At 36.7% G+C, this 72,089-nt stretch overlaps 3 protein-coding genes and 1 pseudogene across 3 annotated transcripts; 3 read left to right on the plus strand and 1 right to left on the minus strand.

The window, feature by feature from the left end:
* Nucleotides 1-15,037: 15,037 nt before the first annotated feature.
* LOC133291461 (uncharacterized) lies at nucleotides 15,038-16,936 on the minus strand. The gene is made up of 3 exons (XM_061489719.1): nucleotides 16,700-16,936; nucleotides 16,314-16,633; nucleotides 15,038-16,235 (listed from the first exon to the last, which is right to left on the minus strand). Exons 1-3 carry the CDS (start codon nucleotides 16,934-16,936, stop codon nucleotides 15,038-15,040), a joined length of 1,755 nt encoding a protein of 584 aa, XP_061345703.1.
* A 2,715-nt stretch (nucleotides 16,937-19,651) lies between these two features.
* On the plus strand, nucleotides 19,652-21,883 carry LOC133291463 (protein NRT1/ PTR FAMILY 2.13-like; annotated as a pseudogene).
* Nucleotides 21,884-37,963: 16,080 nt separating this feature from the next.
* LOC133291464 (protein NRT1/ PTR FAMILY 2.13-like) lies at nucleotides 37,964-53,410 on the plus strand. The gene is made up of 7 exons (XM_061489720.1): nucleotides 37,964-38,146; nucleotides 40,963-41,043; nucleotides 41,230-41,402; nucleotides 50,893-50,996; nucleotides 51,093-51,310; nucleotides 51,916-52,472; nucleotides 52,564-53,410. Exons 1-7 carry the CDS (start codon nucleotides 37,964-37,966, stop codon nucleotides 53,408-53,410), a joined length of 2,163 nt encoding a protein of 720 aa, XP_061345704.1.
* Nucleotides 53,411-57,949: 4,539 nt separating this feature from the next.
* On the plus strand, nucleotides 57,950-58,783 carry LOC133291465 (uncharacterized). The gene has a single exon (XM_061489721.1). It carries the CDS (start codon nucleotides 57,950-57,952, stop codon nucleotides 58,781-58,783), a length of 834 nt encoding a protein of 277 aa, XP_061345705.1.
* Nucleotides 58,784-72,089: the final 13,306 nt, after the last annotated feature.

Raw genomic sequence — 72,089 nt, forward strand, 5'->3', positions numbered from 1 at the left:
ATCACCAAGGGATTGGGGTTTCTGATTAATGTTTCTATCAGGGTAGTAAGGGATTACATCTTGATGATAAGTAAAAGGTTGATTAACATCACATGGAAAGGAATTCATCATATGATCAATTTTTATATGGGTTATCATGGAGGAAAGTTGTTTTCTGACTACTTGTTGTTTTTATTAATTCCTAATCCATATTTACTTTGTGTCAATTTACTCAAAATCAATTTTCTGGTGACAAATTATTCATGATTTTTACAAACTCTTATTTGATTCAAATTAGTTTTCTATGGTATATTGGTGTTTGAACACAATTCCTCGTGGGAGCTGACACTGAGAGTATTGCTACATCAAAGCCACAACATGATCTGACTATCAACAAGGCAACAAGGCCACCACCACCCTTTCCTCAAAGATTGCATAAGAAAACTGATGACAAGCAGTACAAGAAATTGCTTGACGTCCTCAAACAGTTGCACATTAATGTACCCTTGGTTGAAGCTCTTGAGCAAATGCCAAGTTATGCAAAATTCATGAAGGACATCTTGGAAAAGAAGAGGAAGCTGGAGGAATATGAGACAGTAGCTCTCACCCAAGAAAGTAGTCAATACTACCTCAACAAATTACCACCAAAGCTAAAAGATCCAGGAAGTTTTACTATTCCTTGTACTATTGGTAACCAATACGTAGGCAATGCATTACTAGATCTAGGTTCCAGTATTAACCTTATGCCTAAGAGTATTTTCAGGAAACTTGGAATAGGAGAAGCATGTCCAACTACTGTCACGTTGTTGATGGCTGATAGATCAATAACTCATCCAGAAGGAAAAATTGAAGATGTATTGGTAAGAGTGGATAAGTTCATTTTTCCCCCTGACTTTATTGTTCTTGACTTTGAAGCAGATAGGGAAGTGCCCATCATTTTGGGAAGAGCATTCTTAGCCACTGGACGAGCATTAATTGATGTTGAAAAGGGAGACTTGACCATGCGAGTAAATGATGAGCAAGTCACGTTCAACGTACTCAAAGCCATAAAGTATCCTGAACAAGTGGAAGAATGTGCTAGCATAGACACCCTTGACGCAGTTCTGCTACAACAACTTAAGCAGCAAACAGAAGCAGACCCATTGAATGTTGCTATAGCAGATGAATGTGCAGAAGATGAAGAGGAAATACAAGAGTGCCTTGCATGGATGAATTCCCAACCAGTAAGGCCTTACAAAGAGAAACACTTTGAATCTCTTGGAGAAAGAGCGATAAAGACGCTCAAACCATCCATCGAAGAATCTCTGATCTTTGAGCTCAAACCACTACCCCAGCATCTGAAATATGCGTTCCTAGGAGATGAAAATACTTTACTTGTTATTATCTCATCTTTTCTCTCTGATGCAGAAGCTGAGCAGTTACTACTAATTCTAAAGGAGCACAAAAGAGCACTCAGATGGAGCATTGCAGACATAAAGGGAATCAGCCCTACATTCTGCACACACAAAATATTGCTGTAGGAAGGCTACAGCAGTACTTCCAGCCTCAAAGAAGGCTGAATCCTATGATGAAAGAAGTTGTCAAGAAAGAAGTGATTAAATGGCTTGATGCAGGGATAATATATCCCATCTCAGATAGCCAATGGATAAGTCCTGTGCAATGTGTACCAAAGAAAGGAGGGATCACGGTTGTGAAGAATGAGAAAAATGAGCTTATACCAACAAGAACCGTGACCGGATGGAGAATATGCCAGGACTATAGGAAGCTTAATGATGCCACAAGAAAAGACCACTTCCCCCTGCCATTCATTGACCAAATGTTGGACAGGCTAGCAGGGAAGGAGTTCTATTGCTTCCTAGATGGATATTCGGGCTACAACCAGATTGCTGTAGCACCAGAAGATCAAGACAAGACCACATTTACTTGCCCATATGGAACATTTGCCTTTAGAAGGATGCCATTTGGATTATGCAATGCTCCAGCAACCTTCCAAAGGTGTATGATGGCAATATTCACAGATATGGTGGAGAATTTTGTGGAAATATTCATGGATGATTTCTCAGTCTTTGGAGAATCATTTAAATCTTGTCTTGAGAATTTATCAAAGGTACTCAAGAGATGTGAAGAGACTAACCTAGTGTTGAATTGGGAGAAATGCCATTTCATGGTCAAAGAAGGTATAGTCTTGGGTCACAAAGTATCAAAAGAAGGATTAGAAGTGGATAGAGCAAAGATATCCACGATTGAAAAGCTGCCCATACCCATTAATGTCAAGGGAATCAGAAGCTTTTTGGGACATGCTGGATTCTATAGGAGGTTCATCAAGGACTTCTCAAAAATTTCCAGACCGCTATGCAGATTGCTAGAACAGGACACCCCATTCATAGTTGATGATCAATGCAAGGCAGCATTTGAAGAATTGAAGCAGAAGCTTGTTACAGCACCCATAATTGTTGCACCCGATTGGACTGCACCATTTGAAATCATGTGTGATGCTAGCGAATGTGCCATTGGTGCAGTGCTAGGTCAAAGAAAAAATAGGATGTTCCATCCTATCTATTATGCTAGCAAAACACTTACAGGGGCACAATTTAATTATACAGTCACTGAAAAAGAACTTTTATCTGTTGTTTTTGCATTTGAAAAGTTCAGATCTTATTTATTTGGTGCTAAAGTGACTGTTTTTACTGACCATGCAGCCATTAAATACTTGGTGGACAAAAAGGATTCCAAACCAAGATTGATACGGTGGATTCTTTTACTTCAAGAGTTTGACTTGGAGATTAAAGATAAAAAAGGCACAGAGAACCAAGTTACAGACCACCTATCCAGGCTGGATGATGGAAGGTCAGAAGTAGATGAAGAACCAGTGAAGGATGAATTCCCAGATGAACAGCTATTTGCTATCGACTATGCTATAGCACCATGGTAAGCTGATATAGCAAACTTTCTGGCGAGTGGAATAATCCCAAATCATAAGAACTCACAGCAAAGAAAAAGGTTCATCCATGATTGTAAGTACTATCTTTGGGATGAACCATACTTATTTAAGAGAGGCCCTGATCAAATCTTGAGAAGATGTGTACCGGAAGAGGAGATGCAATCTATACTTGAACATTGTCACTCATCTCCCTATGGTGGCCACTATGCTGGAGTCAGAACAGCAGCAAAGGTGCTGCAATCAGGTTTTTACTGGCCTTCTTTATTTAAAGACTCACATACTTTTGTTTCAAGTTGTGATAGGTGCCAAAGAACTGGAAATGTATCAAGGAGACATGAAATGCCTCTCAACCCTATCTTGGAAGTTGAACTATTTGACGTTTGGGGGCTAGATTTCATGGGACCATTCCCACCTTCATTTGGAAATCAATACATTTTGGTGGCAGTGGACTACGTCTCTAAATGGGTAGAAGCAGCAGCATTACCCACCAACGACTCCAAAGTGGTTTGGAAGTTTCTTAAAAAGAATATCTTCACAAGGTTTGGCACACCAAGAGCAATCATAAGTGATGAAGGAAGCCATTTCTGCAGCAAGCAATTTGAACACCTTCTGACCAAATATGGAGTAAAGCACAAGATTACTACAACATACCACCCCCAGACCAGTGGGCAAGTTGAAGTGTCCAATAGAGAAATCAAAAGGATCTTGGAGAAGGTGGTAAATCCTTCGAGGAAGAACTGGTCATTCAGATTGGATGACTCATTATGGGCATATAGGACTGCCTATAAAACAGCATTACGTGCATCCCCATACAGAATTGTCTATGGCAAGGCATGCCACCTACCTGTTGAGTTAGAACATAAGGCATACTGGGCTATATCAAAGCTGAATTTGGATGAACAAGCAGCTGGACAGAAAAGAATGCTACAGCTAAATGAACTGGAAGAATTCAGAATGAATGCATATGAAAATGCCAAACTTTACAAGGAAAATATGAAGAAATGGCATGATGACAAGATCCTTCCAAGGGTATTTGAGCAAGGTCAGCAAGTCCTTCTATTTAACTCGAGGCTCAAGCTCTTTCCAGGCAAGCATAAATCAAGGTGGACAGGACCTTTTAAGGTTGCACATGTGTATCCCCATGGAGCTATTGAAATTACAAATGAAAAAAATGGGAGCACGTTTAAGGTTAATGGACAAAGGCTGAAGCACTATTGGGGAGATCAAAATGTCAAGGAGACAACTATTATCTCCTTGACAAAGCCGAGTTGAGTCCAAAGAGAAGAAGTCAGGCTGAAGACTATAACACAAGCGCTCTTGGGAGGCAGCCCAAAATTTAATTAGGAAGTTTTTTTAATTTAAACAAATTTGAATTTCAGTATTTTAAATTATTGTAATTTCATATTTTTAATTATTAGAATTAGGATAAATTAGCTTCATGTTCTTTTAATTTTTAATTTTATTTTTAAGATGTTTTGCAGGGAGAAAAATGGTGTTGATGCCCATTAAAAATAAAAATCAGGAACCATGCTACAGCACAAGGTTGTGCAAAATCAGGCAAACCCATATCAATTGGGTTAGAATAAAAGAATCGGGTCAAGCAAACATTGGGCTCAATTCAGACGCAGCAATTAAAGTCAAGGAGATGTACAGCAAGCCCAACGATAATTTAATCAGAAGCTGCCACATCATCTCTGACGCTGTAACAAGCAACGGTTAAAATTCAAGGAAGGGATGAAACGACACAACTGTCAGATCCTGATACAACACCGTCCAAATTCATCCATCCATCAACAATGAACCGTTGCGACCCATCGTGCCTTTTTCTACCCAATATAAAATCCAGGTTCCATATTTTCTACCTCCATTATCGTGTGTTCAATTTTTTTTGAGTAAAAAATTCTTTTCTCTCTTCCAACTTCATCTCCAAGAACAGTCTTGCAAGAAATCAAGCCACAACAAAGGCTTGAGTTTGGAGTCCCCCAACCTCTTTTCTTTCTTTCACCCGAGGCAACCAAACTGAGTTTGGAGTAGAGCAATGGAGACCCCAAGCACCCGAAGTGGATAAATTAGGGCAAGACCCAGTGGCAGCAGCTCTCAATCACAACCGGTCGCCTCTTTCTCCACCGAGCGAGCAATGCAAAGGCATGAGATCATGCTCAAGCGGACACCATCACCAAACAAGGGCTTTGTCAAGGAATCTCTTGACTCTAATTCATACCCTTCCTATATTTCGGTCATCATCGAGGCTCACCAGTGGAAGACTTTTTGTCTACATGAGCAAGATGGTGTACTCCACATCGTCCTAGAGTTCTATGCCAACATGCCCCAAGGAAGACCTTTGAAGGTGGAAGTGAGAGGGAGGGCTGTACCATTCAGTGCTGCAGCTATCAGAAAGATTTACGATCTACCCAAGGTTGTAGACGAGTTTTATGACTGGAAGAACACATCCGAACAAGAAAAGTTACAAGAAGTGCTGGAAGAATGCTGTAGGACAGGGACCGAGTGGACCGTGACACCCCAACAGTATATGTCTTTTTCAAGAACCACACTCAAGCCCGAAGCTAGAGTGTGGTATCATTTTCTGAAAAATAGACTGATGCCGACGTCTCACACTGAGACGGTATCTAAGGATAGAGCAGTCCTGCTCTGTTGTCTGTTGGATGGAAGGCCTGTTGACGTAGGTCGAATTATTCATTCTGGAATCTTGGCTTGTGCCAAGGCTGACAGTGGTTATTTGTGGTTTCCAGGTTTGATAACTCGTTTATGCAGGGAAGCCAAAGTGCCAATTGGAGAGGAAGAGGAGAAAATCAAAATGAATGGAGAAATCTCTCCTGCTGCAAAGAGAATATCAAAGAAGGCTGAAGAGTTAGCACAAGGCAGTGCTACTGCAACTCCTCAGAAAATTGATGACATAGCACCACCTGCTGAAGGTGCTGAATCAATGGAGAGGATTGATAAGAGGCTGGATAAAATAGAGAAAGACCAACTGGAGACAAGGAAACTTGTGATGAACAAGTTGAAAGAAATGGACAAATTCATTTTACGCCAGTTGGGGTTCCTCAACTATGCACCTCTAGCCTCAGATGCAGCAAAGCCATATCAAGTGCCATTTTCATTTTACGTCTTTTAAACATCATTTTGCCTAATATTTCGCTCTAGGTCCAATGAACCACTCAACATACAACCCATTCAAATACCATTTAACACCACAACACATCAATTACATAATTTTACAACATCACACCCTATATGCTCTCTCTAGGACAAATTCAACATGCTCACAAACCAAAGGGTATCCCATCCAATTTAATACTTCCACACACCTTGCAATCCTATATTTAACTCATACAAACACTTCACAACTTAATTACACAATCATCCCAGATAGTCATTTCATAAAGTGTTGAGTCATCCATTCCAGAATTTGACTAAGTTACCAATAAATTCATCAATAATTTGTATGACATCAATCACTCTAAAACAACATTCTAAGCCACATTTGTCTAATACACAATTTCAATTTGAGCTCTCTAACTACATCAATTCATACAACCCACTCCATGTCACAAATTCAATCCAAATCAAAACCCAATGAAAATTGGAGAAACTCACCACAAAACAACTCTTAGGGTCCAAGGGAATGATCTCCAAGCAACCAAGGAACCAAAGTGAGCTCCCAATCCACCAAAATCCCCAAAAAAACTTCAATATTTCGCAACTGAAAATGGGCAGTATCTCCCTCTACACTGCACCAAACTCGAAAATAGGGACAAAAATGGATTCCTTGCGAAATTCTAAGTGAGTTAGGCTTTGGAACCACTCAATTTGGTGGCCTAGAACTCAAGTTACAATTGTTTGAAGTTTTAAAAACCCTAACCATGGTGACCCATGAATTTGCAGCTGAAAAAGGAAGGGGATGAGTTTCAAATTCTGATTTCCACATGTGCTTAAATGGTCATTTAAGTGGAGGTGGGTCCCACAAGTGCCACCTCACTCAAAACTCACTTAAATTCATTTAATCTCACCGAAAGTCTTCGATTATTTCACAACCTATTTATAAAATTTAAAATTAAACATTCACCAAAGTTCTTTAGTTATACTTGATCAGATGAATTCGGAGTTTTCCGGTCATTCAGAGAAATCACAGTTTTAAGCTGTTATGCGCGCCGTGGGCACGCTTCCCCAAACTCACTAATTTCCATCAATTTTTATCGGAAATCATATTCCCTAGTTCTATAAACCATTAATAACTTGTATTTAAAACCTAAAGCTCATGTTATCAAAAAAAAAAAAACCTAAAGCTCAAGACTCAATCGACACGCTTTACGGTGCAACTATACTGCAGTATTTTTACCCGGTAAAACACTATTCACTGAATTTTCTGAAACTTGCCTATCCACTCAATTTTTCGTTCTAAATCCATTTCCAGGGTTCTTTTTATCATCTGAGATCTTCTACTCATTTTTTATCTTCCTAGGGTTGCGTGTTTGCTAATTACCGTTTTGCCTTTTCTTTGTATTTTGGCCTAATTTGCAGGATTTTCACTAATCCTTCCCTTTACTCCTCATTTAATATTTTAATATTTAATTTAGAATTGCGAGATGTTATAATCACCCCACCTTTTAGAATTTTGTCAGCAAAATTATCATCGTACCGGTCCACTGACTCGGGATATAGCCAGGGAATCTCGTCCTTCCACTCTCAACTAGACTCCTTAGGTGTGCATCTTTACCATTTTACTTTCGTCACAGGCATAACCTCATTTTTATGGTATCCGTCGTTACCCAATCATTCACAAAACTTGACAATTTCGGGGATCTGGCCTCTTAATTCACTATATTTTCACTGTTTCCATACACTACGGTTGCAATTTTGTTAATTCGTAGATCATAATATACCCATATTACAAACTTGTCTGTCTAATTTCACCTCATTTTCGTCTTTATCTATCTTTCTGACCTAAGATCTTGTACAACAATATCACCACGATCCCCAAGTATATTTATCTGTCATTCCCTGAACATTTTAACTCACACTTTCTTTAGTATTCCATTCCTTTCACTGCCACTACTGTTTCAACCATACTCCAACATACCAGTCTTTTCCATTAATGTTACTAATCTTACCATTGCGTTGCTTCCTTAGCTTTCACACAAGCACATACTTTCTAGTTTCAATGGCACTTTGACGTATACTATCATTCCGACTCACATTAAATTTCATAATTGCATACTTTACTTTGTCACTTGTCTCCACATCTCTTAGATAATCACAACTACATTTTTCTCTTTGGGAGACGAAGCTAACAATCCTCACAACAACTCATACTCCCTGTCAGTCATTTCAAGGTCTTCACCCAAATTCCATTCATGAATTTTTCCATCTACAACATCATATTTATAATTTACACTCCCTGTTATTCTATCTGTCACTTAACCACCTAAACTCTATCAATTTAGCCGTCTCAGAGACTAAACACAACATCTATCAATGGCTTCCGCATTAAAGGCCTCATTCTTAATACTTTCACTAACTAACCATTTTTATCTTTTCATTCGATGTCAATGTTGTAATTCAAACATATGTTCCCTTTATCTGTACCTCAATTTGTAATCATCAACATTTAATCATGGATGTCCAACTCAAAGCACTATATCACAATCCTCCTTTAAAAGTCTCATCACATTGGCAATTTCCAAACATATTCGTTCTATCACCTGGAACTACTTTCATTCTTAACAATTTTCAAAATTTTATCAATAATTTGTATCTCAAAGGACCTATCTCTCACACTTAGCATGTATCACTACCGTACTCCAAAGCACTCCATCGAGTTATCAACCTTTCTTTAATCACCACAATTTAAGTTACCGATCCTTATTAGACATTTCCATTTAATTCATCACAACTAACTTCTTATGAAAGGCCACCAGGCCACCATCTTAACTGCATGTTTTTTCCTCACTAGTCCTCCTAGCAAAACATTTACTCAATTATCAGTATTAACAAATTGCTATCCTTTCTCATAGAGTACGGACCCCTCGATCACTTCACAATTTCCGTGAAATTCAAAATCCATATCACCACACTTGGTACACACATATACAGATCCCCTAGTGCTCAGAATCATACCTCAAAATACCTTCTCTTGACGCCTCACATATTATATCCTATTTGACATATTACTGTTCACTTAAATTTACCTGATATCATATCTTGCGTTCTTTACACGACATAATCCTCCCAATACAGTGGGTAAAAACATCCCCAGGTTAAACCCCTCGAGCTCTTGCTGTCCTAAGGGCCCCAGATGTAAATGACCCACCGATCAGAGAACCCTTATGATTCACGCAGTAATAGGTAACCTACCACCTGCTTTCCCTCTGCTAGGAGCATCCCCAAATGTTTCTTATTTGTGCATTTATATAAAACACCTCAACTATACTAGCAGTCCCATCAATGCGGGATACTTCCTCGTCTCATATTACTCATATAAAATAATAATCGTCTCCGGGAACATAATCCGCACAGAGATAGCTATACACTCCGGGCACATAGGCCACACAGAGATATCCATACTATCAAGTCGTACAACATGCACCCAGTGTACAGAGGAATTTATATTTATATCATATCTGTATCTAACAGCCAACGTGTACCCAGTACACACCAGATCACACATGGACCTAGTCCATTTGGTGTCTGTATCATACCTGTATATAACGGCAAAAGTGCTTTGTATATCCACATGGGGTTGTCCCCCATAATCATAGTAGTAGTAGTATTATACTCATATCACTTATACGTATAGTCCCTTAATTCTTCCTTAATCATTCTTTTCACAGACCATTTACTCTTTTATTTTGACTAGTCACCTGATATGGTTCATATCATAATCTCTATTCCATGAATTCAAATTTTTTATCAAGGTTCTGTACACCTCTCACATCTCTTAGTATTATGTATCATATTTCCACATATAATTCTCATCACACAGGGGTTTTCTAAACCCAACTGTCCTTGTACTAATAATTGTTCATCGGCCCTTACACTGATAATTATACATCAATTCTTGCACTGAATTTACACGTCAGTCCTTGCCCTGACAATTACCTCAGCTCATTAGCTAATCTTATCATTTTCATTTTTACATATTAGTTCTTTCGCTAACTACATAATTCCACACTCTATGCACCTTAGTTCATACACTAATCATACCATCTCACCTTGTTGTTGTACAACAATAACTCACAAAATCCTATCACCATTCTAATCCATTGTCTGCTACGGCTCACATAAACCTATACTCAATATTGTAGAGCAACCCATTAATTTTCCTGCTCACTTCCACCCTTGGTGGTTGTAGAATATTCATTACATTTAAAATACCTCTACTCCGTCTATCAATCCACATCAAATACTAAATGATTTCACAAGCACACTACTATTAGTAGTATATATATATACAGATCACTATATAATGACCCTAATTTTGTGATCTTAAATTTGAGGGTAATGATGAGGACCTTATGGTCATAAATAGAATGAAAATGAAATTCTTAGAATTTTGATACCCATATTGAGGGTATTATGCACAGATGAATTTTCATCTGTTAATTTTGACTGCTGACCTAATAACAGTCAGTAGAATAGCTCCAAATTAGCAAATTATACTTAGAGAGCTAATCTAATGATATAAACATCATGAATGAGGTTAGGATATAATTTGATGAAGATTGATACCCATATTGGGGTATTTTTCAAAAGTCACTTTTGCCGGATATTTTGTACTGCTGTAGAAGCAGCCGGTAGAATCCCGGAACGGGAAAAAGATGAAAAAATGGAAATAAAGACTAATATATGTCTAACAAGTCATAATTAGATAAAAAAAAATGTTAAAGTTAGAGTCTTGGGTGTTTCAGGGTAGAAATTTGATAACCGTTCAGAGAAAAATTACACTGGGTGTCATTAAATGACAGAAAGTCACTTAATGACATGGCGAAAACCCTAAAAATATAAGAAGACTCTTCCCCTTCCTTTCCCATCAGCAGCTCACTTCACTCTCTCTACCTTGGAGGTTTTCAAATTTTCTCCACCTTCTCTCTAAGATCCCACCACCTAAACTTCATTAAAATCCAAAACACTCTTCACCAAAGTTGTTCCCCTTATCATCCTCTTCAATAATATCCTATGTTTATTTTGAAAAGCCAAATTTTCATGGTTGAAACCTTCCCATACAGCAGCGATTTTGGAGCTTCTTCATGCCATGGAGATGTTACTTTGAGTTCTCTTGGAAGAACACTCCTTGGTGCTTGTGTTCTTGAGTCTAGTGTAAGTTTCTTACATTCTCTTCTTGAAAAACCCTATCTTTTTTCTTTTAAATTCATGTTCTTGGTTCTAAATCCTTGAATATTTCATGAAGGTGGGTTCTTGGTAAAAAATAAGCATTCTTGGTAAGTAAAGGTTGGATCTGGATCTAAAGGAGCCATCTTGGAGAGGTAAGGCTTGAATCCATGGAAAAGATGAATCCAAACCCATCTTCCTCCCACTTTCCATTTCGTCCATAATAATTATATGTTGATAATGATGTTGTAAATTATTAAAAATGGGGTCTTGATGGTTAAATGTGTGGTAGAGGTTTAAAACTCAAGAAAGATGAAGACTTGTAAGAAAAAGTGTCACATTTGGCTTGTGTGTGAGTTGTTTTTGATGTGGATGAACTAAGAACCCTAAAAACTCCATGCTTCGATTCTGCCCTCTTCATTAACATTAGGGTTTAGGGTTAAAATTAATAAAGGTGACACCTTTGGGGACTAAAGACATAAAGGACTTAATTAAACCATGAAAGTGTGTTAAAAAGACAAGTAAAAACCTTAATCTTATGACTATGCAATTCAGCCATATGGATACATATTAGGGTTTTATGTCTTAAAATGGTTCTAAGACTTAATTAGGACACTATTGGAGGGACCAAGTGAGGTGGATTAAGCATAATTGATTAATTAAATCTTAAACACATTTAAGGCTAAGTAACCAGTTTTTAGGAAAAATTGAGGAGAGCATATCTCCTTCCACAGAGGTCATATAGGCATGTGCCATATATCAAATTGAATCTTGATATGTTAGCTATGTGGTGTCAAAATTTGGTATCAATTGAAGATGTATTCCATTCTGTATGTTTGTTTGAGTGAGGAATGCACAGGGAGGCCATGTGCAGGGGCACTGTACATGGCTGCAACATCCACGAATTTTTTCTCCCTCTGTACTTACTCAAATTAGGCTAATAATATGTCGAATCAAAGATAAAGGTGTCTAGTTGTCTACATAAATATTTTAGAGCAATTGGTTTAGGATATTTTCCAGAATCACAAAAATGGTAAATGATGTTTAGGGCTCTGTTCGGAGTTGGCAAACAGCTTTGCTTGTCCAACTTCAAATGGTGATAACCAGAGCTAGGAAACTCCAAATGAGGCATGTGATACCTTGTTGGAAAGGTAATTGAGTCTATATTAACATAATAAAAGATGAGAATTTTATAACAAGTGAGTTACGCTCAGTGACTAGAAAACAGAAGCATGACAGTTATGGGAAAACCATAAAAGTGATATTTAAGCTAAGTGGGCTTAGGGGAACCCTTAGTAACTTATAATAATCATAAATATAGCTTGGATGAGATGAAAATAATATAAGTTACCTAAGTGAGCCTTGCATGTGATTCTAAGTTATGTAATTAATTGAAGATTTAGGTAGCTTGTAATAATGCACTAAAATACGTAATTATGTAATAATTGGTCTAGACTTGTAATGGGAATATTATTGGCATATGAGTATGAAAAGTGAAATCATTAAATGATTAAGTCGTGGATATGACTTGATTAATTAATATGTAATTAATGATGTGAAAGGTTCCTACTCTATGTGTGCCTAGAGAACCATACACTTGAGGATTTTGTTGGAGCATACATATACTATTGGAGTGTGGGCTTGTGCTAAGCTCCCTGAGGTAAGCTCCTAGTTCTAGTTGACTCTTCTCTCTTGTGGCCCCACCATGATGGTGGGCATGATGGTTATATTGTATGAAAGTATATGGTATGATTTAATGTGCATTCATTCACATTCATATAGTTGTTATATAATCTTGATGTTATGATGATGCACTGATGATATATGTTATGAGGATCCTGGCCAATGATCATGGTATGTAGGCTGCCTATGACTTGACTCTGGGAGCTATTTCATACTGAGGTTGTGTTGACTATCTATGGCTTGACCCTGGAAGTCACACATGTGTAACCGTCTATGGCTTTGATCCTGGGGTTACACAAGCATGATATGATGATGTTATGTTTTTGCTGTATGTTTGTATTATATGCTTTATATCTGACTTGTCATGCATGAAGTGGGCTTAGGGGATTAGAGGATCCTCTATGAACCTTGAGCTTACTGAGATGTTGTTATCTCACCCCGTTTGGGGACATCATTTCAGTTACACAGAGTAGTGGTGATGCTTCTAGAGGCAAGGCCCCCGCATTGGAGTAGATGATGATGCAGTTGATGATTTTATATTATGTTTAGATTTGATGTTAGCATGTAGACTTGTTAACATGCTAAATTATTTTATGGAGATTATTGTATGTGTTTATTTAGGCTCATGATTGTATCCTTAGAGCTATGGATTAATTACTGATGTTTTTATAATTTGAATTAATATAGACTTGATGTATGCATTCAGTTAATTTGGGCATGGAGCCTTCTTGTTTGTATTGACCCATTGAAGGGATTGCAGTCCGTGTGGGACTTGCAAGCTGTCTGTTTAAATTATTATATTTATCAGGTTAACTGTATGTGTGGGACCTGGTTCCCAATTATCCAAAATACAGTTGTTATGCTGTCCGTGAGACTCCGTTGGGAATGACACTTGATGTCATATCTTGATGGTCAATGGCCACTAATACTGGCTCATGGGATTAATTACTAGATGTATGTTTAGATTTACGCTTTCGCAGTATCTAACGTGAACGTTTTTAGAAATATTTTTATAAAATGTTTTGGAAAAAGTTTACTCGTATTTTTATAAGATGTTTTATTCCTTTTCAAATAAAGTCCTGAACATGATTCATCATATCGAATGATTTTACAATCATATCTTCAATGTATACTTCTACATTTTTGCCCAACTGATCTTCAAAGACCTTATTCATCATCCTCTGATAGGTTGCCCCTGAGTTTTTGAGTCCAAATGACATCACATTGTAGCAATAGTTGGCCTTTTCGGCAATAAAGGCCATTTTTTCTTGATCCGCCGGGTACATTGGGTTCTGGTTGTATTCCGAATAGGCATCCATAAAGGACAACAGACAAAATCCAGACGAGTTATCTACCAGCTGGTCTATGTTAGGCATAAGATAAGGATCCTTTGGGCAAACCTTGTTTAAGTCTGTGTAATCAGTACAGATTCTCCATTTCCCATTTGATTTTTTCACCATCACCACATTGGCAAGCCATGTCGTGTACTGTATCTCCTGAATAAACCCGGCATCCAAAAGTTCTTTGACGTGTTCTTGTAGAACTTGCTTTCTTTCCGGTCCCAGCTTTCTTTTCTTCTGGAAAATTGGTGTGGACCCCGGATAAGCTGCCAGCTTGTGACAGCAAAAGGCGGGGTCGATGCCTGGGATCTCTGACGACTTCCATGCAAAGACATCAGTGTTGCTTTTAAGAAAGTCGGCCAATACTTGCTTAATTTGAAGGTCTATGGTCTTACCAATCCGGGTAAATTGGCCGGGATCTTTCCTGAGTGCCAGGTTTTCTAGCTCTCCGTCAGGTTCTGGCCTCGGTACTGCTTCTTCTCTCATGTCGAGTTCAACCACGTTGACGGGTTTGCTGGAGTGGTGCTGGATTATGTTCTTTCTTTGCTTGTCCCCTGCATGAATTCGGGGTGGACCTGTATGCCCATCCTCATTATCTTTGACGGTGTCGAAATAACATCCTCTAGACTCTTTTTGATCTCCACAAATAGTGATTATTTCACCTTTATTGCTTAGCATCTTTATCTTTTGGTGCTTCGTGGAAACCAGCATGTCCCACTGGTGTATAGTTGGCCTTCCGAGAATTATATTATATTTTGAACGCGTCTTTGGTTCCCAGGGTCAACCTGAGATCTACATAGCCTTTAGGAGGTGTATGCTCTCCATTAAAGGCTATCAAAGTAGTTTTGCAAGGTTTGAGACCCTCCTCATCAAGGTTCATTTTTTTGAAGGCGTCCCACAATATGATGTCAGCACTACTCCCTGCAACAACAAAAATCTTTTTAACTCGGCAGTTTACCAGGGTACCAGCCATGACAAGCCTGTCAACATGCCCGGGCAACACGCCATGTATGTCCTCCTTTGTTAAATACAACAGAGGGGGATCTGGCTTGCTTGAATCCTCCTTGAATCTAGGACGGTCCCGAATTGACAGGACCTTCTTCAAGTACTTCCTTCTTGCACTTATAGTGTCTCCACCTCCTCCAAGGGCTCCATTGATTACATTGCAGTCAAATTTTGCTTCTGGGAACTCGTCAAAATTGGGATCATCTTTGCGATCTCGGTCATCTTTTTTCTTCTTTTCAGGAACCGGGCTTTTACTTCTCTTTCTATTTCCCGACTTCCTTTTGTTGCTTTTGGACCCTTGGGTTTTGATCACGTGTTGACGCAATCGTCCATCTCTTACAAACTTCTCCACAGCATCTCGGAGATCCCAGCATTGATCAATCGTATGTCCTGGCCCATCATGAAAGGCATAATATTTGGACTTATCTAAGCCTCCTCTGTCAAAAACAGGTCGGGGTCTGTCCACCTTCTTCATCTTCGTCAGCGCCACTTCCCTCCAGATTTGCGAACACGCCGCATTCAAAGGTGTGTATTTGTCATACCTTCCAACCCGATCCCTCATGTCCGGGATTCGTGGGCGTTGATCTTTCTTCTTATTGTCAATTTGTTCTTTTCCCTTTGGGGCTGGGCTTCTCCTTCTCGGGCTTACCCTTTTGCCCTTATCAGACTGCGCATTTGCAATCTCCATTTGCTCTAGTTCGAGATATTTCTTCGAACGAGTTCTGAATTCCTCCAATGTCCTCACTGGGTCCTTATAGACCGACTTGGCTAGCCTGGATGCACCATCCAATCCTACCACTATGAGGTGTACATGGACATTCTCTTGCAACCCTGGGACCTGCAATGCAGCGTCCTTGAACCGGTTAAGGTATTTCTGGAGGGTTTCTCCGGGTTGCTGTCGTATCTTTTCGAGAGCGAACTCGGACTTGGGATGCTTTTTGCTAGTTGCAAAATTCAAGAGGAACTTCTATCCGAATTCCTCAAAGGATCCGATGGAATTAGCAGCAAGGGTTGAAAACCATTCCTGCGCTGTCCCAGTTAGGGTTATGGCAAATATCTGGGATATGAGATGTTCATCAATTTCTCGGATATACATATCTGCGTCGAAAGCATCTATATGCACATGTGGATCATGGCTCCCATCGTACTTTGGCAGACGTGCTGAGTCAAAATCCTTCGGGAAGACAACGTTTAGTATTTCACCAGTAAAGGGGCTGTTGTTGTACTGCCCCCTGCTGTACCTCCTTCTATACCCGTCGGGTTCTACCCGCCTTCGGATATTTTGAGCATCATGTCCAGGATGAATTCTAACCCGATCTTGCTGACCGTCAGCTTGCGCCTGATGGTTTTGAGCATTTTGGTCATTAGCAGCCTAGTTTCCCTAGTTCTGGTTCACAACATTCACGGGGTTGGGTCTTTCGTGATTTTCTGCATGAGGAACACGGTTTGGCTGAATCAAGTTCCGAGCTCCTTCTCGGCCATTGGCAGCTTGGCCTTCCACATCGATTGCTCCTGGTCCATTCAGCTGCGTTAAACGATGTTCCAGATCTCGCATCCCCCTATTATTTTCCTCCCGTATATCCCTGAAATCATGCTGCTGTTGCAAGTTATTACGGGTCTCCAGTTCTGCAATTCGTTCCATGATTGCAGCGAATGCATTATTGGCCAACCGAGTATCCGGATCAGCCGATTGGGCAATACGCGCAGCAAGATCTCCTGGATGCTGGGCAGGGTTGTTTCTTATCGGAGCCACGTTCGCCTCCACCCCCTATCTCGACGCGCTGGAGTGGATGCGGTGTCTGAGATGTCGTCCTCGACCTTCCGATCTGGTTCTGAGACTAGTTTACCTCCTCCAGGACTAGATCCAACGGTTGATTCTGGTTTGGGGGTGGCTGCTGACTACTGCTCCTCGTCTGGATTGCCTGCTCCTCGTCTGGATTGCCATCCCTTATCAGATTGGTGGGAACTTCAAATTCAGATATGAACTTCCCCGCAGACGGCGCCAATGTTCTGTCCTTGAGACAGAGATGTCTAGCCCAATAGGCTAGTATGTCGATATTGGATCTAGTGCCCTCTTCAAGGTATCTATGAATGAGATATCCTTGAGTCAAGCAGATCACTGTGCACAGAATACTATAACGGCGTTAGCCAATGGGGTGTGTGTGTGTGCACAGTTACAGCATAACAGTAAGAGAGAGAGCGTACCTACTTTTAGGGTTTACCTTTGTATTTATAGAGGTTACCTGTGGTAGTGTGGATGAGCCTTTGGTTCCTCTGATGAGGGTCCTTATAGCTATGCTGTCGCATTAGGATTAGTATCCTTATTGAATATCTATCATTTATTAGTATCAATCCATATCTTGAATTGTCCCTTGTTGGGCTTACTACTTAATGGGCCCATTATACGGGTCCATAACAATCCCAATAATTTTTCTTCAAGTGTGAAACTCAACATTGATATACTCCTCCTCAATCGAGTATCCCAACTCAAAATATTTAATCCACCTCTTAACCAAATATTTGGTTAGCCCGAGCCCAACTCGGCTCCAATATCATTGTCAAGTGGGCTCCTCCTAGACCCGTCTCACAAGAGTATCTAACTTTGGCTCGGGATATTACGCCTAGGTACCTGGTAATAATTTCATCTGTATCAAGGGATAATAATTAGTAAGAATCATCGGGTACTTTTTTTTTTTTTTTCTTTTTTTATCCATGGCATGAATTTTTCTTATCTTTGGCACTCTTAATCTGAATTTACAATGATCATAAAAAAATAAAAAAAGTATTAGATATTTTTCCATATTTAAAAGATTAGTTGGCCCAAATTATACTATTTTTAGACTATTAAATATATTAATATAAAATTATTAAAGTAAACATTTAATTGCATTATATGATGTGAGAACTTGTGATCATTGAATTCGAATATTACGGTCCCCTTTTTTATATTAAAATTTTAAAAAAAAGTTAACATTTAAACGAGCAAAAAAAAGAACATATGTATTATCTACTCTTCAAACTCAAATAATATTATAAAAATATATTAATATACAATCATTACCGTGGTTAATGGTTATCAGTTTGGTTGAATTGATTGTTTGATCTTATCACTTTGGGGATGCATGTTACATACAAGCACATATTAAGCATTAAAAGAAATTTCATTTTATATAAATGTACTTAGATATTTTTCCTTTAAGAATCATATTATGAAAGTCAAAGGTAATTACATTTTGTGTAGGATTGGTGGACCAGTGAGTGGAAAATTTATGTGTTATCTTCGATAATTTATTATTGAAAAAAATGTTTGTAATTTTAAATGACAGAAAGTTATGTCATTTTAAGAGAGATACAGACAGAGAAAATTTGAATTTTAAATTAAAAAAAAACCTCCACTTTCTTTCTCTCATGATTTTCATTTTTTATGTATCTATCTCTCTCTTAACATGATATAACTTATGTCATTTAAAATGACAAACACTAAACCCTTTATTATAATGTCAAAAGAAGATATCCAAATTCATTATACAATGCACCCATTTAAAGCAACGTCATTAGAAAATGTAGCGAATCAATAAAGCTTTCTAAATTAGCTTCCAAGGAAGAAAGAAAAGTACAATGCACCCTTGACCATCATCTTTCGTATGTGTACACTGAACCATTTAGATTTTTTTTTTTTTTTGGTAGTATATTCCTTCGTGAAGAACTATATAAAATCGGAAATCATTTTCTGCATATGCTGCAGAAAGCTTTCTGGAGTTATTTTTACATCGATTTTCGTGCCATTTTTTTTTCTTTGAAAAAAAAAACAGTTTTACGAGTCCCATTTTTTTAGCTTATTTTCTGCCGAAGTAATGCCCAAAATGCGGAAATCATTGTCAGCAAATGCGGCAGAAAGCCTTCCTCAAATACTCTCATATAAAATCGGTAAGTCACGTAAGAAAGATTGGGAGAGTGACCGTTTTGACACACCTTACAAAAGAATTTATCAGACTGCCACGTCAAAAGAATTATGCTTGAATCTTGACACGTGTCATTTTTGCTGACTGTGCAGCCTGACATGGCATATTTCGCTACACTGTGTAGCGAATTATATGCAAACATATTTCGCTACACAGTATAGCGAAATATGACGCGTATCATTTTGACAAAATTTACGGTTGACGTGGGAGTCCAGTAAATTTATTTGCCAGGCGTGTGGCGAAATGGTCATTGTTTTCAGCTTCTCACCTATGCCAAAATAAAACACAGAATATTGTTAACCGGAAAGAAAAAGAAAAAGAAAATGGGGAAGAGAGATGACTATGAAAGGATGTGCTCACTGATGAGTTCATTTTGGAGCACAAAACGCAGTTCAATGTCATCACTTCAAAAGAAACTGTTAGATGAAGAAAGCCTAGTTCAGTTAGAACCAGAGACACGCCCAAAGAAGCCAGGATGGAAGGCAGTGCCGTACCTTTTAGGTTCTGTCTCTGAATATTGTTCAATTGTTTTATTTTAATTTTTGAAGTTGACATTTGGCTGATCTATAAAGTTTGGGTTTGATTATCTTAACTGTGCAGGAAATGACACAGTTGAGAGGTTGGCAAAATTTGGAATACAAACAAATTTCATGGTGTACTTGATGAGAGAGTACAACATGGATCAGGTGCTTGCTGCAAACATTTTGAACACTTGGTCTGGTATCTCCAATGTTTTGCCAGTCATCGGTGCTTTTGTTGCGGATGCCTATTTGGGAAAATTTTTAACAATTGCCATAGCATCTTTTGCTAATCTTACGGTGCGTTTTTATTTCATTTAGGGGCACTATTTTTATTTTTTTAATAACTTGAGTAAACTGTTAATTATTATTGCTACTGTAATAATAACTTGGTTTATACACGAGTTCGTTTCTTACATTGATGGGATCAAAGTCTTGCTGAAGAGAATCATGAGGAATATATAATAACAAAGTTTTTTTTTTTCCTCTCTGTTCTTTTTTTATGGTTGAATTTCGTTCAGACTTGGAGAACCACTGCTAAACATTTACTCGTTAGGATTATAACTTTTACTCATGAAACTGATTAGGGTATGTTGATAGTAACGCTAACATCCTGGGTGCCACAATTTCATCCTTCGCCATGCTCACTTCAGCAGCAGCAGATTGGTGTGTGTAAGGGCCGCACTGATTTCCAACTTGGTGTCTTGCTTCTGGGTTTTTTCTGGTTAGCCCTAGGCACTGGTGGAATCAGTCCATGCAGCATTCCTTTCGCCATTGACCAATTTGATTTGACCACAGTTGAAGGAAGGCAAGGAAGCAGAAGCTTCTACAATCTGTACTACGTTATACAGATTCTGCTCATGTTGATCAACGTGACTGTGGTGGTTAAAATCCAGGACTCTTATAGTTGGACTCTTGGTTTTGGTTTGCCCACTATGTTTATGTTCATTGCAATTATCCTTTTCTTTGCTGGCACTAAAATTTATGCTTATGTTAAGCCTGAGGGAAGCATATTTTCAAGGATAGCTCAAGTGCTAGTTGCAGCTAAACACAAGCGTCACCTTCATCTTCCTGCTGCAGAGGACACAGGAGGAGCTTTCTATGACCCCCCACTTGAGAAAGGTGCAGAATCAAAGCTGCCTCTTACAAAGGAGTTTAGGTGAGTAATATCTCTTTTGTGAAAAAAGAAGAAGGAAAAAGAAAATATATTGTTAACCTACATGCACTTAGTCATGTTTTATGCTTGATTTTTGGTTCCATAGGTTCTTAAATAAAGCGGCTCTTATTATGGAGAACGAATTGAATGATGATGGGTTAAACAGTGATCCTTGGAGACTTTGTAGCATCCAACAAGTTGAAGAGTTCAAATGCTTGCTCAAAATTATGCCAATATGGGTAACAGGTATAATAGTGTACATTCCCATAGGACAATTCTCAATATTTCCAATATCACAAGCCTTGAAAATGGATAGGCACCTGGGACACAACTTTGAGATACCTGCTGGCTCGATCATTATAGTAACAATGCTGACCCTGGTTCTAGTCATCTCATTCTATGATCGAGTCCTTTCTCCTGCACTAGCGAAAATCACCAAGCAAGAAGGAGGGCTCACAACCCTTCAAAGGATTGGACTTGGACATGCTTTTGGAATTCTAACAACGGTGGTTGCAGGGTTGGTGGAGCATAAAAGAAGGGCTTCGGCCATTTCGCTAGAAGGGTTAGATGGGGTTGCACCCATGTCCGTAATGTGGCTAGTTCCTCAATTCATAATTTTAGCCTTTACTGAGGCGTTCTCCATTGTTGGACATACAGAGTTTTTCAACAGGGAGTCCCCTGATAACATGAGAAGTATATGCAATTCTTTGCTGTCCCTTCAAACTGCAGCTGCTAGTTACCTAAGCAACTTTATAGTAAACATCATCCACAGCTTTAGTGGAAAGCAAGGCCAACCTGACTGGCTAGATAGTGATATCAATAAGGGAAGATTGGAGTACTTCTATTACATCATAGCAGGATTGGGAGTGCTAAATTTTAGCTGTTTCATATTCTGTGCTCGTCGCTATAGTTACAAGAGCATTGCGAAAGCAGAGCACATAAGCATGCATTAATGTGTCAACAAAAGTATTTACTTTTCGTAAGCAACCAGGTTATAAATAAAGATGAAAATAAAAAGAATTACAGATATTAGATACAATGTGACAATTATGTTTCTGGATTTTGAGTGGACTTCTTTTTCTACCAAAGATAGTAGTAATATGCATAACAATTTTTTATTTTTTTGGAAAGCATATGCATAACAAATTTTTAATCTTAGCATATAATTATCGGGTCATGCGTTCAACCAGTAATTCACTGGTTGAACCAATGACCCAGTACTTCGATCAAGTCAACGATCGTGCTAATTTTAATAACATTGCTTTTAATATACTCGTTTACTACGCCCTTATGATTAAATTGCATGTTTATTTATTTTATTTTATTTTGAAAGTATAGGGTCAAGAATTTACAAGCACACTAGTCAGCATAGAATTTGTACTATTACAGTTTCATAAAAACCAATATCATATGTGGTATCATGAACAAACAACACAACTTCCAGTCTTAAACAAACAAGAAGGATCACGACTTTGGTCTGTTTGGAAAGAAATAAATCTCAAATATAAGATGGACATTCTTTCTTATATATCTGGATGTTTCCTAATATACCAGTAGAATCCGGATCTCTATCACAAGGCTACATTATACAAAGATCATGAAATCATGAAGCCTCAGCTATTATACATTTATCCAGGCACTGTCTCATAACTTACCCAGTAAATGATGTAATTTATTCGGGTAAATCCATTTACTAGGTAAATAGTTTACTTTATCGGTGCAAATTCCATTTACTTATCTAAAGGCAGAGAGCCTTACGCCAGTAAATGTCGAAATACAACAAAACTGAATATTCTGCTACCCGTCCCCTTAACATACATACTTCCATATAGTAATGCGGCTCAGCCACCCAATCAGTACAATTAAATTCCTCATACAATATACCATGTTCAAAAGTACAATCACCCATATAACCAATTCACAACTCCACTTACGACTTCATGATACAAGAAATTCAATATCACACTTAGAAATTCATAATTCGGCCATATCACTCCACGAAATAATACAAACCAGAACCATAACTCGAAATTCTGATTTTTCATGCCATTCGTAGGAATGTTAACAATACACTCATAATTTGAGTTTGCGTGGACTTCACTAATTTTATTCAACTCTATGTTTTTAACTTTAAATTTCCACATTATGAAAAGTGGTGTTATGAAAATGCTTAATTTGTGACGGTTCAAGTTTGTAAAATTGTAACCATCAGTGGCTGCATCAGGATTACATTTACAAGCACCTATCATTCACAATTTTATTCTACAAAAACCCAAGCATTTTACAATACTTTGATGGACAAAAAAGTCATTTTAACTCTTTTTATCTGTTTTATTTTGTTTTGTTTAACAAACACCCCAGCATTTTATAATAGGAAAAATTTTAATTTCACCCATCGTGATTTTATAATTTATCACTTGAGCTCTTGTGGTTATAAATATGTCATTTCGATCCATTGTGCTTAAATAATTTATCATATATTTAACTTCACGTGGTTTTAAATTTTCACTTACACTCAATGTGATTACAATATCACTCAGACCTCTTGTGTCTTATAAATATAAAAATATTCACTTTCTCTAAATTCTATTTTATATAATTGTGATATTATTAAATAAAATTAATAATTAAATATTAAATTAAAAATATTTCAAGTTATTTATTTTGAAATTAATTTATAATTTTTTTAAAAATAAATTTATAAATTAAAAAAATATTATTTAAGATAAATTAAATATGTATTATCAAAAAAGATGTTTACTTTCTTTAGATAAGTTTATAACTATATTGAGTAAAAAATAGATAGAATAAAATAATATTTTATTTTAATTTATTTTCATAATAAAAATAAGTGAACTTTTTTTAAAAAAAAATTATTTATTTTCTTTAAATGCATGAGGATATAAAATAAAAAGTGGGAAAATAAAAAAATTTATATGTATAAAATTATACGGATATAATTGATATTATTATTAATTAAAAATAATTTAAATTTAAATAAATAATTTATATTTTCCTGTACATAATTTTAATTTATAATATGATAATTATATAATTTAAAAATTTAGGGAAAAATAATAAAAATGTATACATAAGATCATGGGGGGTCTAAATAATATATTTGTATAACCACATGTCCATAATAAGTGTAAGTGAAATTTAAATTCACATTAGGTTAAATGATAAATTATTTAAGCACAATAAACCTAAATAATAAGTTTAAAACTACAGTAGATCAAATAATAAATTACAAAATCACAATGGGTGAAAATAAAAATTTTCTTTTATAATATTTTGATGGACAAAAAAGTCATTTTATCTCTGCGTACTTTTCTACACCAACGCCGATTTTAATTTGGGGAAAAACTATAATATTTCGGGATCATCGAATTCGATGTTTCTTTTTACTAAAAAAAAAATAAAATTGGACTTAAAAGAAAATATAAAAAAAAATATAGATAAAAAGTAAAAAATGTTTCCATTTTAATAAAAAGTAGCACTTTAATAGTACGGTGAATTGAAGTTTTTCACCAAATGCTGACCTCGTGTATGACTCCATCTTGCGCGATCGTAAGCTATCGGGTCCAGCATGGAAATTAGGGGTGTGCATGGGTCAGGTCGGGTCAGGTTTTTGTGCCGACTCGACCCAACTTTTTTATAGGTCAGGTATTTTGACCCGACCCGCTTTAATTTGATCCAAGTCAGGTCTGACTTGGTTTGGATTTTTTTTGAACTTTCAGAACCGGATCGGATCTGACCTGACTTGGTTTCTGAAGTGGGTCTGACTTGGTTTTTGAAGTGGGTCAAATTCAACCTGACCCGTTTTTGACTTGGTTTCAAAACATGTTATTAACTCAGTTTCAAAACATGTTTTTAACTTGGTTTCAAAACCTGAAGTGGGTATTTTGAACAGTTGAGTTTTCAGCTGTTGTTTTTGACTGTTGACGCAGTAACAGTTTGTAGAATAACTCAATCTAGCAATCTGAGACAGAGAGCTAATCTAATGATATAAACCTCATGAATGAGGTTAGTATATGAAATGGTGAAGATTGATACTCATATTGGGGTATTTCTGAAAAGTCACTTTTATCAGATATTTTGTACTGTTGTAGAAGCAGCCTGTAGAATCCTGAAACGGGAAAAAGATGAGAAAATGGAAAGAAAGACCAATATATTCCTAACAAGTCATAATTAGACCAATAATGTTAAATTTAAGAAGATTATGAAATCCGGGTACAGTTAAGAACACCGGTAAAGACTACAGTGCAATTAAACAGCTGTAAGTGGATCTCTGATCTACAAATCAAATTTTTAAGTTATGAACATTATAATTAGAAAAAATTAATATGAATTACTTAAAGTTTGAGTCTTGGAGGTTCCGGGTGGAAAAATTGATAACGGTTCAGATAAAAATTACACTGGGTGTCACTAAAGGACAAAAAGTCACTTATGTGACTTAGTCAAAACTCTAAAATGACTTGGACCCCTTTCCGTTTTGATTTCCAGCACCTCCTTCACTCTCTCTCTAACATTTTGAATTTCAAGTTTTCTCCTCTCCTTCTCTCTAGATTTTCACCTCCAAAACTCCATTAAATAACCAAACACTCTTCATAAAACTTGTTCCCCTCATCCTCCTCTTCAAGAAGATACCATTTTTGTTATTGAAAACCAAAATTTCATGGTGCTTACCCTCTATACAACAGTGTTTTCATGGGTTCTTCAAGCCATGTTGTTGATGCTTTGAATTCTCTTTGAAGAACTCCACTTTGGTGCCTATTTCCCTAAGTTCTAGTGTAAGTTTTCTTGAATCTTCTTCTTGAAAAACTCCACTTTTGTGTTGTGTTCTTGAGCTCTAACCTTGGGTTTTTGTTAAAAGGTTTTTTTTGTGGAAAAGATGCTTCTTTGTTGAAGAGAAGTGGAAGCTTGAAGCATTGGTGCTCACTTGAAGAAGTAAGCATGAAACCTTAGTGAAATAGTAGCCAAAACACCTCCACACCCACTTGCACAATTCAGCCAACATGGGTTCTTCATGGGTTTGATGCTCTAAGTGGTTAAAAATGGGTTCTTCATCTTGGAAAGTGTGGAAAATGATAGGCGGAACCAAGAGAAATGCTAAAAATGCAACCTTTAAGCTTAAGAACACTAATTGTGATTAAGAAATGAATTTGAACACTAACAATACCACTTAATCAAATCTACCCTAATGATTATAATTAGAGTTTTATGTTTAAAATTTAATTAAATGATGGATTAGTGGACTAATTAAGTGTAGGACTTAATTAACTAAAGAAATGGTAAAGTTAACAAGTTAAAAACCTAGTTTCTATAACCTAAACAATTTGGCCACCTAAGGATCAATTAGGGTTAGTATGTTAAATATTGGTTCAAGACCTAATTAGGACACTAATCTAGGATTTAAGTGAAGTGGACCATGCATAATGTATTAATTAATTATAAAATCCTAAAAATTGGATCTAATTAGAGTTTAGAAGCACTGATTAGATAATTAGTGAACCTAATGAACTTGAGGTATCATGGCATAATGTGACTAAGTGAGATTTCATAATGTGACCTAACAATAGAAAAATCCAAGAATTAGAGTGACTTAGAGTTGCTAACCATAGGTAATTAAGATTTGATAATTAAACCCACTTAGGGTTAAATGACCAGTTTTTAGGTTCACTTTAGGAGGGAATATCTCCCTCCACAGAGGTCCTATAGGGATTTTCCTTATATAATTTTAAAGCTTGAGATGTTAGCTATGTGTTGTCAAAATGTGGTACCATTTGAAGAAGTATAGAATTCTGTAGGTTCGATTGAGTGGAGACTGCCCTATGAGGCCATGTGCAGGGGCTGTACATGGCTGCAACTTCCACGAATTGTTTCTCTCTCTCAGTTCTTACTCAAATTAGGCTCATAATATGTAGAATTAAAGCTGAAGGTGTCTAATTTTCTGAATAAAAATTTGAGATCAATTGGTTTATTATATTTTCCAGAATCATAGAAATGGTAAGGGATGTTTAGGGCTCGGTTCGGAGTTGGGAGGCAGCTTTGCTTGTCCAACTTCAAACGGTGATAACCAGAGCTAGAAAACTCCAAATGAGGCATGTGATACCTTGTTGGAAAGGTAATTGAGTCTATATTAACATACTAAAATATGAGAATTTTATAACAAGTGTTTTACGCATAGTGACTAGAAAATAGTAGCACGTACAGTTACGGGAAAACCATAAAAGTCATAATTAGGCTAAGTGGGCTTATGGGAATCCTTAGTAACTTATAATAATTAAATATATGGCTTGGATGAGTTAAAAATAATCTAAGTTACCTTTGTGATCCTAGAGTGTGATGCTAAGATTATGTAAGGTGCTAAAACTATGTGGTTAATTGTGTAATAAGTGAACACTTCATAATGCACTAAAATACATAATTATGTAATAATTGGTCCAGACTTGTAATGGGCATATTATTGGCATGTAAGAATGAAATGTGGAATCATTAAGTGATTGAGTATCAATGATGTAAATGATTTCTGCTCTAGGTTTGCCTAGAGGATTTGGCACTTGAGGGTTTGTTGGAGCATACGTAATTTTACTGTTGGAGTTAGGCTTGTGATAAGCTCAGTGAGGTAAGCTCCTAGTTCTAGTTGACTCCTCTCTCTTGTGGCCCCACCATAATGGTGGGCATTATGGTTTTATTGTATGAAAGTATATGGTATGATGTATATGTGCATTCATTCACATTCATATAGATGTTATATGATCTTGATGTTATGATGATGCACTGATGATATATGTTATGAGGATCCTAGCCAGTGATCATGGTATGTAGGCTGCCTATGACTTGACTCTGGGAGTTATTTCATACTGAGGTTGTGTTGACTCTCTACGGCTTGACCCTGGAAGTCACGCATGTGTAACCGTTATGGCTTTGACCCTGGGGTTACACAATGATGATATGATGATTCTATGTTTATGTTGTATGTCTGTATTATATGCTTTATATCTGACTTGTCATGCAAGAAGTGTGCTCAGGGGATTAGAGGATCCTCTATGAACCTTGAGCTTACTGAGATGTTGTTATCTCACCCCGTTTGGGGATATCATTTCAGGTACCCAAAGTAGTGGTAATGCTTCTAGGGGCAAGGCTCCCGCATTGGAGTAGTTGATGATGCAGCTGATGATTTTATATTATATTTAGACTTGATATGGGCATGTAGACTTGTTAACAGACTTAACTATTTTATGAGATTATTGTATGTATTTATTTAGGCTCATGATTGTATCCTTAGAGCCATGGATTATTTACTGATGCTCTTATACTTTTGAATTAATAAAGACTTGATGCATGTATTCAGTTAATTTGTGCATGGAGCCTTATAGTTTGTATTGACCCATTGAGGGAATTGCCGTCCGTGTGGGACTTGCAAGCTATCTGTTTATATTATTGTATCAATCAGGTTAACTGTATGTGTGGGACCATGTTCCCAGTTATCCGAAATACAACCGTTATGCTGTCCGTGAGACTCCATCAGGAATGACACTTGATGTCATATCTTGCTAGTCAATGGCACTAATACTGGCTCACGGGATTAATTAGTAGATGTATGTTTAGATATATGCTTTCGCAGTATCTCACGTGAATATTTTTAGAAAGTTTTCATAAAATGTTTTGGAAAAATTTTACTCGTATTTTTGTAAAACGTGTTTTTATTCTTTAAAATAAAGTCTTCCGCTGTGTATGCTAAATATCATGTATGTTAACAATCGGAGTACTACGGGGTGTTAGATCTTTTAATCAGAACCAATAAAATTAACTATAAAGCACCGATAAAAAAATACAAAATGATTGAGAGGAAAACTATTTATCCAATAGTTCATTTTAGGAACATTAGCATTTATGTTTAATTTCATAGTTTGATGTGCTTAGATTTTATTTTATTTTTGTGAAACCGTCAGAACTTACTGGCATAGGCACCAGATATGTGTCAGCTACATGCATAGTTAAATGAAGACTTTTCAACCTATGGCATACATGGCATGGAGAAGAGATGGTCCAATCTTTATTTCTTATTTATTATTTCTTACATTTAGTTGCTACACGGATACACTTATCCATCTAGTTTATATGGTCTGCCTTTAGCAACAGCCGCAAATAAGCTGAAAGTTACAACACATGCGGGTGCAATATCTATTTACTCTTACACTCCAGCCTCTGCCATCCCCTTCTCCATGTTCATGTGGGACACTTGTCGATGATTGGGACGGTGGAGTAGCCTGAGGAAGTGTGTGTCTTACGGCGTTGACGAAAATTATACGCTTTTGACCATTTTTACAGATGTCAACATTGCCACTAATAAAGAAAAAGTGACCCAACCTGTCCAAAAGGAAAGTTGAATTCCCATCGTCCATCTTATGAATGGGATTATTGTTGTTACATGAAAAATAATCCTCTTTCTTCACCACCAGAACATATAAGTCATAAGATAGGAAATTGAGCTGACGTGTTGATATTATTTGCATTTTGAAGGTAAAACCACAAGGATTGGTGCTAAGAAGTGCTAAAGAAATCATGACAAAGAAGTGGAGGCTCAATATGGACCAAAGGAAGCCAAAATATTACAATTCAAGGTCCAAAATAGCACGCTCAAGCGCACAACAGGACGCTCGAGCGCATCCTAGCAGGGAAAACAGCCAAACTGGGAAATTCAGGACGCTCAAGCGCACAAATGCACGCTCAAGCGCCCAAGAAGACAAGAATTCATCTCGAAGAGCACGCTCGAGCGTGCTCAGGTAGACAGAAACATCAATTTTACTCAGAATAGCACGCTCAAGCGGCCATAAGCGCGTTCCTGACAGCAAAGATTCACTATGATTTGTTGAGATTTAATGAAGATTTGCCAGATTAGGATATTGGAACTAAAGCGGAAACATATCAAAGCTGATTCATGGAAGATTGAAGAAAGATTATAAGAAGATTCAAAGTCAAAAATCTACCACTAATCCACAAGATATTAAACGAAAAAAGAAGCACTTGTAAAATCAAATTACAAATCTGATATGGATACGATGAGAGATGCAATGAAGGATACAACTCCAATGGCTATAAATAAGGAGCTTGGGAGCAGAACAAGACACCAATTTTTCATAGACCAATTCAAAACCCAAAACTGAAGGAGGAATCCTGTCGCGGAGCGCTGGAACACCGAGGAACCAAGTCAACATCACACCAATGGAGGCTTGGGGTTCTCTTTTCTTTATTATTGTTTTTCAATTCAGTATGCTAGAGTAAATTTTTATGTAGTTAAGGGTAGATGGAACTCAATTGAACCTTTATGTTTATGAATTATATTGTCTCTGAATCCTTTCTTTTTATAATTGAATAAATTTATCTGTTTTCAATGCTTTCTATGAGTTTTCTCCTTATAGAATGATTTTGGGGAATTGTATGACAATAGGGATGTTGGTGCTTGAACCCTTACTTGATAAATTTATCATAATCCTTGTGATCTAGAGATAGACATAGGGTAATTATGCAATCTTGTAATTCTTGATCTTAATGCATGTTTTCTTGGGGAATAATCGGGGAACTAGAGTTCTTTCAAGATCACATAGATTTAGGGTAACAAGAAATTGAGCCCTAATTAACTTAGATAGAATTGATTGGCAATATATTAAGAAAAGGTTCTTGATAGTTTAATTCATAACATATTGAGGAAATTGGGGGAAGTCGAAACATTAACTACGCTTGTTTTTTAATTCTTAAATCCATCATCATCTTTTCAATTATTCTTTTCAATTCTGAATTTTCTTGCATGCTTTTATTTTTCTTTAAGTTTAATTACTCTTTCAAAATACGATTATCTTCATCTCAATTCTTGATTGTCCAACTAAAACGCAATTACCGAACTAGTGCTTGAAATTCTGATCCTCGTGGGAACGATCTCGTACTCAGTACATTTTATTACTTTACGACCGGTGCACTTGCCGAAGTCGCAACAGTCACAAATCCTATGTGAACCCTTGTTACAACGGATTGATTTATTTTTACTCGTTTATATATTTATCTTTATCTCTACTCTGTGCGTAATTTTTATCTTCTTTGTTAGAACTGATTAATCTAATAGTTGATGGTAGTTTGAGGGTTGGAACTCTAGATAGGAATATTGGGGTTTTGATCTTGAAAGGGAATAGGATAACAATTTGTATGCGTGCTAGGAATAGACATATATTTGATTGCAGATGTTTTGTTTATCGTGTTCATTGCTTAATTTCATGAGGGATTGCTAAGGGATTAGGGTTCCAATTGGGGTTAAAGGTTTAGATTGCCAAGGGATTAGAATTTAACTAATTATTTTTAGATGATAAATTATCTGAGTATTTATATAAATGAGTATTATAAATCAATCCAGCGTAAGAAGCAGGGATTATATGGGGAGTGTACTCTAGCTACAATGCTTTCTCATATTTTTACAAATCAATCTCTATTTTTATTTTTCATCACAAAAACCCTAAAAATACATTCTTGTTTTTAGTTCTTATCTTTAATCAATTCAACAATATTTCTTATACCTATTTGAATTTCTTCCATCTTAAAAGGACGATTATTTGATATTCGATCATAATTCCTGTGGATACGATACTTTCTTATCATTATATTACTTGTGCGATCGGTACACTTGCCGGGTAGCACCAGTATGGTTGTGAAGAGGAGAGTAAAGGTAACAATTACCTGATATAATAACATTGAAATAGCCGTCTATGTTAACAATTCTCATAATCACTACATACCATAAAAATCACTGACTTATGATTTATCACTCGGTCTAATGGACGTAATTAGACGAAATTTCATTCTCATATCTCTTGTGCTAAGCTCCCTGAGGTAAGCTCCTAGTTCTAGTTGCATCCTCTCTCTTGTGGCCCCACCATGATGGTGGGAATTATGGTTGTATTGTATGAAAGTATATAGTATAATGTATATGTGCATTCGTTCACATTCAGATAGATGTTATATGATCTTGATGTTATGATGATGCACTGATGATATATGTATATGAGGATCCTGGCCAGTGATCATGGTATGTAGGCTGCCTATGACTTGACTCTAGGAGCTATTTCATACTGATGTTGTGTTGACTGTCTATGGCTTCTGGAAGTCACACATGTGTAACTGTTTATGGCTTTGACCCTAGGGTTACACAAGGATGATATGATGATGCTATGTTTATGCTGTATGCCTGTATTATATGCTTTATATCTGACTTGTCATGCAGGAAGTGGGCTCAGGGGATTAGAGGATCCTCTATGAACCTTGAGCTTACTGAGATGTTGTTATCTCACCCCATTTGCGGACATCATTTCAGGTACACAGAGTAGTGGTGATGCTTCTAGGGGCAAGGCCCACGCATTGGAGTAGTTGATGATGCAGCTGATGATTTTATATTATGTTTAGACTTGATGTTGGCATGTAGATTTGTTAACATGCTTAATTAATGTATTGAGATTATGTATGGATTTATTTAGGCTCATGATTGTATCCTTAGAGCCATGGATGATTTACGAATGTTATGTTTTAGGATTAATATAGACTTGATGTATGCATTCAGTTAATTTGGGCATGGAGCCTTATTATTTGTATTGACCCATTGAAACGATTGCAGTCCGTGTGGGACTTGCAAGCTATCTGTTTAAATTATTGTATCAATTAGGTTAACTGTGTGTGTGAGACCATGTTCCCAGTTATCCAAAATACAGCCGTTATGCTGTCCGTGAGACTCTGTCAGGTATGATTCTTGATGTCATATCTTGCTGGTCAATGGCACTAATATTGGCTCATGGGATTAATTAGTAGATGTATGTTTAGATATACGCTTTCGCAGTATCTCACGTGAATGTTTTTAGAAATGTTTTCAAAAAATGTTTTGGAAAAACTTTACTCGTATTTTTGTAAGACGTGTTTTTATTCTTTAAAATAAAGTTTTCCGCTGTGTATGCTAAATATCATGTATGTTAACAACCGGAGTATTACAGGGTGTTAGATCTTATAATCAGAACCAATAAAATTAACTATAAAGCACCGACAAAAAAATACAAAATGATTGAGAGAAAACTATTTATCCAATTGTTCATTTTAGGAACATTAGCATTTATGTTTAATTTCATAGTTTGATGTGCTTAGATTTTATTTTGTTTTTGTGAAACCGTCAGAACTTACTGGCATAGGCACCAGATATGTGTCAGCTACATGCATAGTTAAATGAAGACTTTTCAACCTATGGCACACATGGCATGGAGAAGAGAGAGTCCAATCTTTATTTCTTATTTATTATTTATTATTTATTATTTCTTACATTTAGTTGCTACATGGATACACTTATCCATCTAGTTTATATTTTCTGCCTTTAGCAACATTCGCAAGTAAGCGCAAAGTTACAACACGTGCGGGTGCAAAATCTATTTACTCTTACACTCCAGCCTCTGCCATCCCCTCCTCCATGTTCATGTGGGACACTTGTCGTTGATTGAGACGGTGGTGTAGCCTGAGGAAGTGTGTCTCTTACGGCGTTGACGAAAATTATAAGCTTTTGACCATTTTTACAGTTGTCAACATTGCCACTAATAAAGAAAAAGTGACCCAACCTGTCCAAAAGGAAAGTTGAATTCCCACCGTCCATCTTATGAATGGGATTATTGTTGTTACATGAAAAATAATCCTATTTCTTCACCACCAGAACTGAATCATCCCCTGTCTTGTACTTAAAATCTGCATGCATCCAAAATAGAACATGAATATATATTAAAACCCTTTTATATATCCTTATTTCTATATAAAGATAAAATTAATATTATTAAACTTACATAGAATGCCATTGACATGAAACCTGTTTTCTTGAGCCCATTGATTGTAATATTCGGAAGGTTCCACAATCCAACCATCTTTACCACCAACAGAAAATTCCTTTGCTGCTGCTAGAGATGAGGATGATGAGCTAAAAAGCAACGTTGGTATCATCAAAAGCAAAAGCCCGAGAAATTGGTTAGATATTATATTACCAAATCCTACCATTTGCACACTGTAGAAAAAATATTGAAAGGAGATAATATATGAAGATTGAAAGGTGATATCTGACTGGCTATTGCTAAGAAGAGAATGCCATATATTGGGTGGGTGAGAGATATAATAATATATAAGGAATGAGGATTGAGAGGAGATAACTATCGTTGACTGGAGCATGGAAAATGCTTTCCAATGGGTTAAACATTTGTTGGAAATGGCATGAAATTATATAAAAATACATGTGTGTTGACTGATGAATATAATTTAATTTTATATATGTGGACTGATGACTTTAATATATTTTTAAAAGAATTATTAAAATAATATAATTTTTTCGGGAAAATAAGTAATATATTTTTAAAAAGAGAAAGTGAGTACAGGTGTAGGGTCTGATCATATTTGTGGGGTTGGAATGATTAAAAATAGTCAAATCATATTATTTTAATAAATTTTTTTAGAATTATATAATTATATTAATTATTCAGCCATAATTTCAAACAGTATTATATTAATTTACAGATGGCGACATCTTGGGGACTCAATGCTAATCCTTCTCTTAGTTTTTTGGGGTTTGAAAGATTAAAAAATAGTTAAACAAATTTTTCAATAATTTTATTAAAATTATTTTTTAAAAATATATGAAAATTGAGAGTAGGTAACCGCGTGCAGAAAAAATGGGAGAGTTACGTCCTCTTATTTGAAACAAAATAATAAAATTTAATAGAGATGGAGAAAATTTAAAGCTAACATTAATAATGAGAGAGAGAACAGGTCATTTAAACTTAGTGGAGAGAGAGAGAGAAGTTTTTAATTTTTTATTATTAAATTTAATGGAGAGAGAGAAGTTTTTAATTTTTTATTATGTTATTAATTTTTTATAATTAAATTTAATGGAGAGAGAGAAGTTTTTGATTTTTTATTATTAAATTTAATTGTATTAATTTAAAAAGAATAATATATTAAAGAAATCAATTTGTCCTATTTGAATGCAGTGACTTGGAAGTTTTTAGATATCGGAAATTGCTCATTCAGAATTCTTGCATCAGACAAACAAATGAAAATCCCATATACATATAGCTACTTTCACTGGGAAGTTCATTTTGGTAATTGAAACAATTCTGTATTTGCTCTATTCTATCATGTGTGAAATATATAAATTATTCTGATGGCTCCTCCTACAATTGTTTCAAAGACATTAATCATTTTTAAGGAAACAAAAGTGTAATAAGAGAAAAAGACAAAAAAAAATTACTGACTAAAAGTTTTGTAATTGAAGATACAAGGGATCCATATGCTAGTATAAAGATGTGCTACTTTCTTTCTAACTTAATTTTTTTTATGTCTTGTATTTACAAAAATTAAAATTGGATTTAGGAATTTAATTATAAAAATGAGTTGGTGGGCAGGGCGGGCAGGCACTCCGGGCCAAGCTCAATTTGAAACCTTTAACTATCAATATTTTACGTAATTAATTATTTTTTGCAAGGATTTATGTCCTTAGTATTTTGAATTTTACAAATTTATATTTACAAAAATTAAAATCTAATTTAAAAATTTAATTATAAAAGAATAATGATGAAGTTTTAATTTAATTAAAAAATAAGTTGGTGGGCATGCCCTCCAGGCCGAGCACAATTTGCCACCTATAACAGTCAACATTTTATACCAGCATGTAATATATTTTTATATTTATCTACACAAAATTGTTCTTATAGTTGCATCTAGATTAGTATATATCTATATTTTTTACAGTTGCCTTTAAATCGACTTTTTGTGGTCTGTGTATTAGTATATATCTTCATACGTTTAGTACTCTATCAAAACTTTATAGTTGAAGTTGAATAGGGTAATATCAAAAGACCATTCATTAGTTTAATTACATAATAATAAATATTATTAATAGTCTTAACAAAATATTATTAATAGACTTAACAATTTTCTATGCAGAAAGTTATAGTATTATTAATAGGTTTAACAATCACCTACAAAAAGTAGTGAGATATTAATATAGTTGTTTGACAACCAAAATTTCAAACTTTTTTTTCTCACCTATGAAGTTTAAATTTCAAATTTCAAATATTTTTATCTACTATAAATATATTTTTATAATTTAAATAAAAATTTTGTTTAATCTATAATTTTATATTAAAGTCAAATTTATTATAGAGTAAATACATTTTTTGGTCTCGACAAATTTCATGACACCCGTTTTAGTCCCTAGCAAATAAAAAGGCCCGTCGTGGTCCCTAAGAAATTCAAAATGGACCAATTTAGTTGAAATCGTGGTCCCTCACAAATTCAAAAAAGACCCATATTAGTCCCTAAAAGGAATAAAATGGGTCCATTTTGAACTTTTTAGGGACAACAATGGGCCTTTTATTTGCTATGGGCTAAAGCGGGTATCGTGAAATTTACTGAAGACTAAAAAGGGTATTTACTCTTTATTATATATAACTTTTTCCACTGCAGAAACATTAAATGTTGACCTTTTTTTCCATGTATATAATTTTTATTAATTATACATATTATTTTGAAAAACTAATTTTTTTATCTTTTAATTTATAATTTTTAGATTAGATATACATATTTATTTAAAATATCTATGTTAATTGTTTTTTAAAAAAATACTTGTACGAATTTTTTTCTCTTTTTGTATTATTTTTTAAGTTCAATTTTTTATTTATTTTCTTTTATAATATAAATGTGTTATTTAATATTTTTTAGCATTTAAATTTAATATTTTTTTATTTTTTAACAACTATACATGTATTTTTATATATAATTCTAAATATGTTTTCATTTGATCTATAATTTTTTATTAAATTTAAATTTGTTATATATATTTTTCCACTTTATCATAAGAACGTGTTGGCTTTTGTAAATAATATATGATCATTTTTAATTGACCGAATAAATTAAGCCCAAAACATAATAATAAAAACTATTAAATCTAACCATAATAATATATTTTCCAATAAATATTATAAATATACTTAACAATTCCAATGTAGAAAGCAGTGTTTAAAAACCCGGCTCGACCATCGACCTGACCGAGGTCAGGGATCATGGAGTCACGGATTCAACCGGGGGTCATGGGGCCACTATGCTGACCCGGTTTTATATATTAAAAATATATAAATATATATATCATATATAAAAATATTAAAAAACAAATCACTAATTATCAAAGATTCAAAATATACTTAACATAATTCTCTAATTACAACCACAAGTCAATATTACACGACCTAATTAAAGTATCAAGATACAAAAGTACAAAACTCATATTCTAATGGGATCAATACGCTGACGCGGTTCTGCCTCTTTGGAGAAGGTCCCTGACAAAGAAAAATTTAAAGGAAGTAAGAATGAATTTTTGTTTTCCATCGACGACCGTAAGAATTTCATTTGAATAGTTAAAATTCTTACCTTTTCTAGAAGATTCACGTCTACGAGGTGAAGATTGAAGAAATATAGGTCACTGGGAGAGAAGAGAACGATTAGATTTAGGTTTGCAAGCATTTTTATTTTTAATTTTTTAATAAAATGAAGTTGTTTCACGGAATTTTTTTTTTTAAAAAATAAACATGCAGTGACCCCCTTTGACCCCTCTGACCCGGGAGTCACTGAAACCCGGCCAGGTTTTGGGGGTCTGAAGGGTCGATATGCATATAGGGTCCAACTTGTGACCCTATCCCTTAGAGGGAAGGGGTCAGGGTTGACCCGGGTCAAACCGGGGGGTGGGGTGGGGTTTTAAAACACTGGTAGAAAGTACTGAGATAATAATACAACTATCTACAATATTTATAGAAAGTAATGAGATATTAATACACGTTTATAATACAAAAATGTGCATATGTACGTATATAATATTTAATGATATATAATTTGTTATCAAGTTGGGTTAACTAAGCCAGTCTTGTGATTTTTATTTTGTGGGAAATGAGACGATTGAGAGGATAGCAACATTCGGCATGATAGCAAGTTTCATGGTGTATTTGTTGAAAGTGTTCAATTTGAGTCAGGTTGGTGCTGCAAATGTTATCAGCATAAGATATGGAGTGAGCAATTTCATACCAATTATTGGTACTTCTGTTGCTGATGCCTATTTAGGAAAATTCAAAACCATTTCTATGGAATCATTTGGAACACTTGTGGTATGCTCTACTCCATTATATTGAAAACACATAGTACAATCGCTCATTGATTTGTTAATTTTAATTTGAAGACCTTAATTGTAAGCATCAATTTAGTTTCCCTGTGGTTTGGCCCCTGAGATTTCATTCCATCAACTTACAAATTCATAAATTTAATTAACCAAAGTCTCTTTATTCTCTTAGAGATTTTTTTGTAAGAACATGCACCGTTAATTAAGGAAGTTAATTAATTAATTATGTGAAATTAGGAAATAATTCCATAATTGACCCTAACAATTCTTACGAGGCTTAAATAATTATGGTAAGCGAGTAATAATGTTGAAAGTCATTTTTCTGACGAAAAATGCAGATACCGGTTCTGCTACTCGGTATAAATGCATACCGATGAAGTATTCCGGAAAATTATAATAAATGCATGAATATTCCTAGAATAATATATAGGACTGTGATTTCATGTTTCAAGTTAAAATAATGAGAATTGGTGCCAGAATTGATACTGGCTATAAAAAAGCGCGTACCGAAAAGATCCTGCGAAAAATATAATAAAAATATGATAAATCTTGTAAAAATGAGTAGGTTCAGAATCCTAAGTTTGGGATTAAAATGATAAGCGTAGCTATTAATGATAATACAGTGTGTTTAAAACTTAATGGGCTATATATATGCACGTTTGGCCCAAAACCCTAGGTGCCACTCTTTTCCTACGTGACTTGGAGGCTGACCAGCTCCTCTTCACACTGTTCCATTGCTTCACCACCCATTTTGTGAGCTTTGGAACCTCTTTTCTTCCATTTCTCTTCACTAAATACCTTGTGTGTGAGAGAAAGAGCATTGTGAGGGTGAAATGGGGTTGTGTTCTGGTTGTTCAGCCTCTGTTTTTGGTTGTTGAGGGACTGACCTTTGTTGTTTGGGTTATGGGAGCTTGGTGTTGGCATATTGTTTCTTCAAGAAGCAACCTTTGGAGAGAAGAGACCTTGTGTGTGCACCATTTTCGTGTTCTTGTGTGTGCTGAACTTTGGGAGCTTCAAGTGAGCTCCAAGAGCATCATCCATTTCTGTTTTGAGCTTGGGGTATGATCACCACCTTTGTTCTTGAGCTTTCTTTGTTAAAAATGGAACCTTGATGCATGTAATGATCTAAAGTTAATAACTTGGGGTTGGGTAATGCTAAACACACTTAGAAATGCATGTTTAAGCTTCTGTAATCGGTAAAAGTTGAACCATTGGATTGATATCTCGCAAAATGCAGAATCTGAGTTCTGCCGCGAAATATCCGGATATTGGCAGACAGATATTCGGATATTGATATCTAGATATGCCCCCGACAAATATCCGGATATTCTGGGTTTTCGAAGAACAGTAGCTTACTGTTCATACAGAACAGTGTTATGGGTTTGTGGACCCTAGTTTGAGGAAGTTGAACTTCTGTAATAAATATCTAAGTCAGAATCTAAGTGATTAAGGGCTTGTGGCTTTGTGAGAAGCCTAAAGACATGAAACGTAAAGGAAAGGTGTTGTCTTTATGTTGTATGCTTGAAGAGTATTATTGATATGTTAATTGGTCCGTAACAGATTGTGATTCTGCTGTGTTTGGACTTTGAGCTTGTGTGTACTCTTGTATTGGATAGTTAGCTTAAGAGGTAAGCTTTCGTGTCCTCGGTTTAGCCATTGTTGGTTCCACCATACCCCATGGGGGAATGGTTTATATGCATGCTGTGTTATATGCTTTGATATTTGAAATGCTTTTGAGCTGATATGTGCAATGACTTATGATATGTATGTGGTGTTCACCCGATGGGATGGAATCCTAAGGGTAGGTACGACATTGGGCGTGTACTGTGTGGGTAGTAGACATATTCCTGCATTTCTCTGGCCAGTAGAATAGTATTAACACACATGACATGATTATCTGCTGCATTGCACTGATTTAGAAATGATATTGTTAAAATGCTTTTGAACTTATATTGCACATGTAAGTGAGCTTGGGGTGGAAGATCCTTGAGGACCCCTTGCCTTACTGAGATTTCTGGTTTAGAGATCTCACCTCATGTTTGGGGACGCTTATTTCAGGTTCAGGTAACTTGGGGGCTGATGCCTCTAGCGACAGGAGGCCGAAGCTTAGCTGATATTGTTGTTTATATGCTGACATGTTTGGATGCTGGATTATACTTGCTGATGTTAAGCTTTTAGCTTGCTTTTATTATGTTGCTGTTGTTGAGACTGTTGTTGGGCTTTGTGCCTTATTTGGCGAGCATGGGGTTTGTCCATGCCGCTTTGATCTTAGTATTGTTTAGCTTGAGTTGTATAAACTATCAGGGTTGTCCGGTCTACGTGTTGTAGTTCCATGACTAGAGACATATTAATGTTATTTCTTTACTGAGGTATTTCAGTTAGCTGTCTTTTGCAATTTGCATATAGGCCATGTTTTGAAAATGATTAAGTAATCAAGTTGGTAATGAATAATGACGTCATAATTGAAAAGAAAAAGTTATTCCGCATTTTTAATTAAGCGCAGCTTAATACGATGATATGATAACAAACCAGATATATACGGGGTGTTACATTTTATGGTATCAAAGCAATGGTTCGAGGGAAAAGCATGTATGTATTGCAATAACTAGGATGCTTGGTTGTGTCTGTCTTGTGTGTTTGCTCCGTTGAGTGTTATTATGATGATGCATATGTGATCACATTGTGTGGGCCTGATCAACTCATAATTTGTGTAACTTGTGCAGAGTCATGGTAATACCCAGGAGAACTCGCGAGACTGCTGAGGGTCAACCCGACCCAATCCTGACTGCATTGGCTGAGATGCAGGAGGCCACTAGATTGGCCAATGTGGCAATGATGCATGCCGTTCGAGAGACGAACCAGAAGGCCACAGAGGATGCTCTTGAGGTAAACCGGCTAGCGAACATGACCATGATGAGGGTCATGCTGGAGGAAATTAGGGTTGGTCCTGCTATTGGCCAGTATCCTCTGCCACCACCTCCACCGCCGCCTCCACCTAGTGTTCAGGAGGAGAGCCTGAATCACATTGGTAATGCTACTCATGTCACTGGGGTGATGGAACTCTACTTTGAGCTTGCTGAGGACCGTGACGTGATCGACCGTAGGCTGAATGCTTTCCGAAAGCATAAGCCACCTTCCTTTGTTGGGTCTTATGACACTATTGCTGCAGCGAGATGGCTACGGGCGTTGGACAAGATCTTCCGGGTCATGCAGTGTGTTGATTCGCAGAAGCTGATGTTTGCAATGTATATGCTGGAGGGCGATGCCCATGAGTGGTGGATGAACACCTCTCACGCTTTTGAGATGCAGGGTCATGTTATGACATGGCCATTCTTCGAGAATTGCTTTCTGGGTCGGTACTTCCCGTATGATGCACAGGAGAGGAAGCAGGGGGAGTTCAACAGGTTGGTGCAAGGCTCATTGTCTGTTGACGAGTACCTGACCAAGTTTAATGAGCTGGTAAAGTTTGCACACTTTCGGATGGTTTCGCCTACTCCGATGTTCTTGGCTGCTAAGTTCCGTAGGGGACTTAGCGAGGAGATAACAGATCGTCTTGCTGGAGCAGCTTCGAGAGACTTCGGGACACTCTTGCAGCAGTGTCGGGACATCCAGGATGTCTGCATTACGAGTAAGGCCAAGAGGGCCAAGGTTGCTGAGACGAAGGGGACGGGTAGTTCCACTTCCACTTCCTGGAAGGACAGGAAGTTTGGTCCGAAAGGGAAGGGAAAACAGTTTGCAACTAGGCAGGCGCCTCGTCAGTTCAATAGGACTACTTCTTCACAGCAGGGAAGTTTTACGAGGCCTCCTTTCACTCCTAGATGTTCGCAGTGCGGAAAGGAGCATGCGAGACGTTGTGCTACGGGGCAGCTGATTTGTTTCCAGTGTGGCAAGGAGGGCCAATTTTCCAGAGACTGTCTGTCGTCAACGGCGAAAGCTGCTGTGGTGCAGGAGGTTCCGTTGCAGATGGTTGCCCTGGCACCTACTTCGGCACCTGCATTGCCACCTGCTTCTAGACGTGTGTACACGTTGGATCGCCAGCAGTCGGATAGAGCCCTGAACCTTGTCAGAGGTACTGTGTCTATTGGTGATTCTTCGGTTGATGTTTTGTTTGATTCCGGGGCTACACATTCTTTTGTTGCAACCCCGATTGCTTTGGGGCTTGAATTGCCCAGTGCTGTGATTTCTCCACCGTTGTGGGTGACTACCTCCACCGGAGAAAAGTATGAGACCTCCACTGTACATCGAGATGTCGTGTTTCAGTGGGATGGCCGTGACTTCTCGGTAGATCTGATAGGATTGCCGATGGCTAATTTGGAAATCATCCTTGGCATGGATTGGTTGTCCAAGAATTGTGTTATGTTTGACTGTTGTGCCAAGCGCGTGGTGATGTCTCCGTGTGATTCTGCAGCCAGTTCCTCGCCATATATTTCATTCCTGCAGGCTAGGAAGGCCTTGAGAGATGGGGCATTCGATTATGTCATGTTGGGAGGTTTGGTGAGTGGGACACAAGAGGATATCACTGGCATTCCTGTGGTGAGGGAATTCCTCGGAGTGTTTCCTGAGGAGATTCCTGAGTTTCCGCCACAGAGGGAGATAGAGTTCTCCATTGATTTGTTGCCTGGTGTAGGGCCTATTTCCTTAGCTCCATATCGGATGTCGCCAACGGAGTTGCCTGAGCTGAAGAAGCACATTGAGGATCTTTCAACGAAAGACTTCATTCGACCGAGTGTGTCTCCATGGGGAGCACCGGTCATCTTTGTGAAGAAGAAGGACGGGACAATGCGATTGTGCACCGACTACCGGTAGTTGAACAAGGTGACGATCAAGAACAATTTTCCCATCCCTCGTATTGATGATCTATTGGATCAACTCATGGGTGCTTGCGCGTATTCGAAGATTGATCTCCGGTCCGGATACCATCAGATTCGGGTGAAGCCGGAGGATGTCCCTAAGACCGCGTTTCGTTCGAGATACGGTCACTTTGAGTATTTGGTGATCCCGTTTGGACTCACCAATGCACCCGTAGTGTTCATGGATTACATGAACAGGATTTTCCAGCCGTATCTATATCAGTTTGTGATCATTTTCATTGACGACATTTTGATTTACTCCAAGACTGAGGAGGAGCATGCGGAGCATCTAAGGATTGTTCTGCAAGTGCTGAAGGAGAAAAAGCTTTATGCTAAGCTGATGCTCACCGACAAGTATACTGATCGCACAAGTAAATCTCAATCCCTTGGCAATCTAACCCTTTAATTCAATTGAAATCCTAATCCCTTAGCAACCCCGCATGAAATTAAGCATTAATCACGATAAATCAAACGACTGCAACTCACATAAGTCTATCCCTAGAGCATAAAAAATTTTTACCTTACCCCGTTTCAGAATCAAAAACCCCAATATTTCTATTGCAAGCCCTAATCCCGAATTATTATCTCCTATTAGGTTGATCAAGTCTAACAGAAATAATATCAATATGCACAGGGTAAAAATAAAATATATTAAATAAACGAGCGAAAATAATCAATCCAGCGTAAAAAGGGTTCACATAGGGTTTGTGACCCTAACTACAATAAAAGAAATTAGCCAGCCATAGACATGGCTGACATAAAATTATAAAATAGAATTCAAAATAAAATTAATAGGAGGAACAAAGAATGATCCTCTACTCTTCTCTTCCTCACGAATCCTTGTTCTGCTCCATCGTCAAAAAGTCCCTCCTAAAGAACCCTCGCAGCGTCCTTTTAAGTTCGAAATTGCCTCCACGCTGAAGTCCGTACGGGTAGCGCCATTCTGGCGCGGGTCTCGCGCCAAATCCCTGGTCTCTGTATTTTTCCGGCGCAAAAGTGGCGCGGGTAGCGCCACTTTCCTTTTTCAATTTTTCTCAATTTTCCTATTTCTTCTTGCTTTAACCTGCAAAAATGATATAAAAGATGAAAAATAAACTGAAATAGGAAAACTAACTAATAAAAGTAATTAATATACAAGAAATGCTCTTTTATGACTGATTTCTTATTATTTTTTGTTTGGAAAACATCATAAGCCTTCTAAGTGTGAGTTTTGGCTCAAGTCAGTCAAGTTCCTTGGGCATGTGATTTCAGCTGAAGGAGTTGCCGTGGATCCCAACAAGTTTGAAGCCGTGCTAGATTGGGAGAGGCCCCAGACGGTTACGGAAGTTAAGAGTTTCTTAGGTTTGGCAGGTTACTACTGGAGGTTCATCAAGGGATTCACCACGATGGTTCTCTCTTTGACTCGCCTTACCCGAAAGGAGACTCCATTTGTGCGGACTCACGAGTGTGGGGAGTGCTTTCAGGAGTTGAAGGAGAGATTGACTATTTCACCTGTGTTGATCCTTCCTGATCCTGAGGAGCAGTTTGAGCTTTACTGTGATGCTTCTGGAAAGGGGTTGGGCTGTGTTTTGATGCAGTCTGGTAGAGTTGTTGCTTTTGCTTCAAGGCAGTTGAAACCTTATGAGGAGAACTACCCAACTCATGATTTGGAGTTGGCTACGATTGTGTTTGCTTTCAAGATTTGGAGGCATTATCTCTTTGGTATGCAGTTCGCCGTGTTCAGTGACCACAAGAGCTTGAAGTATTTGTTAGATCAGAAGGAGCTGAACATGAGAGAAAGAGGATGGATGGAGTTTCTGAAGGACTACGACTTTGAGTTGAAGTACCATCCTGGCAAGGCCAACGTGGTAGCCGATGCTCTGAGTCAAAAATCTGTGAGTCTATCCAGTTTGACGATGGGTGACTTCAACTTCATAAAGAAGTTTCGAGACCTGAAGGTGACTTCCTTGTTTGGGGTGCACTTCTCGAGATGGAGACTGTGAGAGTCAAGAATGAGCTTATGGAGAAAATCAAAGAGGCGCAAATGCAGAGAGAGTGCCTGGACTACGTGAAGAACCAAGACAGTGTGTCTTGGAATGACGATGGACTTCTGTTGTTTCAGAAGCGGATCGTGATTCCTCGAGGTCCTTTGACCGAAGAGGTTATGGTTGAGGCCCATAAGGGCCAGTTTACTGTCCACCCTGGTGCGACAAAGATGTATCAACACCTGACGAGAAATTTATGGTGGCCAGGAATGAAGAAGGACATAGTTGTGTATGTGTCCAAGTGTTTGATTTGCTAGAAGGTGAAGATAAAACACCAAAAGCCGTCTGGTAAACTTCAACCTCTTGAGATTCTAGAATGTAAATGGGAGAGCATTTCCATGGACTTCGTGGTGGGTTTGCCGAAGACTCAGGTTGGCTGCGACTCTATATGGGTCATTGTGGACAGATTGAGAAAGTCTTCCTACTTTCTTCCGATTAAGGTGAGCTTCACTACAGAGCAGTTGGCCAAATTGTACGTTCGCGAGATCGAGAGGCTTCACAGGGTGCCCGAGAGTATCATCAGTGATAGGGACCCGAAGTTCACATCTCGGTTCTGGGAGGCGCTGCAAAAAGCTTTTGGAACTCAGTTGAGACTGAGTACAACCTATCACCCTAAGACTGACGGACAGACTGAGCGTACCATCCAGACCGGGGAGGACATGTTGAGGGCTTGCACGTTGGAGCAGGGTTCAGCATGGGATAGGTACCTTCCGTTGGTTGATTTTTTGTATAACAACGGTTTCCATGCTAGCCTGGGCATGGCACCCTACGAGGCGTTGTATGGTAAGAGGTGTCGTACTCCTACCTACTGGTCTGAGGTTGGGGATCGTGAGTTGTTCGGCTTGGACTTTGTCCAAGATACCACCCTGCAGATCCAGATGATCAGGGAAAAGCTGAAGCAGGCGCAGAATCGCCAGAAGAGTTACTACGATGTCAAGCATCGTCCACTAGACTTCAGTGAAAGTGAGAACGTGTTTGTGAGACTTTCACCTGTCACCGGTGTTGGACGGGCACTCGGAGTGAGGAAGCTGAGCCCGCGGTTTATTCGGCCCTACCAGATCCTTGGTAGAGTAGGACCTGTTGCCTACCGGCTTGCCTTGCCTCCGAACTTGGCCAACATCCACGACGTGTTTCACGTGTCTCAGCTTCGCAAGTATGTAGCGGATCCTTCGCACGTGGTGCAACCAGATGATGTGGAGGTTCGGGAGAACTTAAAGACTCCCGTCGGACCGCTCAAGATTCTCGATCGTGGCGAGAAGCAGCTGAGGAGCAAGATCATTCTGATGGTCAAAGTGCAATGGTCAGGAAGAACTCCTGAGGAGTGTACCTAGGAGCGAGAGGACGAGCTTCTCCTCCAGTATCCCGATTTTTGAGACAGGTATATTCTGATTTTGAGGACAAACTCCTAAAAAGGTGGGGTGAATGTAAGAACTTGCACCGTTAATTAAGGAAGTTAATTAATTAATTATGTGAAATTAGGAAATAATTCCATAATTGACCCTAATAATTCTTATGAGGCTTAAATAATTATGGTAACTGAGTAATAATATTGAAAGTCACTTTTCTGACGAAAAGTGCAGATACCGGTTCTGCTACTCGGTATAAATGCGTACCGATGAATTATGCCGAAAAATTATAATAAATGCATGAATATTCCTAGAATAATAAATAGGACTGTGATTTCAAGTTTCAAGATAAAATAATTAGAACTGGTGCCAGAACTGAAACTGGCTATGGAAAAGCGCGTAGCGGAAAGATGCTGCGAAAAATATAATAAAAATATGATAAATCTTGTAAAAATGAGTAGGTTCAGAATCCTAAGTTTGGGATTGAAATGCTAAGCGTAGCTATTAATGATAATACAGTGTGTTTTTAAAACTTAATGGGCTATATATATGCATGTTTGGCCCAAAACCCTAGGTGCCACTCTTTTCCTACGTGACTTAGAGGCTGACCAGCTCCTCTTCACACTGTTCCATTGCTTCACCGCCCATTTTGTGAGCTTTCGGACCTCTTTTCTTCCATTTCTCTTCACTAAATACCTTTTGTGTGAGAGAAGGAGCATTATGAGGGTGAAAGGGAGTTGTGTTTTGGTTGTTCAGCCTCTGTTTTTGGTTGTTGAGGGACTGACCTTTGTTGTTTGGGTTGTGGGAGCTTGGTGTTGGCATATTGTTTCTTCAAGAAGCAACCTTTGGAGAGAAAGGACCTTGTGTGTGCACCATTTTCGTGTTCATGTGTATGCTGAACTTTGGGAGCTTCAAGTGAGCTCCAAGAGCATCATCCATTTCTGTTTTGAGCTTGGGGTATGATCACCACTTTTGTTCTTGAGCTTTCTTTGTTAAAAATGGAACCTTGATGCATGTAATGATCTAAAGTTAATAACTTGAGGTTGGGTAATGCTAAACACACTTAGAAATGCATGTTTAAGCTTCTGTAATCAGTAAAAGTTGAACATTTGGATTGATATCTCGCAAAATGCAGAATCTGAGTTCTGCCGCGAAATATCCGGATATTGGGTTAGAAATATCCGGATATTAATATCCAGATATGCGGTTCTGAGATATCCGAATATGGATATCCGGATATTGGCAGACAGATATCCGGATATGCCCCCGAAAAATATTTGGATATTTTGGATTTTCGAAGAACAGTAGCTTACTGTTCATACAAAACAGTGTTATGGGTTTGTGGACCCTAGTTTGAGGAAGTTGAACTTCTGTAATAATTATCTAAGTCAGAATCTAAGTTATTAAGGGCTTGTGGCTTTGTGAGAAGCCTAAATACATGAAACGTAAAGGAAAGATGTTGTCTTTATGTTGTATGCTTGTAAAGTATGATTATTGATATGTTAATTAGTTCACAACAGATTGTGATTCTGCTGTGTTTGGACTTTGAGCTTGTGTGGACTCTTGGATTGGATAGTTAGCTTAAGAGGTAAGCTTTCGTGTCCTCGGTTTAGCCATTGTTGGTTCCACTATACCCCATGGGGGAATGGTTTATATGCATGCTGTGTTACATGATTTGATATTTGAAATGCTTTTGAGAAGATATGTGCAATGGCTTATGATATGTATGTGGTGTTCACGCGATGAGATGGAATCTTAAGGGTAGGTACGGCATTGGGCACGTACTGTGTGGGTAATAGACGTATTCCTGCATTTCTCTGGCCAGTAGAATAGTATTGACACACATGACATGATTATCTGCTGCATTGCACTGTTTTAGAAATGATATTGTTAAACTGCTTTTGAACTTATATTGCACATGTAAGTGAGCTTGGGGTGGAAGATCCTTGAGGACTCCTTGCCTTACTGAGATTTCTGGTTTAGAGATCTCACCCCACGTTTGGGGACGCTTATTTCAGGTTCAGGTAACTTGGGGGGCTGATGCCTCTAGCGGCAGGAGGCCAGAGCTTAGCTCATATTGCTGTTTATATGCTGACATGTTTGGATGCTGGATTATACTTACTGATGTTATGCTTTTAGCTTGCTTTTATTATGTTGCTTTTGTTGAGACTGTTGTTGGGCTTTGTGCCTTACTTGGCGAGCATGGGATTTGTCCATGCCGCTTTGATGTTAGTATTGTTTAGCTTGAGTTGTATAAACTATCAGTGTTGTCTGGTCTACGTGTTGTAGTTTCGTGACTAGAGACATAGTAATGTTATTTATTTAATGAGGTATTTCAGTTAGTTGTCTTTTGCAATTTACATACAGGAAATGTTTTGAAAATGATTAAGTAATCAAGTTGGTAATGAATAATGACGTCATAATTGAAAAGAAAAAGACATTCCGCATTTTTAATTAAGCGCTGCTTAATACGATGATATGATAACAAACCGGATATATACGGGGTGTTACATTTTTCTTCTTAGTTAAATATTTGAAACATTATAATAAATTGACAAAGTTTCTTCTTCTTAATTAACCCATGGCTTCTTAGTCAAATCTTCACCCACATTATAATAAACTGAATTTAATGATAATTGCTACTGCTTTCTTGATTATATGCATAGGTGAGCATCAATTAATCATTTGCTGGTGATTAATTAGGGAATGGTGGTGCTAACACTTATAGCATAGGTGCCATAATTTCTTCCTCCAAATTGTACTTCTAGGCAGCAAGCTTGTGTTCTCCCAATGACTACTTAGTTTGCCATCTTAATTTTGGGGCTGCCCTAACTGGGTATAGGCACAGGTGGAATTAGACCATGCAGTATTCTCTTTGCCATTGATCAATTTGACCCAACTTCCCTTGATGGAAGGCAAGGAGTCAGCAGATTCTTAAATTGGTACTACACCACACAGACACTGGTCATGTTGATCAATAAACTATAATAGTTTACAAGGAATGATCCGTTTACAAATTTTTTATACAAATTTTTACAAATGTAACCTAGTGTATTTCCGGAAGTACATAGTATAGTTCATAAGAGTTTGTAAACAAAAAGTTGATAAATATGACCCTTCCTTTTATTAAATATATTTACTCAAATTTAATTCAATTTATTTAACCAATGATTATTTGATTGAATCAGTGACCATTGACAAGTACCCCAATTGAGTCATGATCGGGTTTAACAATGCTGCTCATAAATGTAAACCTACAAAAGTAAATTAAAAATTTCAAGTTTGAATTTCTGGGAATAAAAAAATATATTTTGAAACAGTATTTGAATTGAATTAATCCTAATAGAGAAAAAAAACTGAAACGGCCAACATAAAATAGTTACGATTTTGTAGTAAATTTTCTTACACCTATATTACGGATCTCATTTATAGATTAGTAGTCCAAGAGGCAACTTATGAAGTACCGACACTTCAAAGATCATGACGTGTCGTGTCCGATACTTTCCGACAACACGCGTTGTAGATCTACGAATTGTTTTAGTACTTCAAAAGCCTTAATAAATGCTTTTAATTTCTTTCTTTCTTTTTGGATAAATGCTTACAATTTTTTCCTATTCAACTATGTTAAAAATGTGAAAAAGTGTAAAGTTATCTAGTCTCAAAATAATATCGTTTTGAGATTTAAAATAAAAAATAAAGGGTATTTTAATAAAATGCATGTTACGATTAGAAAATAAAATTTTTAAAATACTTTTTTATTTTTTATTTTTTATTCTAAATTCTAAAACAACATCATTTTGAGATTACGTGATATAATTTTATCACGGCAAAAACCATTTTTCCCTTTATATATAATTCTTAATATTTTAATGTTACTTTATATGATCATGGTATCGTGTATCTTTTTCTAACTTCGTTTTATTTTGTAGCATTCTGCGTGTATCGCATGAGTGGTAATCAAACTTTTAACTTTCTTCTCAAACAATATTTTCTTTTCTTTGTTCTTGTTTATTATATTAGAGATTTACCTTTCCCATTTCTTGTGCTGTATCCAAAACGAATTGGTAACCTTCAAGAGCACTAAATACCAGTACAGCCGGTTAAAGTTTACCAAAATTCAGGGAAAGTACCTCTTACGTTTATCTTTAACTTTCTCACTTTTCATCAAAACTCGCTGTCTCTCATCTCTTGTCTTTTCATGTCTATGACACGTAGAGGATGCATGCATTCATGATCAGTTTCTGAAGTAATTGCCCATAGACTTACGCATTAGCAAACATGTATAATTTAAGTTCATATTTATTACTGCAAGAAATATCATTATAACATATTGTCTTCATCTGATTGCTGACATGCATACGTTTCCTTTCCTAATGCTCCTTCTGGGAACCATAAGAATGAAAGGAGCCTAGTTGAAGTCATATATATACACATACAAAGGAGACGTTGGTTAAAAATAATGGAAGAGGAGAATAAGAGAAAAGAGACAAGATCTTTATGGTCCTACTGTTGCAGGAATTGGAATTCAAGAAAGTCAACTAAAGAAGATGGTTTGGATTTTATAAATGCAAGGACAATAGAGAGAAAACCCGGATGGAAGGCCATTCCTTTCATCTTAGGTACTGTTTTAACACAAAATGCATGTATATATATTTTTTATTGATATGCAATTTGTTATCAAGTTGAATTAGCTAAGCCGGTTTTGTGATTTACAGCAAATGAGACGATTGAGAGGATAGCAACATTCGGCATGACAGCAAATTTCATGGTATATTTGTTGAAAGTGTTCAATTTGAGTCAGATTGATGCTGCAAATGTTCTCAGCATATGGTATGGAGTGAGCAGTTTCATACCAATTATTGGTGCTTCTCTTGCTGACGCTTATTTAGGAAAATTCAAAACCATTGCTGTGGCATCATTTGGAACACTTGTGGTATGTTCTACTCCATTATATTTAAAGCACAATAATCGCTCACTGATTTGTCAATTTTAAAATGAAGAACTTAATTGTTAGCGTCAATTTTAGTTTCCTTTTGGTTTAGCCCCTGAGATTTCATTCCCTCAACTTACAAATTCGTAAATTTAATTATCCAAAGTTTCTTTATTCTCTTAGATATTTTTCTTCTTTGTTGAATATTTGAAACATTATAATAAATTGACAAATTAAAAAGACCGTGGCGGAGGAGGGGTTTGGATGTGCGCACAAAATTCATTCAATTTTTTTGTCTTTAATTGAGAGTTTGATTTTTTATTAAACCAATGACTTTGAGTGTATGACTGATTATACTAAATATAATTTGTAAAAAAAATTATAAACAGGTCATTCCACTGATATAAATAAGAAGTCTTCGGTTGACATAAGAGGATTAGTAAAAAAAAAAAAACACCAAGGAAATAACAAATACTTCGATAACAAAATCACAGTTGAGCAAAGTGATAATAGGTCAGGGGCAAACCGAATTTAACGATAGTTGTTACTGCAATCTTGATTATATGAATGGGTGAGCGTCAATTAATCCTTTTCTGGTGATTAATTAGGGAATGGTGATATTAACACTGACAGCATGGGTGTCACAATTTCATCCTCCAAGTTGCTCTTCACGGCACCATGTATGTGTTTCCCCAAATACCAATCAACTTGCGATCTTAATTTTGGGGCTATCTTTGTTGGGTATAGGCACAGGTGGAATTAGACCATGCAGTATTCCTTTTGCCATTGATCAATTTGACACAACTTCCCCTGATGGAAGGAAAGGAGTCAGTAGTTTCTTAAATTGGTACTACACCACACAGACACTGGTTCAGTTGATCAATAATACTATAGTAGTTTACATCCAAAACAAAAATTGGGTCATTGGTTTTGGGATACTAGCCCTTCTCATGTTATGTGCAATAATCACATTTTTTGCCGGAACAAGAACTTACTTTTACCAGCCAGCAGAAGGGAGCATATTTTCTGGTATTGCACAAGTGTTTGTTGCAGCTTACAAGAAGCGCCACCTCAAAAACCCAGCAAATGAAGAGGAAGTTGTTTACTATGATCCCCCACTAAGAGATGATAAAGCAGTCAAGATACCTTTAAGCAAACAACTTAGGTAATGTTCGTCAATCTCACTTGTGTGTTTTAATATTTACTCCTCATCTAATTAAGGACAAACTTTTTTGGTAACTTTAATTTTTGCACAGGTTTCTAAACAAAGCCGCTCTGATACAAGACAATGAAGTTAATGCAGAAGGTTTGGTCACAAATCCATGGAGTCTTTGTAGCATTCAACAAGTTGAAGAAGTCAAATGTGTGATTAAAATTATACCAATCTGGGCTTCTGGTATCTTGTGTTTGATACCAATGGCACAAGGAGGAATATTTCCTGTAATCCAGGTCATGAAAATGGATCGACACCTTGGACCACACTTTGAAATTCCTGCTGCATCATTCAGTATAATATCCTTAATCAGCATTGGTATATGGCTCCCTTGTTATGACCTCTTTGTGCAACGAGCTCTAGCAAAATTCACAAAACAAGAGGAAGGATTGACAAGCCTTCAAAAGATAGTAATTGGTAACATCTTCTCAATTCTTACAATGGTAAGTGGTGGTTTGGCGGAGTGGCGAAGAAGGAGTGTGGCTATCTCACACGGTGCACTTGATGGGGTTACACCAATGTCTGCCATGTGGCTTGCTCCTCAATTTGCCTTTTTAGGATTGTGCGAGGTATTTAGCATTGTTGGACACATTCAATTCTACAACAGTGAATCGCCAGAGAATATGAAAACTCTTGGCAATTCCTTGCAACCTCTTGTGGGTGGCTTCGCAAGTTACGCTGGTGTCTTGGTAATGAACATTGTGCACAAAGTGACACGAAAGCATGGCAAAGTAGATTGGCTGAACAATGACATCAACGCTGGCAGATTGGATTACTATTACTTCGTCATAGCAGGACTCGGTGCACTCAATCTTGTCTACCTCCTCTTCTGTGCTAAACGCTATCGTTACAAAGTTATTGTGAAAGCACAAGTCATGGGCACACCTTGAGATATATGCAAAAATTAACTAGATAAATAAATCCTCAACTACTTGAGAATAATAAGCACAATAAAGAAGTGTTGTGACTAGTTTATTTTGATGTCATTTTATCGAACTCAACAAAGTATGCAAGAGATTATATTTATACTAGCTAAGATATAATAGTAGCCTAATGAATATATATTATCATAAAATCTGAAATAACTAGTTTATATATGTTCAGGTGTGATTTTGTAACAATGCGTAGTATTTTTAAATAAACTAACATATTTTATACCAATTATTTTTCATAACAAGTGATAAGTTGTTTGTCACCTGTCTATTAATTAATCCTTTTATACCCCACACACCATTGTGAGGTTGATCCCCCCCCCCCCCCCCCAAACGTGTTCTTGTCTTTGTTTATTTTAGAGCTTTGATATGTAAAACATGATTAAGGCTATATTGATAAAAAATAAATTACAAACTACATTATGTCTGATACAATAGTAACAAAAGAAGAGCAATTAGAAGAGGAGGATCAAATAAAAGAACAAAGCATTGCACAAAGGAAAGGGACACGTGTGAAGAAAATACCAATAAGGTTCAGAGATGACGTGTAGACATTAGGTAGTTACACATTGTTGTATTGAAAGTGACGTGTAAAGAAAGAGAGGGAAAGGTAGAGTTAGTGGAAAAGTGGTTAGAGGTAGTTGGAGTATAAGAATACAGATCAGTGATATACATTGTATCTTTGATGAAATTCAATAAACCGAAGCATTCTTTTCTCATCTTCATTCTCTGATTTCTTTCTTCTCTTCTCCAATTCTGTTGATTTTCCTTAATAGTAGAGACACTCTCTACCAATTGGTGCTTTTAATCTTGAGCTATGGCTCCTGAAACTCGTTCGCAACCCATGGAGGATAGGTGGGAGAACACACAAGCTGAAGTCGATGTGTTGAAGGAGCATATGAACAAGCGTTTTCAGGAAATAACTTGTAAACTGGATGCCATTTTTGATAACTACAGAGACAAACAATCATCACCGAGTGGTTCCACAAATCAACCACATGCATCCAGAGATCATGTAGCAGCGAAGAACTTGAGGCTCAAGGTTTCACGGTATGATGGATTAGTAGATCCACAGGGTTGGATCTACAGAATCAACCAATTTTTTGATTTCTATGATATGGAAGAGGAACAGCGATTGAAGATTGCTCCTTTTTACTTTGAAGGAAAAGCCTTAAAATGGTACCAGTGGTTCCACAAGAACTCCACCATTGATTCATGGCCCAAATTTCTTCAATCATTGCAGATCCGATTTGGTCCATCCGAAATGGAAGATTATCAAGGTCAATTGACCAAATTGCTGCAAACAGGAACGGTGTTGGAATACCAAGAACAGTTTGAACACTTGTCCAACCAGGTTGATGGTTTATCTGAATCCTTTCTGGTGAGTTGCTTCATTTCAGGATTAAAAAAAGATATTCAACATGATGTTTCTGCTTTTAGACCTTCCTCCTTATCCCATGCAATGTCTTTAGCTAAGATCCACGAATCCAAACTACTCCTCAAAACTAACCCACCCAAATTACATTCCTCTTACCCTCCATTATTACCTACACCACAATCACGTTTCCATCAAACCACAAACACAACTAAACCTTTTGTTCCAAATACCACACCTACCCAAAATCATCCTCTGACCCATAAACTTACCCAAAGCCAGATGCAAGAAAGGAGAGATAAGAACTTGTGTTTTTATTGTGGGGAGAAATATTTCAAAGGTCACAAATGCAAAGCTTCCGTGCATCTGTTGATAGTTCCTGATGAAGAGAATGTTGATTGTGGGACTCTTTCAACTCATGAACACAGTGAAGATCCTCCACCCCTACATATGGAACCGATTGAGATGGATACACCACAAATCAGTATGCATGCTTTATCTGGTTTTGTAGTTCCTCAGACATTACGTTTTAATGGTTTTATTGGGAAATCAGAAATCCTTTTGTTAGTTGATGGTGGAAGTACTCACAATTTTGTCCAACCTCGAGTAGTCTCAGATCTTCAGTTACCTATACTGACTGACAAGCAATTTGATGTCATGGTGGGTAATGGTCAAATCCTTAAGTGTGAAGGATTTTGTTCTGCAGTACCAGTCCAAGTACAACAACATGTTTTCCTTGTAGACTGTTATGTGTTACCTATTCAGGGTGCAGATTTGGTACTTGGGGTTCAATGGTTGCAGCTGCTGGGACCTATTGTACTGGACTATCAAAAATTATCAAAGGAATTTTCTTGGGAAGGAGAATCTATTCAGGTTGGGGTTCAAGGGTTCAATTTTACTGTTGGTGAGTTGGTTTGGGGGAAACTTCAATCGTAAAGGCAAACATCTGTTGCAGATCGGATGTCCAACAAACTTTCTCATAGGTATTTTGGCCCATTTCATATTCTTAAGAAGGTTGGCAAGGTCGCTTACAAGTTGGACTTACCACCTACTGCTAAAATTCATCACACTTTTCATGTGTCATTATTGAAGCCATTTAAGGGAGATCACAACATTGATCTTTTTCCTCTGCCAGACCTTTTTAATGGGGGTTTACCAATCTTGCAACCAAAAGAGATTGTAGCATCCCGTGTTCTGCAGGAAAATGGACAACTGCTGCCACAGGTTCAGATCCTTTGGGATAGCATGCACAAGGAGGTCCTTACGTGGGAAAATGTCCAGGACTTTCAGCAGCAGTACCCTTCTTTCAACCTTGGGGACAAGGTTGATTTCAATGGAGGAGGTATTGATACAATAGTAACAGATGAAGAGCAATTAGAAGAGGAGGATCAAATAAAAGAACAAAGCATTGCACAAAGGAAAGGGACATGTGTGAAGGAAATACCAATAAGGTTCAGAGATGACGTGTAGACATTAGGTAGTTACACATTGTTGTATTGAAAGTGACGTGTAAAGAAAGAGAGGGAAAGGTAGAGTTAGTGGAAAAGTGGTTAGAGGTAGTTGGAGTATAAGAATACAGATCAGTGATATACATTGTATCTTTGATAAAATTCAATAAACCGAAGCATTCTTTTCTCATCTTCATTCTCTGATTTCTTTCTTCTCTTCTCCAATTCTGTTGATTTTCCTTAATAGTAGAGACACTCTCTACCAATGTCTGATCAGTAATACTCTACTCAATAGTGTATAATCTGTAAGACATAGTGTAGTTTGTAAACAAAAAATTTGTAAATATAACATTCCTCATAAAACATATAATAGTGTGTTATGTTCTTTTTTAATTATTTTCTATTGATCAAAGGATTTTAAAAAAATTATAAATATAACATTTCCCCTAAAACATATAATAGCGTGTTATGTTCTTTTTTAATTGTTTACTATTGATCAAGGATGTTTTATTTATTATAGTTTTAATTATAATAGCCTGATCAAGCCTCTCATTTTTAAAAATAACTCAGGTCAATTCTATAATTTAACTTTCCGAACATAATTTAACCCACCTTATTCACAATTTTATTCTTACATATCTCAAACACATATATTGATGTTGTCCGGGGGGTAGGGTGAGTTCATGGCAGGAGCCCACAATTAATAAGCTAAGCTACATTAACTGTAGCAAGTGAGTCCAATACAATTTCTCAAATCAGAACCTTAAGTATTGGGTACATGGATCCTCCTACTTATATGGTCTTCTCTTAGCCCATAACCAACCAATGTGGGACTCCATCACACTTGAATAACCCAACAATCTCCCTTCAAGTGTGAAAATCCACATTCATATGCTTCCCCCAGTACTTCAAGCTCGAGTACTCAACTTACCTCTAGCAAACATCAAGCTAGCTCGAACCTAACCTGGCTCTAATACCACTGTCAAGCAGGTCAGAGGGAGCCCATGGCAGGGGACCACCATCAATGAGTATTAACCAATATTGTACCAGAGGCAATATTGGTTTTACTGATAGTTAATTTTACTGTTAGTTAATCAGTTGTTAGTTACTGTTAGTTAATTTCCAGCCTTACTTATATCAGCTTCATTCCTTTATAGCTGATATATATATATATATATATATATATATATATATATATATATATCATTCTGTAATGTACAATATTCATTCAATTCAATAATTAATTTAGTTTCGCAAGAATCTATGATGGTATCAGAGCTCTAATTGAGCTCTGGTATTCTGCAAATTCTCATTTCTTGATTTCCTTCTTGTTCTTCTCCTTCTTCTTCTTTCTTTGCTATAATCATGGCAAATCCAATTCCAAACCTTCCAGAATTCATAACAAACCCTTCTAATCATTACTACCTACACCCAAATGAAAATCCCTCGTTAATACTTGTATCTCCTCCTCTCAATAGAAGAAATCATCATACCTGGGTGAAAGGAATGAAGATGGTGATAAAATCTAAAAATAAGCTATCCATTGTTAATGGTAGCTTGGTGGTACCTGCTGAAGAAGATCCATTATTTCCAGCATGGGACAGATGCAACACTATGGTCCTTTCTTAGATCCACAAGTCAATCGATGAATAAATTGCTCAATCCATATTATGGATGGATAAGGCCATTGATGTATGGAATAATCTCATAGAAAGATTTTCACAGAATGACATATTCGGAATTTCTGATTTACAAGATGATGTTACCAAGATTCAACAAGGAGATAGAACAATATCAGAATATTTTACACATCTCAAAACACTATGGGATGAACTAGAAAGCTTGCAGCCTTTGCCAACATGTGTTTGTGGTGCTCTTAATCCAATCAAAGAAATTCGAGAACGTGATTATGTCATCAGATTCCTCAAAGGACGGAATGAACAATTTGAGCATGTCAAGACACAGGTAATGCTACTAGAACAACTTCCAAATATTAACAAAACGTTTTCTTTGATAGTCCAGCAAGAAAAAAGGTTGAATCTTGGAGTTATTTCAAATGAGCCAATTGAAAATCAAGCTATCATCAATTTAGCTGAGCAACAAAGGCCCACATTTCAAAATCGAGGTGAACGTATCAATGGTGAAAGATTCAATGCAAGACGTGGACGTGGCAACAAATTATGTGTTCACTGCAAGCGCGCAAATCATACAGTGGATACATGCTACATTAAGCATGGTTTTCCACCAAGATATCACTCATTTAAAGGATCAAATGTTGGACCACATTCTGCAAATATAATAAATCAAGAATCTCAAGATGCAGAGAAGAGTTTTCTTGATAATCAAAACCAGTCTTCTGATATGAAGATCACAAAGGAGCAATATCAAGATCTAATGCACTTGCTTAAAAGATCCAAAGAAGGAGAACATTCAAGTTATATGACTAACATGATAGAAGCTTCAGCCTTTAATGCAGAAATATTCAAGAGGCAATATTGGTTTTACTAGTTTTACTGATAGTTAATTTTACTGTTAGTTAATCAATTGTTAGTTACTGTTAGTTAATTTTCCACCTTACTTAAGTAAATATACTAATGATAGGTGCAGTATATATATATATCTTCTATCATATGCAAAGATATAAGTTTAAGTAAATATACTTTTCGACGACGAATTAATCCTTGAAGTGGGAATAGTGACCATTTTGCCACTGTTCATCATAAAATTTACCAGAATGCCACGCGCACAGTAAAAATTCCCAAACTGCCACGCAGGCTAATTCGCTACACAGTGTAGCGAATTAAGCCTGCTGATGTGTCACCTCCCCACTGGTCCACGTATATCGCTACACAGTGTAGCGAAATACGTGGTCAAAAGGTCAACCTGGTCAGTCACCTTTTGGACACGTGTCAAGCCACCCATATTTCGCTACACTGTGTAGCGAAATACGTGGCAACGGTCACCTGCTGCACTGCGCATGTCAGACACTTGGCAGCTTTGCACAAATTCGCTACACAGGGTAGCAAATTATGTGCAAGTTTTTTCCTATATAAATCCCACGGTCCCCACCCCTCCCCCACCATTTCCTCTCATCCTCTCCCTCACTCCCTCTCTCTCTAAGTGCTTTCTCTCTCTACAAGGTTAGTATCTTTTTTTTATTGCTTTTATAATATGTTTGTTTAATTAATTATGTTTTTATAAATGTGTTATATTATTTTATATTTATACTTGAAACAATAGATTAGTAAATATGTTATATTATTTAGTGTTTAGGCTTGAAACTTTAGGTTAGTAAATATGTTATATTATTTAGTGTTGATACTTGAAACTTTAGGTTAGTGAATGTGGTATATTATTTAATGTTGATATTTCCAACCTTAGGCTAGTAAATGTGATAATTTTAAATCATGCATAAATGATTAGGTATAATTTATTTAATTTATTATTTAAGCTTTAATACATGTGTAATGTTATTTAATTTTGGTTTTTGATAGCTTAGGCTAGTAAAATGTGTTAATTAATTCCACGTTATAATGCTTAGGCTAATATAAATAATTTTTTATTTATGCTGTAATATTTTGTGAATATTATTTAATGTTGGTATTTGAAACGTTAGGTTAATAAATGTGTGAATTTATTTTACGCATGAATGAATGATTAGGTCTACATAATTAAAATTTTTAATTAATTTATAAACGTTAATAATTTATAAATTTAGATTTAGGGTTTAGGGTTTTGAAACCTTAGGCTAGTAAAATGTGTTAATATTATTTAATGTTGGTATTTGACCCATTAGGTTAATAAATGTGTTAATTTATTTTACGCATAAAAGAATGGTTAGGTCTACATAATTAAATTTTTTAATTAATTTATAATCGTTAATAATTTAGAAATATTGTTTAATTCTTAAATTTTTGAAACCTTAGGTTGGAAATTATGTGAATCTATTAACGCATCTACTCGTCGTCGATCTGCCAGTTAGGTGTTTGTGCTCCATTCATATCATCCAATTCTTGATCTGGATATTCCCAATTAACATTCGTGAAATGGCTAATTCCAGACCAAAATGGTACATTATCATTTCCTGCATAATAACATATCCAAAACCCCAATATTAATGTCGTTTTATTTTGATATTAGATATTTTATTATGAAGCATTAATCCTTTCGTACCTGCAACAGAAGGATCTTGCATTCCGACAATGCCTGGCGATGGAATTGGTTGTTCAACTGCAGTAGACGGACAATAATCAAAATCACCATCGACATCTGTATCCGATGACTCGCTATCTGGAACAAGACCTTCATCACGCTCTTCCTCGGAACTATCCGTACGCCAAGATGGATCGTACATGTCGTTGGCTGGAACTGCTTCATAAAAAATTTCTTGAGTTGGTGGTGCAAGCGTTGGGGACGCGACCTTAACTTCCGGATTAACCACTGGCACCATGTTTATGTCGATGATGTCAGTGCATGGATTGCTCGGTTGACTGCTGGATTGTCCACCGTAGTTGACTTCTGCATACAATTCAATAAATCTTGACTCGCCGTGTTCAGAAGTGCTTGCATCTACTACTAACGTTACATCTTCATCGTCGACAATTTCCACACCAACCCATTGCACAGGGTTACCCGAGGTACATCTAGCGGTCAACCGAGCAAGAGTTTGACCACGTTGTAATCTCAACTTCTTGTATATTAACTTCTTTAGCTCGTGAAGATTGCATCTTTGGCTCATGCGAAACATTTTTGCTGACCTTCAAACACTTGCCCGTTTGGACCAAAGTATTTTCTCCCATTATAATAAACAGTAGCTATTAAATCATTCCTACCCTCACTCATCCTACAAAAATAGAAAAAAAAACTAAGATTCAACAACAACACAAAAGTAGTAAACCTTAACATAAAAGGAAAATTTTCGTAGTGGTGGTTCACACCTGAAATGGACTTATTTATAACTCTTAATTCGCTATTGGGGGTAGCAAATTAATGCTCATGATTCGCTATGCCCCCTAGCGAATTAGTGGGGAGATGACACTTGGCAGATATAACATATTTCGCTATGACTCATACCAAAAATAGCCACATAATCCGCTATGTAGTACAGCGAATTATGTGGAGAAGTGACACGTGGCCTGACTTTGAGTTGACATGATCTGACCCTTCTGATACATAATTCGCTACACAGGTTAGCAAATTATGTGTCCAACAAAGATGTGACACGTGTCCAAAAGGTGACTGACCAGGCTGACCTTTTGACCACGTATTTCGCTACACTGTGTAGCGAAATACGTGGACCATTGGGGAGGTGACACATCAGCAGGCCTAATTCGCTACACTGTGTAGCGAATTAGCCTGCGTGGCATTTTGGGCATTTTTACTGTGTGCGTGGCATTCTGGTAAATTTTATGATGAACAGTGGCAAAATAGTCAATGTTCCCTTGAAGTGTCTAAAGAACGAAAACCTAGGTGAAAATATAAGTACTAAATACCCTAAAAAGGTAAATTAAAAAAGGGTTTTATACTTCTTCTTTTATAGAAGAAGTTTAACCTTATTCCACTTTCACTTTGAATTTTGAGCTTTTTTTTTAATGTGGGCCCTATTTGGACTCTTCTCGTGTAAAATGAGAAGTATATTGTCGATTAAAAAAACTAAAACTCAATTAAAACTATGAGATCAAAAATCATGTTCAAGCATAAATAAAGTTACGATTCTGCTTAATTTGCGGATGAAATTCAATTTCCACTACCCAAAATTGTGCCAATGGTAAAGAACCACCTCAACCTAAAACGGTGTTGGGTGAGGGCGTTTGTATTATTTTCTAACACACCCCCTCACGCAAGGGCCTTGGGCTTGAAGCATAGGTAATGCATAGGTCCAATTTTTTTTCTTTTTGGTTTATCTATACTTATTTTATTCCACGAGTGAAGAGCGGTGAGGATCAAACTCGTATAAGCTTTGATATCATGTAAAGAATCACCTCAACCCAAAACCTTAAGGTGTTGGGTAAGAACCTTTTTAATAGTTTATATTATTTTCTAACAATAATCCAAGTATGCCAAATATCATCGCTAACAGTCAATTAAATACTTATATTAAAAAAACAAAAAAAAAATGAAGGGAAAAGTGTGTACCATTTGGAAGGACATAAAATTGGGTAATTTTAAGTGAGAGAAAGAGATAAATCATGGAAGAGAGAATAAGTGGAAAAAGTTTTAAAAATATGGGTCTCACCTCTTTATAAGAGTAAAAGGATATAAGATAAATAGTAAAAGGATATAAGATTATGAGAGTGAAAGAATATAAGATAAGTGATTTAAAATGACACACCTTTTCTCCAAAATGAAATCTAGTTCTCGCACTTCTCTATGAAACACATCTACGAGCCCAAAGATGTAAGCGTGTCAACGGCGTTCTTTTAAAGACATTTAATACAAATAAATTAATAATAAATTGTGATCGTGTAGTTACAACTGCATAAAAGAAAATTTCAACAGAAATCCTGGCAGCGATTAATGGTGTTCTTTTAAGGAAATTTAATACAAAAAAGTGTGTGTGTATATATATATATATATATATATATATATATATATATATATATATATATATATATATATAGGTAAAATAAGGGAAGGATTACGTTTACGACTTTATTTGTTTACAACTCTTACAACCTCAACTATGTTCTCCCGGGAGAACACTCTCCAGTAGTGTCCTCCCGGGAGAAGATAGTTGAAGTTGTAAGAGTTGTAAACAAAAAAAGTTGTAAACGTAACCTACCCCGTAAAATAATATCTAAAGTTATTATGCGTGCAGCAATGATAGGTGTATGGTTATGATTTCTCACATTTAATGTTTTAACGTATATATGAAATTTATCACTGCTGCACGTAAAGTGGGAAAAATCGAACTCATATATATATATATATATGGTAAAATCATTTTTGCAGCCACTTTACGTACAACAACGATATGTGTATGGTTATGATTCTCCATATTTAATGCTTTCATCCTTTGTATGATTATGATTCATGCATTTAATGCTTTCAAGTATATATATGGCAAGTATTTGATTGTTGTACCTATAGCAACTGCAGAAATGTAAACCTCTATATATATATTAAGATGAACCAGATGCAATTGGGAAAAAAATTGCAACGGGAATCATGACAAAGATTGATGGCATTCTTTTAAATACATTTAATTCAAAAAAAATTATTAATAACAAATTGTGCCGGGCAATTACGGGTGTGCGTGACATTCATTTTTTTTCCCTGACACTGTTTTAAAAAAAAAAAAAAAGATTTCCTATTTATGTGCCTTGGAACGGTTTTTGACAAATAAAAAAATGTGTTTGATAACATGTTCTATTTTTATTCTGAGAATGAGAATTGTGTTTGATAACACAACAAATAATATAATAAAAAATATTCCTATTAAGCTGGAATTTTTTTCGGATCATCACTTTCCTTTCCATATGGCGACATTGGTGGTGGTGGTGGTGGTGGTGGCATGGTGATGGTGATGGTAGTGGTGATGACATGGTGGCGGCGTGGTGGTGATAATGGTGGCGGCGATAGTGATGGTGGTGGTAGTGACAGCAGTGGCTGCAGCGATGGTGGTGGTGTTGGTGATGGCATGGTGGTGGTGGTAACAGTAATGGCTGCGGCGATAGTGGTGGTGGTTGGTGGCAGTGGTGGTGGTGACAGTAGTGGCTGTGGCAATGGTGGTGGTGGTGGTGGTTGTTGATGGTGGCATGGTGGCAGTGGCGATGATGTGGTGATGGTAGTGGTGATGACATGGTCGCGGTGGTGATGACAGTGGCTGCAACGATGGTAATGATGGTTGGTGACGGTGGTGGAAGTGGTGGCGACATGGTGGTGGTGGTGACAACAATGGTTGCGATGGTGGTGGTGATGGTGGTTGGTTACGATGATGGTGATGGTGGCGGCGGTGGTAATGGTGGTGATGACAGTGGAATGGTGGCGATGACATCGTCGTTGTGGTAATGGTGGCGTGGCATCATGGTGGTGGTTGTGGTTGTGATGACGACATTAGTGGTACAATGGTGACGGTGGTCGTATCGGGATGATGGTGGTGGTGATGATGATGATAATGGTGGGGAATGATTGAGAGAAAAAGTATTTCTTATTTTGTGCCCGGGAACAAAAAAAAATTGATTCTTCTTTCTGTTCCCCAGAACAAAATTTGATCTGGTTCATCCCGAGAACAAAAAAAAATTAATTTTATCAAACGAGTGTTCTATCCATTTCTATTTTCGGGAAGAGAAATTAAAAAAAAAATTGATTCCGAAAATAATTGTAATACACACCCTACAATTCCGAAAAATAAAACTGCAACGAAATCATCGCAGAATTACTTAAAAAAATAAAAATAAAATAAAAAAGAGTACATGAAGAATTCGATGATAATTTGCTAGAAACGGAGGTACATAAAAAGTTACATTTAGGGTGTGCATGACAACCATTCTATTCCCTAGCACTATTTCTGAAAAGAAACAATTCTTTTCTATTTCTGTTCTTTGGAATAGTTTATGAGAAAAAAATGTGTTTGATAACATGTTCTATTTTTTTTGAGAATGAGAATTGCGTTTGATAACACAATAAATAATATAATAAAAAATAATTCCTATTAAATATATAAAAAATTTGGATCATCACTTTCCTTTCCATATGATGTGGTTGTGGTGGTGGTGGCGGCAGGGGTGGCATGGTGGTGGTGGCGGCAGCGGCGGTACGACGATGGTGGTGGCAGTGACGTGGTGATGATAATGATGGTGGTTGTGACGACAGTGGCTGCGACGATAGCGGTGGTAATGGTGGCGGTAGTGGTCGGGCTGGTGGTGGTGGTGACGGTAGTGGCTGCGACAATGGCGGTGGGGATGGTGGTTGGTGGCATATGTGGTTGGTGGCGGCGACAATGGTAGCGGTGGCATGGTGGTGGTGGTTGTGATGACATTATGGAGGTGGTGGTGGTGGTGGCAGTGGCTGCGACGGTGGCGGTGGTGGAAGGTGACAGTGGTGGTGGTGTAATGGTGGCGATGGTGGTGGTGGTTGGTGGCAGCGGCGACAGCGGCAGTGTCGGTGGTGACTGTGGTGGTGGTGGTGGTGGTGGTGACAGTGGCGTGGTGATGGCGATGGTGGCGGTGGAGGCAGTGGTTGCGATGAAGGTGGTGGTGGTTGATGGCGGTAGCAGTGATGGTGGTGGTGACGATGACGGCGATAGTGGTGGTGGTGGTGATGGTGGCATGATGGTAGTAATAGGTAGAGGTGGTGGTGATGGTGGCGGTGGCATCGTGGTGGTGGGGGTGGGTACGACGATGGAGACGGTGGTCGTGTTGGGTTGGTGGTGGTGTAATGGTGGCGATGGTGGTGGCGGTTGGTGGCGACGACGACGGCGGTGGTGGCTGCAGTAATGATAGTGGTGGTTGGTGACAGTGGTGGTGATGGTAGTGATGGCGTTGTGGTGGTGGTAGTGGTGGCGATAATGGTGGTGACAGTGGCGTGGTGATGGCGGTGGTGGCAGTGGTTGCGATGATCGTGGTGGTGGTTGATGGCGGTAGTGGTGATGGTGGTGGTGACGATGACGGTGATATTGGTGGTGATGGTGGCAAGGTGGTAGTGATGGGTAGAGGTGGTGGTGATGGTGGCGGTGGCATCGTGGTGGTGGGGGGTGGGTACGACGGCGGCGACGACGATGATGGCGGTGGTCGGTGTTGGGATGATGGTGGCCGGTGTTGGGATGATGGTGGTGGTGGTGATGATGGTAGAGATGGAGAGTGATTAAGAGAGATAAGTGTTTCTCATTTTGTGCCCGGGAACAAAAAAGCGAAAATTTTCTGATTCTTTTTTCTGATCCCCAGCACAAAAATTAATCTGGTTCATCCAGGGAACAAAAAAATAAATCGGTTTTACCAAACGAGTTTTCTATCGATTTCTATTCTCGGGAACAGAAATTAAAAAAAAAAATTTGATTCCGAGAAGGTTGTCATGCGCACCCTTAATTATCTAAAATTTATTTTATAAATGAGAAAAAATTGACAAGGATGCAAGTCATAAAATAAAATAGGTTGAGTAAATGATGTAATCATAACATTTTTTATGTGATTCTAAAATCCTTTTAGGTTGAGAAGAAAGCTCTATAGAACAAGAGTAAAGTGAGCACAACATATATATATATATATATATATATATATATATATATATATATATATAGGGAAGGTTATATTTATAAAATTTTTGTCTACAAATTACACTATGTTTGACCGATAATACACTCTTGAGTAGAGTAATACCGGTCAGACATAGTGTAGCTTGTAAGTTTGTAAGAAAAAAAGTTTGTAAATATAACCCTGCTATATATATGTGTATATATATATATATGTATATATGTATATATGTATATATATATTTCTACAGCCACTTTAGATAAGCTTATCTATAGCTACCCTTTTATAACTATGCACTCCCGGTAGTATATAGTTATAACATTAAAGTTACTTTTTTCTCTCTCTCCACGTCAGTAGACAGGTTCTGAAAAGTGACAGAGGAGAGAGAAAAAATAACTTTAATGTTATAACTATGTACTACCTGGAGTACATAGTTATATAGGATAGTTGTAGACTATGAAGTACCGACACTTCAAAGACCTTGACGTGTCGTGTCTGACACTCTCCGGCACTTCGACACTCTCTGACATTCCAACACGCATTGTAGAAACTCAAAAAATGGTTCAAAGGTTGCGTTGCATTGCATTTTTAGTTCCAACTAATAGATTTGTTGGATTACGATTATAATTTTATTGAGTTTAATATAAATATTTGAGATATCTTATGTTTCTTTGCAAAATTGATGGGTATTATAAGTTTAACTTCATTTTTTGTTAAATTATTGAATATTATATATGTTATGGATATATATATATATATATATATCATATCCTAACTACTCACCTAAGAATCCACTAAGAGATAAATACGTAATTATCTCAACAATATTAAGCAATTAAGTACTCAAGATAAGGACATTATCCCAACAGAAAGGGAGCTGAATCCTAATGCAATCTGGGAGATCTCAAAAGGCCCAAGCCTAGGAAGGTAATCATTTTAAATAAGAGCCTAAAGACCCCAGGTATACACTTTTAACCTATTTACTATTACTGCCAACACTGTGCACACACTCACGTCTTGGCTATAAGTCTATTGCTTATGCGCAGTGATTGGGATATTGGCCATAGGCCAGATACATACCTATTTCTACGGTATCTCTGAGCGCATACTATACGGTATAGCAATACGGTCTTTTCAGGACCTAACAAAATATAATATACACTACATAAATAAAAAATATTATTTAATATCACAACGTGTCCTAACGTGTCAAAATCTAACAATTTTTAAAATTAACGTGTCGGAGTGTCATATCGTGTCGTATCACGTGTCCCGTGTCGGTATCGGTGCTACATAGGCTGTAGATAATGATATATGTCCAGCATTTGGTGCTTTCTAAGTTAAAAGAAGAAAGAAATTAATCATAAATGTGTGAAAATAAGTCATAAATGCAAGATATATTGATTATTCCTTCTCAATCATTCTCTCACTCAATTTATGCATTTTAATAGCAGGAAATACCAAAAATAAAATGAAGGAGAGAAGTTCAGGTTCTCAAGTTGGCACATTTTGCGCGGAGCATGGCGCAAATCACGCCATTTGGTCCAAATCACCTATGTGTCTTGGCGCAAATTGCACGGGTAGTGGCGCATTTTGCCGAGGTTGGCGCAATTTGCGCGGGTCTTGGCGCAAACCGCGCCATTTGACAGCTTCAACTCTGTTTTCCCGTGCAATTTGCGTGGGATTTGGCGCAAATTGCGTGGGCAATACTTTTTAATTTTAATCTGATGCGGATTACTCAAAAAGGAGGCTCAATTGGAGGCCAATGGAAAGTAGGTTTTCTCAAAACCTAATAAAAGGATCAGAAACAGAAGAAGGAAGGAATTTTTGACGACAAAGAGGAAAAAGAGAAAAAGAGAGTGAGAATTCTTGGGAGGTTCTTGGAGTTTCAGGGATTCGCACGATCAAGACTGAAGATCTTCATCTTCTTTCTATTCTTTAGGTTCTGAATTTTATTTCCTTTTGCATTGATTTTGTCAGACATGAATATTTCTGGCTAGTTTTATTATTGTGGTAAGAGTCACAACCCTTGATGTGAACCCCTTGTAGTTTGGTTGAATTTTAAGTTTATCTATTTAAATTGAATTTATCTTGCCTTGTTCTTCATTCTATAATTCTTTTGGAACTGATCAATCTATTAAGATTGCGAGGATTAGGGTTTTCAATAGGGATATTAGAATTCTAATTCCTGACAAAGGGGTAAGATAACTCTTCATGTATGTACTAGGGATAGGCTATATGAACCGCAAACGTTAAAGATTCATTGATTCTAAAGTTTAACTTGAAAAGTGATTTCTAAGGGATTAGGATTCTAATAGAGTTAATAAGGTTAAAGTCACTAAGGAATTAGGGTTTAACTAATCATATAAAAGATGATGAATCATTTGATCAATTGAATAAGTAAACATAAATGTAATCCAAGTTGCAAGGTGGGGATCGTAAAGGTGTTTGTTTCTCTTTACCGCAATATTTTCTCACATATTTTCTCAACCTTTATTCTGTATTCTTCAATTCTAAAAGAACCTTGAATCATTTACATATTCTTGAATTGTTTTTATTCATTTCACAAACCACAATTGTTCTTAAAATCATTTTTATTAATCCAACAAGAGAGGAATAGTTATAATAACTTCAGTGCCTCAATCCTCGTGGAGACGATACTCTACTCATCATTTTATTACTTGGTACGATTGGTACACTTGCCGATTTAACGCAACAGATAACCTTATCTAAAGTGGATGTAGAAATGTTTACTCCATATATATATCAAAATAATTTATAATGTGACTGCATATAAGCATTGGTACATATACATTCACCTAAAAAGTAAAAACTATGTCATTTTGAGTGGGATAAAGGAAATTCGCGTTCAAAATTAATTGTATAAAATAGAAATATTATATTTATTTCCACCTTTGTATAGTTATATTCTCCATATTTAATGTTTTATATTTATTTTCACTTTTGTATAGTTATTATTTTCTATATTTAATGTTTTCACACTATAAAACGATGTAGTTTTATATGATTGCACCAATGCTTAGGTGCAGTCACTGCATATCTGCTAAACCTTATCTATATATATATATATAAATATATATATATATATATATATATATATATATATATATAGCAATGTTATTAAACCCGACTCGGTTATTGACCCGGTCAAGTTATTGGTTCAACCAGTGAGTCACTGGTTCAACCGCATAACCCGATAAGTATATCTAAATCTATAATATATTAAAAATTTAAATATACTAAAAAATGATACAAATTTCAAATATCTTAATATGAAAAATAATAAATTACATATCATTGTCCAAACACTTCAACAAAATATCGATCAAACGTATAATACTTGTGATACCGGTGCTTCAGGTTCAGTAGACAACATCTCTAACTATAAATCAAATCAAAATTCCCTCAATATTGCATAACCAAGATAATATTAGTATTGTAGGTACATAACCTATGTAAGTTAAAAAGTAATAGATCACTAAAATATTTAAAAAGAAAACAAATCTTTTGTGTGAGATAGTGAGAAAAAGGAAGGTATCAATTGATGAGAACAAATCAGTTTTTTTTCTTATGAATCGGGCCGAGTCGCCGGTTTTTACAAAAATTGACTGGGTCGCACTGATTCCATTATATGACCGGTCCAATATGAAAATCAGACCGATTATTTGATCGATTCACCGATTTCTGGGTCGACCCGGCTGGGTCGATAATTTTTATAACATTGTATATAGTGTTATGATCATTTTACATCGGTGTAAGTTGCACTCTCAGTTTTAATCGTTGATCTTATTTATATCTATCGGTTCTGATTTAGTAGATACTTAAACTGTTAGATGCAATCAAATCAATAATCAAGATTTGATTTAAGACTTCTTATTGTTGCACCGATATAAGAATAAAAAAACTTAAATCAAATCTTGATCATTAATTTGTTTGCATCTAACTGTTCAAATATATAATAAATCAGAATCGTTATATATAAATAAGATCAATCATATATATATATATATATATATATATATATATATATATATATATAGAGAGAGAGAGGTAGGATGAGAGCCGTTAGATCAGAAAAGATTAATGATTCTGATTTGTAAGCATGTGATACTATTGATCTTTTTTGATCTAACGGGTAGGATCCTTTAACACCGGTGTCAAATTTTACGGTGTCAAAGAATCTTACCGCATATATATATATATATATATATATATATATATATATATATATATATATTTATATATATATATATATATAAGGTAGGATCCTTTGACACCTCATATGAAAGCCGTTAGATCAAAAAAGATCAACGACTCTGATTTGTAAGCATTTGACACCATTGATCTTTTTTGATCTAACGACTTTTAGATGTGGTGTCAAATTTTAAATTTGACACTGGTGTCAAAGAATCCTATATATATATATATATATATATATATATATATATATATATATATATATATATAGGAAAAAATGAAAATAAAGTGACTGGACAGTCCAGTGCACTAAGTTCTCCTGCGAGAACATAGTGCAATAAATATTACAATGGTGTTCTCCCATAAGAACATAGTTATAAATTTTACTATAATTGTGTTCTTGCGGGAAAACTTAGTGCACTGGACCAAATTTTACATTCAGTCACTGTACACTCACTAAACTCATATATTATATATATATATATATATATATATGACAAAATTAATTTATACAAGTATAACGTATACTACTTTTATATATGTTCGTAGACTGAACCGCCTGTCGTATCAATCAAAGGCGGTTATAACCGCCTCATAATACTATGAAAACCGCCTCAATATAGCAAGTTTCTTGTAGTGTCTAGTTTATTACAAACGTTACATGTACAGATGTGCGAATCGTGAAGGCCAAATAGTGTAATTGCAAGACTGATATGTATATAGCAGCTGTTCCTACCAATTTTTGTGATGTCTTTATGCTATAAGCTCTCCGTTAAATCACTGTCCTCTATAAAAGTTAATGAACGTGATGGAAATCTATTGGAAAACCATAATGGGAGGAGGTGAAGGCGTGAAGCTATAAGTTCTCTATTTGAAATTTTCTTTGTCATCGACTCTAAGTTGAGTTTCCTATCTTGGCAGCCAATGATTGGCTGAGGTCATCTATGAATTGCAACAGGAAGATACGTGAGGGAATTTTTTCATAGAATATGGATTCACTGTTGCGAGGCTGGTATGTACACAGGTTCATTCATGGATATAGGTGTTTGGGATAGGATCTTCAGTGACGTCTCATCAACGCACTTCCATCATAACGCGTTTGGATAATTTTGTTTTCTTTTTTTTAAAAAGAACGTTTTACAATATCGTCTACTGTATTTTTTTTTTTTTTTAATTATTCTTTTTGGTTTAAAAAAACACTAAAAGAATTATTCTTCAGATGGCTCACTTGCACGTGTTGAGTTTAGTATGCTCTTTTCACTTAAGTCCAATGACTTTAGTGAGAGTTAGCCCAAAGTTCAATTTTAACCCATGAAGCTTAGGGTTAGTTATGGATTGGACAGGGTATATAAACACACGTTTCTCCCTTGTGCCTCCAAGGGTTACAGACATCAGAAACACACCTA

This window comes from Gastrolobium bilobum, unplaced genomic scaffold, assembly GCF_033153095.1.
Source record: "Gastrolobium bilobum isolate Gb01-03AN ecotype WA unplaced genomic scaffold, APGP_CSIRO_Gbil_v1 utg42110, whole genome shotgun sequence".
Classification (NCBI taxonomy): Eukaryota; Viridiplantae; Streptophyta; class Magnoliopsida; order Fabales; family Fabaceae; genus Gastrolobium; species Gastrolobium bilobum.

Bases quoted from the DNA above. Each gene is read 5' to 3' on its own strand.
- LOC133291461 (XM_061489719.1), bottom strand. From the start codon at position 16,936: ATGGAACGAATTGCAGAACTGGAGACCCGTAATAACTTGCAACAGCAG. The intron at 16,634-16,699 runs GTGAATGTTGTG...CAAAACCATCAG, and splicing joins ATCACGAAAGACCCAACCCC to GCGCAAGCTGACGGTCAGCA. The intron at 16,236-16,313 runs GTTTTCAACCCT...TTTTGCAACTAG, and splicing joins ACTGGGACAGCGCAGGAATG to CAAAAAGCATCCCAAGTCCG.
- LOC133291465 (XM_061489721.1), top strand. From the start codon at position 57,950: ATGGATAAGGCCATTGATGTATGGAATAATCTCATAGAAAGATTTTCA.
- LOC133291464 (XM_061489720.1), top strand. From the start codon at position 37,964: ATGATAGCAAGTTTCATGGTGTATTTGTTGAAAGTGTTCAATTTGAGT. The intron at 41,403-50,892 runs GTATATGCTGGA...CTACTGTTGCAG, and splicing joins CAGAAGCTGATGTTTGCAAT to GAATTGGAATTCAAGAAAGT. The intron at 52,473-52,563 runs GTAATGTTCGTC...ATTTTTGCACAG, and splicing joins CCTTTAAGCAAACAACTTAG to GTTTCTAAACAAAGCCGCTC.